This window comes from Musca autumnalis, unplaced genomic scaffold, assembly GCF_047663935.1.
Source record: "Musca autumnalis isolate F117 unplaced genomic scaffold, ASM4766393v1 scaffold_4, whole genome shotgun sequence".
NCBI lineage: Eukaryota > Metazoa > Arthropoda > Insecta > Diptera > Muscidae > Musca > Musca autumnalis.
This window is the reverse complement of record NW_027411977.1, coordinates 213,808,170-213,880,258: the sequence shown is the minus strand read 5'-3', so window position 1 is coordinate 213,880,258 and position 72,089 is coordinate 213,808,170. Positions and strand designations below refer to the sequence as shown.

Genomic DNA, 72,089 nt, shown 5'->3' with positions numbered 1-72,089 from the left:
AAGTCAAAACTAACGTTGACGGTCGATGCGTCTTGTACTGCAATCGGAGGGGTCCTACAGCAGGTACGTGGTAGTGTAACGGAGCCGTTGGCGTTCTTTTCACGGAAACTGTCCCCTACAGAATCGAAATATAGTGCTTTTGATCGCGAGTTACTGGCGATTCATGACAACATAAAGCATTTTAGGTATATGCTTGAAGGAAGATGTTTTACAGTGTTTACAGACCATAAACCACTGATACGTGCTATGGAGCCAAAGACAGAACGAAGTCCACGACAGATCCGACAATTAGAATACATTTCACAATTTACGAATGATATTCAATACGTTCGAGGAACTTCCAACGTCGTAGCTGATACGCTTTCAAGGTCGTTTGAGGTTGAGGTCCTGAATAGCTCGGAGTTGAATTTAAAATTATTGAGTGCAGAACAACAAAAAGATGACAAGCTGACAGAGATCTTGCAAAATAAGGATACATTCCATAATTTAAAGCTAATCGAAATTCCGTTGTTTAATATTAATCTTTGGTGCGAAGGGTCACAAGAGACACCGCGACCGTATATTCCACTAACAATGCGTAGAGTGGTGTTCGAAAAGTTGCATTCTGTTTCCCATCCAGGTGTTAGAACTAGTCGTCGGATGATTTGTAAGAGATATTACTGGCCAGGTATGAGCAAGGAAATTAATGTTTGGGCTAGAGATTGTATTGGTTGTCAGAAATCGAAGATAACTAGGCACACAAAATCTCCTGTAATGAAAATAGATATTCCGAAGGGCAGGTTTGAGCATATACATGTTGATATTGTAGGACCATTGCCACCTTCATGCGGTCATCGATATCTACTGACTGTCATTGATAGGTACACACGTTGGCCAGAAGCATACCCACTTAGGGATATTACGGCTGAAACAGTCGCTCGGACTTTATTTTCTAGATACGTGTCTCGTTTTGGGGTGCCACTCACTATAACAACTGACAGAGGAACGCAGTTCACATCAAAGATGTTTACGGAATTAACCCGGTTACTCGGCAGCCACAGAATTACAACTTCTGCATATCATCCCCAAGCAAATGGCATGGTTGAGCGGTTTCATAGGCAGCTTAAAGCTGCAATTATGGCAAGCAATCAGCAAGCAAATTGGTTCGAGGTGCTTCCGATGGTATTGTTAGGGCTAAGGTGTACATTAAAGGAGGATTTAGGCCATACTCCTGCTCAGATGGTGTATGGACAGGACGTACGTTTACCTGGTGAGTTAGTAGTTCCAAGTACAATCGATTACAACTCTGAATTGGTGGATAAATTGAAGGATTATTTCAAAGACATTCGATCCAATTTATCGCATCACAAGAACACTACTAAAGGGGTATATATATCTAAAGATCTTTCTAGTTGTAAATATGCATTTGTACGCGTAGAAAATGGGCGATCTTTGCAGCAACCATATGAGGGCCCATACAAAGTTATAGAAAGAGATAAGAAATTTTTCAAGCTAGAAATCGATGGAAATATTAGAACTATTTCGATAGATAGAATTAAACCTGCATTTGTCGAGACCACCGAGTCCCAAAATGAGGACAAAAGAGTAAAGCGAGTAACTTTTAATTTGTTGGACATTGATGCTTCAGGAGGGGGAGTGATGTAAGTACACTATATGTTACTTTACAATTAATTATTTATATCGTAGTTCACATTGTTTTGAATTTTATAAGTTTTCAGTTTGAATATGAAAAATGTGTATTCAGTCATTCATTCCAATTTTGTACATTAATAAAATACATTGTCTTTTTATAAAGAAATCGTGTGCCACAATTAATTGATATCATTGTGCATCAGACTGGGGCCACAATGGTATTGAAAGTATGTCGCCCAGCCAAGATTAGGTGAAGACAGCAATAAACCGGCTGAAGAATAATAAGGCAGCAGGAGCTGATGGCCTACCAGCCGAGCTGTATAAAACCGGAAGCGACACGCTGATAAGTTGTGTGCATCTGCTAGTTAGCTCCATCTGGCAGGAAGAACGCGTACCCGACGATTGGAATCTGAGCATCCTGTGTCCCGTCCATAAGAAAGGAGATGCTCTAACCAAAGGGGGCATAAGTCTACTCCCTATTGCCTACAAGATCGTGTCAGGGATATTGTGCGAACGACTAAAGCCTATGGTCAACGAGATAATTGGACCTTACCAATGCGGCTTTAGACGTTGCAAGTCCACCATCGACCAGATATTTACCCTGCGGCAAATCCTGGAGAAGACCCAATAGATGCTGAACGACACCTTCCATTTTTTGTCGACTAGAAAGCAGCCTTCGACAGCCCGCTACGTTCAAAGGTATTCCAAGCCATGTCTGAATTTGGTATCCCCGTAAAGCTCACCCGGCTTTGTAAAATGACTTTAACTGACACGAGGATCCTTAGTTAAAATAGGAAAGAACCTCGTCGAAGAGTTTTGTACCAAAAGAGGTTTCTGGCAAGGAGACAGCCTTTCGTGTGACCTATTCAACATTTTGCTGGAAAAGGTAATACGAGATGTAAATGTCAAAAGAAATGGCACAATTTACACCAATAGCCACATGTTACTTGCTTATGCTGATGACATAGACATCATGGAACGATCAGTAAAAAAAGTAACTGATACCATTATGAAGGTCGAAGGAGAATCTGCTAAAGTGGGTCTGGCGGTAACGGTGAGAAGACCAAGTTGATGGTGTCGCCGCGCAATGCGTCCATTGAGCTCGGACCAACTGTGGAAGTTGGTTCCTAGAATTTTGAGGTAGTAATAGACTTCGTCTACCTCGGCACCTCCGTAAACACAACAAACGACATCAGTTGTGAAATAAAAAAAAGAATTGTATTGGCCAACACATGCTACTTTGGTTTAAGTAAGCAGTTTAAAAACAAAGCCACATCTCGTCAAACAAAAATAACGCTCTACAAAACGCTGATACTACCCGTGCTAATGTATGGCTCCGAAGCATAGGTACTTGCGCAAGCAGATAAGGCAGAGCTTGGTGTTTTTGAGAGGAAATTTCTTCGAAAGATCTACGGGCCGATTTGCGTTGAAGGTGAATATCGACGTCGTATGAACCACGAGCTATATCAGCTATACAAAGACACGAATATAGTTAAACGTATCGAGATGCGACGCACAGTGGTTCAGAATCGTTTTTTCCTGGTCAAAATTCTGTAACTTTTGAACGGATAGAGAAATTTTCATAATTCTTGTTAGATAGATAACACAATCAGCTATCAGACGAATTATAAGCGGTAAAATTCGGTCTGGTAGATGCAGAGAAATTCAAGGTCAAAGTTAAACTTTTGAGTTTTCCAACTATTTTTCATCAAAATATGAGTGTTTTTGTGGTTGTTATATCTTCCTATGTATTGAAGATGTTGAAACACCAACAAATAAACAATAAAATTACCAAAAATTAAAAAAAAATCGAAAAAAAAAATGTTGAAAAAATTTTTTTTCAAAAATTTGTATAAAATTTTTTTTACAAAAAATTTAATTTTTTTCAAATATTACAAAAAATATTCCTTGGGTTTTCATAAAACTTATATAACTCGAATAAAAACTCATATACTCAAAAAAATTTTAATTTGTGTCAAAAAGCTGTAATTCATATGGAAACCGTATAGAAAAACATACATTTTTACCCATGTAATTTCAATAAATTGAAAAAAAATGTTAAACAGACTGAACGGGACGGGTACAAAGTATATATGTGCTGAAAGAGGAGACTCTTGGGCATCTTTCTGTGAAAACAGAACTTTGTTCCATGTTGTTCCAAAAAAGTTCTAGTCCACTAAATTTGGAATTTCATAAAATTTAGTACCTGAGGAAAAATAAAATAGCTCATGTGTGTAAAGGCTACGGTAATTTACTAAAACGATTTTTAACGGCCACAATCTACCTCTCTTACAAAAAACAATGAACGCAATAACTGTTATAGTTTCCGAGAAATAGCTACGTCTTTCTCGAGAAATTTGCAAAACTTACGTATTTCCCAAAAATGGGGAAAATGTTCGTCTTTAGGGGCACACCACGCCCACCTTCCAATATTTTGACCTAATTTTTTGGTTTCCTTAGTTTCAATATGTTTACTATCGAATCCCATATAGAAATTAAATATCTTTGATAAAACAAAATTTTGATTTTTGGCCAGGAAAATCGATTCTTGAACCATTGTGCGACGATTGCGTTGGCTAGACCATATCATAAGAATGAGCGATGATGAACCCGCTAAAAAGGCGTATGAATACATGCCACATGGCGGTGCATGCAGAATCGGCAGGCCTAAGCTTCGATGGAGCATACAAGTGGATGAAGAAATGAAAAGACGCGGTATTCCAGAAAGCCAGCTAAGTAAGTAGATTTTTTGTGACTAACCACACCACCCCCAAACTTAAGAAACATCTTTATTTATTTAACATGATAAAAACAATATTTTAAACAACTTTCACCCATTTTATTTTTATATATATTTCTAACTTGTCTACTTCAATTTACAATTAATAGTTAAATTGTCCACAGACTCCCTCAATTTGCCATTACGAAAATATGTATCAATTTTAATTTTATATTCGGCAGATGGCAGGACATCAGGTATGTTCATTTTTTCCGGTCGCAAATTATACCAAGAATAATTGCCCTTAAAAGAAATGGTTATGGTGTTAATTTATATTCTTTTACAAAAGGAAAAAAAATAATTTACCTTCTTAATGGGACAACTTTTGGGTAAATTTCCAAATTTCAAAAAATTCTGTACCCACTGTGTTATTAAATTCGAATCAGCTTTTCCCAAAATATTGCAAATATTTACATCGTAATTGATGAGTTGGCGAAAATCGCTCGACTTGCGATCCTTAACAAAGAGAGCAGCTATTATCCATGGATCCCGTGAAAAATCTTGAGCAATATTTAGAATAACATCAACAGAGGTATTTTTTAAATTCATGCGATGTTCTTCAATATATGACCTTTCGAATTCCACCGTATACGATAGGAAATATAACGTTTTACCAATTTTCTAAGATAAAAATTAAAACAATTTAAAATAAAATTTTTTAATTAAATTATTATTTTCTGTTTTAATGTCTTCTAACCTTGGTATCGAGACCTTTAAATATAAAACATAATGATATTACATAGACTAATAAACTTATTTTCAATACCATTCTGCAAAAGCTTTTTAGTTAAAACTATTGTTGTTATTTTGACATATGGTAAACATGAGGTTGGGAAATATAATTATTTTTTCTCTGATATTTTTTAATAATTTTAATTTTACTTCAATGAAAAACAAAATCATTATTTATAATCAGATCCAAATGATCCAATGACTTCATTGTTTATAAATACTTAAAAAAAAGAAATTAGAAACGGTTCACCGGTCAACTAAAACTCAAATGGCATGAAAAGAAATTAGTTTTTAATAAAATTTTGGAACTAATATCCACAAAACACAATATATAGTTTAAACAAATATATTTACTAAAAATGAAACGGAAAATAAAATTATTAACGTATATCGTAACTATCTCCTTTTTATTAGAGGTCTTGGATACTAAGGTAGGGGAAAATTGTCAAATAAAACTAAATTAAAATAATTTTGATTTTTTTATTATTAAAATTATTTATCAAAAATTAAACTTATCCTCCCTAGAAAACTGGAAAAGTTCTATACTTCCTCTCCTACAAGGTGGAATTCGATAGTGATTTTATACAGGAACATCGTGTGAATTTGAGAAATACTTCCATCGATGTTATTTTGAATGTTGCTCGTGAGTATCCCCATGACCCATGGGTACTAACGTCTGTATTTGTCAAGGATCGTAAGACGTCCGACTTTCATAAACTCATCAATTACGATGTGAATATTTGTAATCTTTTGGGGAAAGATGAAACGAATTTAATAACAGTTTGGGTACAGAATTTTTTGAAATATGGATCTTTACCAAAAAGTTGTCCCATTAAGAAGGTAATTAATTAAAAAATAAGTTTATTGTAATTTAAATGTGTATTATTCTAATTTTTAATAATTTTTTTCAAGGGTAATTATTCTTGGTATAAATTGAGACCCGAAAAAATACACATACCCGATGTCCTGCCATCAGCTGAATATAAACTTCAAGTTGATACATACTTAAGAAACGGTAAACTGAGACAATCTTTAGATAATTTAACAATATATTTTCTATTGAAATAGTGTGAATATTTTTAAAGAATAAAAATAAAAAAGCTCTGAAGGTATTTGAAAAAATATTCTTTAAAAATTCACGCCCATACTCTTTAAAAATTCACGCCCATAGCTCTGAAGGTATTTGAAGAAATATTCTTTAAAAATCCACGCCCATAGCTCTGAAGGTATTTGAAGAAATATTCTTTAAAAATCCACGCCCATAGCTCTGAAGGTATTTGAAAAAATATTCGTTAAAAATCCACGCCCATAGCTCTGAAGATATTTGAAGAAATATTCGTTAAAAATCCACGCCCATAGCTCTGAAGGTATTTGAAGAAATATTCGTTAAAAATCCACGCCCATAGCTCTGAAGATATTTGAAGAAATATTCTTTAAAAATCCACGCCCATAGCTCTGAAGGTATTTGAAGAAATATTCTTTAAAAATCCACGCCCATAGCTCTGAAGGTATTTGAAGAAATATTCTTTAAAAATCCACGCCCATAGCTCTGAAGGTATTTGAAGAAATATTCTTTAAAAATCCACGCCCATAGCTCTGAAGGTATTTGAAGAAATATTCTTTAAAAATCCACGCCCATAGCTCTGAAGGTATTTGAAGAAATATTCTTTAAAAATCCACGCCCATAGCTCTGAAGGTATTTGAAGAAATATTCTTTAAAAATCCACGCCCATAGCTCTGAAGGTATTTGAAGAAATATTCTTTAAAAATCCACGCCCATAGCTCTGAAGGTATTTGAAGAAATATTCTTTAAAAATCCACGCCCATAGCTCTGAAGGTATTTGAAGAAATATTCTTTAAAAATCCACGCCCATAGCTCTGAAGGTATTTGAAGAAATATTCTTTAAAAATCCACGCCCATAGCTCTGAAGGTATTTGAAGAAATATTCTTTAAAAATCCACGGCCATAGCTCTGAAGGTATTTGAAGAAATATTCTTTAAAAATCCACGGCCATAGCTCTGAAGGTATTTGAAGAAATATTCTTTAAAAATCCACGGCCATAGCTCTGAAGGTATTTGAAGAAATATTGTTTAAAAATCCGCGCCCATTGCTCTGAAGGTATTTGAAGAAATATTCTTTAAGAATCCACGCCCATAGCTCTGAAGGTATTTGAAGATATATTCTTTAAAAATCCACGCCCATAGCTTTGAAGGTATTTGAAGAAATATTCTTTAAAAATCCACGGCCATAGCTCTGAAGGTATTTGAAGAAATATTCTTTAAAAATCCACGGCCATAGCTCTGAAGGTATTTGAAGAAATATTCTTTAAAAATCCACGCCCATAGCTCTGAAGGTATTTGAAGAAATATTCTTTAAAAATCCACGGCCATAGCTCTGAAGGTATTTGAAGAAATATTCGTTAAAAATCCACGCCCATAGCTCTGAAGGTATTTGAAGAAATATTCGTTAAAAATCCACGCCCATAGCTCTGAAGGTATTTGAAGAAATATTCTTTAAAAATCCACGGCCATAGCTTTGAAGGTATTTGAAAAAATATTCTTTAAAAATCCACGCCCATAGCTTTGAAGGTATTTGAAGAAATATTCTTTAAAAATCCACGCCCATAGCTTTGAAGGTATTTGAAAAAATATTCTTTAAAAATCCACGCCCATAGCTTTGAAGGTATTTGAAAAAATATTCTTTAAAAATCCACGCCCATAGCTTTGAAGGTATTTGAAAAAATATTCTTTAAAAATCCACGCCCATAGCTTTGAAGGTATTTGAAAAAATATTCTTTAAAAATCCACGCCCATAGATTTGAAGGTATTTGAAAAAATATTCTTTAAAAATCCACGCCCATAGATTTGAAGGTATTTGAAAAAATATTCTTTAAAAATCCACGCCCATAGATTTGAAGGTATTTGAAAAAATATTCTTTAAAAATCCACGCCCATAGATTTGAAGGTATTTGAAAAAATATTCTTTAAAAATCCACGCCCATAGCTTTGAAGGTATTTGAAAAAATATTCTTTAAAAATCCACGCCCATAGCTTTGAAGGTATTTGAAAAAATATTCTTTAAAAATCCACGCCCATAGCTTTGAAGGTATTTGAAAAAATATTCTTTAAAAATCCACGCCCATAGCTTTGAAGTTATTTGAAAAAATATTCTTTAAAAATCCACGCCCATAGCTTTGAAGGTATTTGAAAAAATATTCTTTAAAAATCCACGCCCATAGCTTTGAAGTTATTTGAAAAAATATTCTTTAAAAATCCACGCCCATAGCTTTGAAGGTATTTGAAAAAATATTCTTTAAAAATCCACGCCCATAGCTTTGAAGGTATTTGAAAAAATATTCTTTAAAAATCCACGCCCATAGCTTTGAAGGTATTTGAAAAAATATTCTTTAAAAATCCACGCCCATAGCTTTGAAGTTATTTGAAAAAATATTCTTTAAAAATCCACGCCCATAGCTTTGAAGTTATTTGAAAAAATATTCTTTAAAAATCCACGCCCATAGCTTTGAAGGTATTTGAAAAAATATTCTTTAAAAATCCACGCCCATAGCTTTGAAGGTATTTGAAACAAGTAAAAAAGTATCAGTCGGCCTTGCCGACAGAGATATACCCTCAGCCTGTGTATATTGAAACAATTTTTTTTCCCAAAATACGTATGTATTTAGGGATTTTTGGGCGCTTGAACTGACAAAAATGTTGATTAGGATTAAAGATCATAGTTTTGCGGAGGAGATACTAAAAGGAATGGATCGACATTGGCCGTTATGGAAGTGGATCTCCAGCCACAACATATGGTGCCATAGGGGGTTTTTACACCCTTCGGGCTGTTTGCTCAAGAAGTATGGACTTGCCCCTAAAAAAAACTTTTACCATCGTAATTGAGGCAGCGAATGCAAGTTGCTTCAACAAAAATCAAAGTGATTCGATATCAGGTCTTAAAGTGAACGTATCCGAAATTTTGTGTGGGAGGTACCGGATGGAGTGGACAAATATAGTCCATATTTGAACCTGATCTATATCTAGTAGATATATTAGGATGTGTAAAGTATAGTCCAATTCGACCACTCCCTTCAAAAGTTACCGTACGAACAATTTTTCCAAACATTTTTAAACTTTTGTGGAGGAGGTACCTGAAGGAAAGGACCGATATGGCTTATCTTCAAACTTAAACTATGTTCGGACAAAATATTACTAAGGCCAAATTTTGGACCGAATCGACACATCCGTTCGAGAGTTAGTTTGTGCTCCAACCACCTCACACGATGTCCTTAGGGGTTTTTGTAACTTTCAGGCTATTTTCTCAGGAAGTATTGACTTGCCCCTGATGAAACTTGTACCGTCGTATGGAGGGAAGTGAGTACAAGTTGCTTAAACAAAAATCAAAGCGATTCGAGAGATGGCCCTAAACTGAACTTTTCCAAAATTTTGTGTGGGAGGTACTCGAAGGAGTTTACCGATTGAGTCCATATTGGAACCTCATCTAAGTCTGGTAGAAATTTCATAATGTGCAAAGTTTGGACCAAATCGGTTATTCCCTTCAAGAGTTATCGTAAGCACAAAATTTCCGAACATTTTCGAACTTTTGTGGGGGAGGTACCGGAAGGAGTGGACCGATATAATCCATCTTTGAACTGGAGATAAGTTTGGACAAAATATTACGAAAGCCAAATTTTGGACCGAATCGGCAGATCCGTTCGAGAGTTATCTTGCGTTCCAACCACTACACACGGTGTCATAGGGTTTTTTGTAACTTTAAGGCTATTTTCTCAGGAAGTATGGACTTGCCCCTAATGAAGTTTACAGCGTCGTATAGAGGACAGCAAATGCAACTTGCGTAAACAAAAATCAAAGCGATTCGAGACCAGGTCCTAATCTGAACTTTTCCGAAATTTTGTGTGGGAGGTACCCGAAGGAGTGGACTGATTGAGTCCATATTGGAACCTCATCTAAGTTTGGTAGAAATTACACGCTGTGCAAAGTATGGACCAAATCGGTTATTCCCTACAAAAGTTATCGTGCGCACAAGTTTTGCGACAATTTTTGAACATTTGTGGGGGAGGTACCTGAAGGAGTGGACCTATATGGCCCATCTTCGAACTTAAATCGAATCTGGACAAAATATTTCGATACCCAAAATTTGAACCGAATCGATTGATCCGTTCGAGAGTTATCGTGCGCACCAGCCTGCCAGACAGACAGACAGACAGACAGACGGACGGACATTGCTAGATCTACTCAAAATTGTCTGAAACGGATATCGTACAAACATACTTGGGGTCTAAAACCATTATTTCGATGAGGCACATTTTTGGTCGTATCAAAGTGTAAATACCCTCTTTAGCCTAAAGGCTGAGGGTATAAAAATATTCTTTAAAAATCCACGCCCATAGCTTTGAAGGTATTTGAAAAAATATTCTTTAAAAATCCACGCCCATAGCTTTGAAGGTATTTGAAGATATATTCTTTAAAAATCCACGCCCATAGCTTTGAAGGTATTTGAAGAAATATTCTTTAAAAATCCACGGCCATAGCTCTGAAGGTATTTGAAGAAATATTCTTTAAAAATCCACGGCCATAGCTCTGAAGGTATTTGAAGAAATATTCTTTAAAAATCCACGCCCATAGCTCTGAAGGTATTTGAAGAAATATTCTTTAAAAATCCACGCCCATAGCTTTGAAGGTATTTGAAAAAATATTCTTTAAAAATCCACGCCCATAGCTTTGAAGGTATTTGAAAAAATATTCTTTAAAAATCCACGCCCATAGCTTTGAAGGTATTTGAAAAAATATTCTTTAAAAATCCACGCCCATAGCTTTGAAGGTATTTGAAAAAATATTCTTTAAAAATCCACGCCCATAGCTTTGAAGGTATTTGAAAAAATATTCTTTAAAAATCCACGCCCATAGCTTTGAAGGTATTTGAAGAAATATTCTTTAAAAATCCACGCCCATAGCTCTGAAGGTATTTGAAGAAATATTCTTTTTTGGTACATGAAAAAATTCTTTCGAAATCCACGCCCTTAGGTCTTTTTTATTTATTCTCTTCATTTTATTTCAATTATTGTTGTAAGATTGACAATTGAATCTTTGACATTCCTTTTACGAAAATATATATTCGCTCGTGCTATATATTGACCCTTTGAGAAGAACATTGGCATTTGTAACATATCCGTTCTGAGGTTGCACCAAGAATAATTTCCCTATATAGACGAAGCAGAGAAGTAATAATTATTTTTTTATTTAGCAAATATATTAAAAATCCCTTTCCTTACCTTCTTAATGGGACACTCGGAGGGCATATTTCCCAACCGAAAATAATTCTGCAACCAGATGGACATAAAATTTGTTTCTTGCTTAACCAAAATTTTGCAGATATTTATATCATAGGTTAGTAAAGTACGATTTTTGGCATTCTTCGAAGATCGCATCAGCACCCAGAGATTAACCCAAAGATCTGACTTGAAATTCTTTGCGGTATTTATAATAATGTCCATTGAACCTTTATTAATTGTCATTCGCAGTTCAGAAAAGAAGTTACGATTATATTCTGTATCAGCCGAGACATAGCTATAGGACTTTCCGTTGTTGGACACTTGGTGAATTAGGGATAACAGTATCAAACAATTTGGAAAGAATTTAACAATGCGTGCTGACATTTCGATAGCTCTTGGTGTCTAAATTGTAAAAGCGAAGTAATTTACAAAAATAATTCGTGCAAGTTGTTTAAAATCTCATTTAAGGGTCTGGTGACAGATTGCACTTACCATTCATTGATCTCAAAAGCAATTAAAAAAATTGGCATATTTTGTTTTCAAAATTGTTGAAAATTTTAATCCAAAATTAATTATACTATTCTAAAAGTGATCGAAAATATATAAGCAAAAATAATTTTTTAGTCATAATTTTTCAGTCACTTACCCAATAATTAGCGTAGATTTTTATAGAATGTTTTTTCATGCACCTTCCCAGCAATGAGCGTGGATTTTTAAAGAATATTATTCCTAGCACCTTCCCAGCTAAAAGCGTGGATCTGTAAGCAATGTTATTTTCAAGCTCCTGTAAAACTATTAGCCTGGATTTCTAAAGAATATTTTTTCAAGCACCTTCCCAACTATTAGCGCAGATTTTTAAAGGACATTTTTCAAGCCCCTTTTCACCTATTAGCGTGGATTTTTTAAAAAATATTTTTTTAGCATGGATTTTTAAATAATTTTTTCAAGCACCTACTGAGGTACAAACTTGATTTTTAAATAATTTTTTTTCAGGCACCCGCTAAGGTGCAATCGTTGATTTTTGAATAAATTTTTTTCAAGCCCCTACTGAGATAAAATTTGAATTTTTAAATAAAATTATTGTCAGGCACCCACTCAGCTATAAGCGTGGATTTATAAATAAAATTTTTTCAAGCACCCACTGAGGTACGAGCTTGGATTTTTAAATATTTTTTTTCAAGCACCTAGTGAGGTACCAGCGTGGATTTTTAAATAATTTTTTTTCAATCACCTACTGAGGTACAAGCGTGGATTTTTAAATAATTTTTTCAAGCTCCTACTTAGGCACAAGCTTGGATTTTTAAATAAAATTTTTTCAAGCACCTACTTAGGTACAAGCGTGGCTTTTTACATAAAAGTTTTTCAAGCACCTAGTCAGCCACGAGCGTGGTTTTTAAAGAACATGTTTTTTTTTAAATATCATCACAGTTCATAGAAACATAGACCTTAAATTAGTCATACCTGTGGCAGTCTTTTTTTTACCGCCATACATAAAAGTATGCTGATGTATGTTGTTGTTGCTTTTGCATGGCACATAGCCAGTTGTACCTACAGTTAGAAAAGAAACTCATTGAACTACTTTCAACAGCCCTTATTTTTCTACAGCTGTTTCGCTGTTCTATTTCACTTTAGTTGTGTAAGGATTCAACTTTGTTTCCCGCGTTTTCCGATAATAATTCTCATTCACTTAAAGTTGTTACTCACGTATAATGTTTTCCTTGCTCGTCGTTTAGTTATCGCTTCTCGGCCTTATGGCTAAGATCAAAGTGTAGTATCTGTTCTTATCAGCTTAACATCTGATAGATCCTCCATCGGAGGACAACAAATGTTAAACTGATTTTTGGAAATTGACGGAAGTTTTAGGGGCTTGCTCCACTTCTGTCGCGGGTTGGCCCGGTATTGCAGTACCGCCGGGATTTCGGCCCACATTCAATAATAAATTTCAAATATCTTTATGGAACGAATGTTCTATAGATGACTGACAAATTGTCACTGTAGACAATTTATAGCATAAGCGTGTATTTTTAAATTAAAATTGTTCAACCACCTACTCAGCTATATGCGTGGATTTTTAAATAATTTTTTCCGAACACCTACTCATTTATGAGGGTGGATTTTTAAATTAAATGTTTTTCAACCACCTACTCAGCTATAAGTGTGGATTTTTTTTTTCAATTAAATTTTTTCAACCACCTAATCACCTATAAGCACCTACTCAGCTATAATCGTAGATTTTTAAATAAAATATTTTCAAGCACATACTCTACCATAAGCGTGGATTTTTAAAAAAATTTTTAAATAAATTTAAATAAATTTAATTTTTAAATAAATTTTCTTCAACAACCTAATCAGCTGTAAGTATGGTCCATAATTGCGGCCTTAAGCTTGTTTACATTTTTTAATGGACGAACACACATCGCTAAATCGCTTTATCTCGTCGAGATATGAATTTTGGCATACCAAATAATGGGTCTAGGACGAATATTTCGTGGTGTTACATACACTTTTGGAGAGACAATATGTAGCATGGGATAAAAATGTGGTTCTCTACACAGAACCTATTATATATTAGGCAGTAGGCCCGTTATCTACCAAACACTTTATTGCAATTTAATCAGAGGAAAGGTCAGAAGTTTTTTTTCCATATGTAGGCTACTTTGCGAAATATATATGTCCTCAAGGAATTAAAATATCGACCAAAAATAAAATTTTTATATTTTTCATACAAATGTAATGGTCCATTTCACCCGCTAAAGAATATCAGAACATCAGATCACCAATTGTAGGCATCTTTTTCGACCTATACTCTTACCCGGTGCAAAATTTCGTGACTATTGATGAATAATTGCGACTTCTAGCGAGTTTAGTATTACACTACAAACGAATAACGCAATATATTAGGCTGTAACTCTGTTATCTGATCATGCACACCAACATAATTGGCATCAATTAAAAGGTCAAGCGTTCCACTTTCAAGTATATCTCACTTGTCCGGAATGTCACTTCCAGGAATTAAGATATAAGCTGTATATTAAAAATTTTCACAATTTTCACACAAAAGTTTTGGTCCATTTAACCCTCTAAATATTATCCGATCGCCATCTCAAATTGCAAGCTTCTCCTTTGTGATATACCCTTACCTTATTTAAAATTACGCGTTGATCGGACTATTACTGAGACCTACAGAGCCGCTAGAAAATTGGATAAATATTATGTTTTGGTCCATTTCACCCGCTAAATATTTCACGATCATCACCAATAAGAATGGGGATCTATTCTGATCTGAACCCTACCTAGCTATAAGTGTGGATTTTTAAATAATTTTTTTGAAGCACCTACCTAGCTATATGCTTGGATTTTTAAATAATTTTTTTGAAGCACCTACCTAGCTATAAGCGTGGATTTTTTAATAATTTTTTTCAAGCACATACTCAGCTATAAACGTGGATTTTTAAATAAAATTTTTTCAAGCACGTATTCTGCTACAAGTCTGGATTTTTAAATAAATTTTTTTCAAGCACCTACTGCGGTACAAACTTGGATTTTTAAATAATTTTTTCAAGCTCCCACTGAGGTATAAACTTGGATTTTTAAGCTCCCACTTAGATACACACGTGAGGTACAATCGTGGGTTTATAAATTAAATTTTTTTCAAGCATCTACTGAGGTACAAGCGTGGAATTTTAAATAAATTGTTTCACGCACCTACAGGATTTTTATATAACATTTTTCAGGCACATACTGAGGTCCAGTCGTGATTTTTTATATATGTTTTTTTTTTTCAAACACATAAAGGAGTCCAATCTTGGATTTTTAAATAAAAATTTTTCAAACACATATTGAGGTACAGAGTGGATTTTTAAATAAAATTTTTTCAAGCTCCTATTGAGGTACAAGCGTAGATAAAATTGTTTCAAGCATCTACGGAGGTACAAACGTGGATTTTTAAATATATTTTTTCAAGCACCTACTTAGGTACAAAGGTTGATTTTTACATAAAATTTTTCAAGCACCTACTGAGGCGCAATCGCGGATTTTAAATAAAACTTTTTCGAGCGCCTACTGAGGTACAAGCGTGGGTTTTTTAAATATTTTTTTTAAGCTCCTACTGAGGTACAAGCGTAGATAATTTTTTTCAAGCATCTACTGAGGTACAAGCGTGGATTTTTAAATAACATGTTTTCAAGCACAAAAAATTTCAAGCACCTTCTAAGCTTTAAGCGTAGATTTTGACTAAATTCGTTGATGCAAATACTCCTACTGAGATACAAGCGTAGATAAAATTTTTTCAAGCATCTACTGAGGTACAAGCGTGGATTTTTAAATAACATGTTTTCAAGCACAAAAAATTTCAAGCACCTTCTAAGCTTTAAGCGAAGATTTTGACTAAATTTGTTGAAGCAAATACTCAGGTATAAGCGTGGATTTTTATTAATTTTTTTCAAGCACCTACTCAGAAATATGCGTGGATTTTTAAATATAAATTGTTAAAATTTGTATAATTTGTAAATAAAATTTGTTCAATCACCTACACAGCTATATGCGTTGATTTTTATTAATTTTTTCAAGCAACTACTTAGCTATAAGCCTCAATTTTAAAGAATATCTTTTTTCAAACATCATCACAGTTCATAGATGTATAGACCTTAAATTAGTCATAACTGTGGCAACCTTTTTTACCGCAATACATAAAAGGATGCTGATGTATGTAGTTGTTGTTGCTTTTGCAAGGAACATAGCCAATTGTTCCTACAGGTAGAAAAGAAACTTATTGAGCTGTTTTCAACAACCCTTATTTTTTACAGCAGCTCGATATTTATTTTTACTTTAGTTGTGTAAGGATTCCAATTCGTTAACGTTTTCACGTAATGATTCTCATTCACTTAAAGTTGTTAATCACGTATAATATTGTCCTTGCTCGTTGTTTAGTTATCGCTTCTCGGCCTTATGGCTAAGATCAAAGTGTAGTATCTGTTCTTATCAGCTTAACATCTGATAGATCCTCCATCGGAGGACAACAAATGTTAAACTGATTTTTGGAAATTGACGGAAGTTTTAGGGGCTTGGTCCACTTCTGTCGCGGGTTGGCCCGGTATTGCAGTACCGCCGGGATTTCGGCCCACTTTCAATAATAAATTTTAAATATTTTTATGGAACGACTGCTCTATAGATGACTGACAAATTGTCACTGTAGACAAATTATAGCATAAGCGTGTATTTTTAAATTAAAATTGTTCAACCACCTACTCAGCTATATGCGTGGATTTTTAAATAATTTTATTTTTAATTCAGCTATAAGCACGGGTTTATAAATTAAATTTATTCAACCACCTACTCAGCTATAAGCGTGGATTTTTAAATAAATTTTTTTCAAGAACCTACTCAGCTATAGTCGTAGATTTTTAAATAAGATTTTTTCAAGCACCTACTGAGACAAGCGTGGATTTTTAAATAATTTTTTTTCAAGAACTTACTCAGCTATAGTCTTAGATTTTTAAATAAGATTTTTTCAAGCACCTACTGAGACAAGCGTGGATTTTTAAATAAAATTTTTTTCAAGCACCTACTCCCCTATAAGCATGAATTTTTAAATATTATTTTTTTCAAACACATACACAGCTATAAGCGTGGATTTTTAAATAATTTTTCCGAACACCTACTCATTTATGAGGGTGGATTTTTAAATAAAATTTTTTCAAACACCTACTCATTTATGAGGTTGGATTTTTAAATAATTTTTAAAGCCGATAGCCGTAGTCGCTAGTGCTTTTAGCTATATGTTTATTATAATTTTTAATTGTAATAAATATTTAAATAAATAATAAATAAATATTTTTTTCCGAACACCTACTCATTTATTAGGGTGGATTTTTAAATTAAATTTTTTCAACCACCTAATCAGCTATAAGCGTGGCTTTAAAAAAAATTTTTTTCAAGCACCTACTCCCCCAAAAGCTTGGATTTTTAATAATTTTTTTTTCAAACACCTACTCAGCTATATGCGTAGGGTTTAAATAATTTTTTTTTCAAGCGCCTACTCAGCTGTAATCCTGGACATTTAAATAACATTTTTCAGGCACCTACTCAGCTACAAGCGTGGAATTTTAAATAAAAATTTTTCAAGCACCTACTCAGCTATAATCGTAGATTTTTAAATAAAATATTTTCAAGCACAAACTCTACCATAAGCGTGGATTTTTAAATAAATTTTCTTCAACAACCTACTCAGTTGTAAGTATGGACTTTTAAATAATTTGTTTTCAAGCAACTACTCTGCTATATGCTTGGATTTTTAAACAAAAGCACCTACCCAGCTATAAGCGTAGATTTTTAAATATTTTTTTTATTTTCAAGCACATTCTCTACTATAAACGTTAGTTTTTAAATATTTTTTTTTAAATAAATAAATTTTTTTCAAGCACCAGGCCAGGATTTTTGAATAAAATTTTTATAAGCACCTACTCCCCTATAAGCGTTGATTTTTCAAACACCTACTCAGCTATAAGCGTGGATTTTTAAATATTTTTTTTTTTTCAATCACCTACCTAGCTATAAGCGTGGATTTTTAAATAATTTTTTTCAAGCACCTACCTTGCTATAAGCGTGAATTTTTAAATAATTTTTTTCAAGCACATACTCAGCTATAAACGTGGATTTATAAATAACATTTTTTCAAGCACGTATTCTGCTACAAGCCTGGATTTTTAAATAAAATTTTTTCAAGCACCTACTGCGGTACAACTTGGATTTTTAAATAATTTTTTTCAAGTACCCACTGAGGTATAAACTTGGATTTTTAAGCTCCCACTAAGATACACACGTGAGGTATAAACCTGGATTTTTAAGCTCCCACTAAGATACACACGTGAGGTACAATCGTGGGTTTATAAATTAAATTTTTTTTCAAGCATCTACTGAGGTACAAGCGTGGAATTTTAAATAAATTTTTTCAAGCACCTACAGGATTTGTATATAACATTTTTCAGGCACATACTGAGGTCCAGTCGTGATTTTTTATATATGTTTTTTTTTTTTCAAACACATAAAGGAGTCCAATCTTGGATTTTTAAATAAAAATTTTTCAAACACATATTGAGGTACAGAGTGGATTTTTAAATAAAATTTTTTCAAGCTCCTATTGAGGTACAAGCGTAGATAAAATTGTTTCAAGCATCTACTGAGGTACAAACGTGGATTTTTACATAAAATTTTTCAAGCACCTACTGAGGCGTAATCGCGGATTTTTAAATAAAATTTTTTCAAGCACCTACTGAGGTACAAGCGTGGGTTTTTTTAAATATCTTTTTAAGCTCCTACTGAGGTACAATCGTAGATAAAATTTTTTCAAGCATCTACTGAGGTACAAGCGTGGATTTTTAAATAACATGTTTTCAAGCACAAAAAATTTCAAGCACCTTCTAAGCTTTAAGCGTAGATTTTGACTAAATTTGTTGAAGCAAATACTCAGGTATAAGCGTGGATTTTTATTAATTTTTCTTCAAGCACCTACTCAGAAATATGCGTGGATTTTTAAATATAAATTGTTAAAATTTGTATAATTTGTAAATAAAATTTGTTCAATCACCTACACAGCTATATACGTTGATTTTTATTATTTTTTTTCAAGAAACTACTTAGCTATAAGCCTTAATTTTAAAGAATAACTTTTTTTCAAACATCATCACAGTTCATAGAATCATAGACCTTAAATTAGTTATAACTGTGGTAGTCTTTTTTACCGCAATACATAAAGGATGCTGATGTATATGTGTTGTTGTTGCTTTTGCGAGGCACATAGCCAATTGTTCCTTCAGGTAAAAAAAAAACTCATTGAGCTACTTTCAACAACCCTTATTTTTCTACAGCAGCTCGATATTTAATTTTAGTTTAGTTGTGTAAGGATTATTCCAATTCGTTAACATTTTTACGTAATAATTCTCATTCGCCTAAAGTTGTTACACACATATAATGTTGTCCTTGGTCGGTGTTTAGTTATCGCTTCTCGGCCTTATGGCTAAGATCAAAGTGTAGTATCTGTTCTTATCAGCTTAACATCTGATAGATCCTCCATCGGAGGACAACAAATGTTAAACTGATTTTTGGAAATTGACGGAAGTTTTAGGGGCTTGCTCCACTTCTGTCACGGGTTGGCCCGGTATTGCAGTACCGCCGGGATTTCGGCCCACATTTAATAATAAAATTAAAATATTCTTGTGGTACAAGAAAAATAGGGGGAGTTGTTCCCGTTGGGGGGGAACATTGTCTCTATACGACGTTGTCTCTATAAACGACTGAGATGGGTTTTTTTTATAGAATACCAGTAAAAAGATTCTGTTGAATATAAAGTCGTTTAATCAGAATTCGACTTACGTATCCCTGTACCGCCGGGATTTCGGCCCACATTTAATAATAAAATTAAAATATTCTTGTGGTACAAGAAAAATAGGGGGAGTTGTTCCCGTTGGGGGGGAACATTGTCTCTATACGACGTTGTCTCTATAAACGACTGAGATGGGTTTTTTTATAGAATACCAGTAAAAAGATTCTGTTGAATATAAAGTCGTTTAATCAGAATTCGACTTACGTATCCCTGTTATGATATTATTTCCTTGAGCTAATATGATTCTGTGTGCACTCATTGATATGAGAGAAGTCTCTCTTGTTTGTCCCTTCTGGAATGTTTGTGGAACAATTATTATTCCCTACTGTGACATGGAGATTTATGGATCACTAGTAGCAAGAAATTTCTGTTGAAGATAAAACCACTAATTTGTTTTTGTTGAACGGTAAACAGATTATAAAATTTAATTGTCAGATAATTGGAAACCAAAACAACAAATAGAAATACATATTTGAATTAAATTTGAAAACAATATTTGGTTACAATAAGTGTTAGGATTTCAATGAAACTTGATCAAAAGCTTAAACATGAATTATAAATTGATTTACATAGTTCTAGTTATTCTGCCACTATATGAGACCAAAAGGGTAAGTAAGGACTCCGTCGGTGAGGTAACCCAACTATCATCTCTAAATCTTATTTTCCCAGAAATTACGCTCAGTATATTTTATTGATACTAAAAGTGATATCAATGAGAAATACATAAAAAATCTAGAAATAGACATTAGTCCCAAACGTGATTCGATGAAAATTCTAATCGAAATTGTCCAAGATATTTCCGATGTCTGGGCCACAGTGGGTGTTGGTCGGTGGCAAACATCAACGAAGAATTTCCGCTCAATGTTTTCCTATCACATTGATTTGTGTGATACCCTACTACGGTTGAAAACTGCACAGCTTCCATTGCTCAACAAATGGATTACGAATTTTTTGAAATATGGTAATATATCCAGTCAATGTCCTTTCTATAAGGTAAGTGGGAAATATTTATGGTAAGGGGTTTAAAGATTTTTAATTGTGATTTTAATCACATTGATTTGTGTGATACCCTACTACGGTTGAAAACTGCACAGCTTCCATTGCTCAACAAATGGATTACGAATTTTTTGAAATATGGTAATATATCCAGTCAATGTCCTTTCTATAAGGTAAGTGGGAAATATTTATGGTAAGGGGTTTAAAGATTTTTAATTGTGATTTTAATTTTTTATTTTTTCTAGAGCGTTTATTATTTGAATAATTTAAAAGTGGATAAAGACAGTATACCGGAATTTGTACCAGCGGGAAAATACCAGACTTATCTCTCCTTATATCGAAAGAATAAGGATGGATCAAAAGATGTTATTAATTCATCATATATGACATTTGAATTGAAATGAAAATCTGTCGTGTTGTTAATATTGAATAAAGTGGTTCATTCCTATAAAAAATAATTTTAAATCGCTTGTTTCCAGTTGTCTTCGTAGACTCCTGTTAGCCATCTATGGAGACTCCTTGATATGTGTTCAAAGATCAAAGTAGGGCAACTTGATTTTCGTGAGCGTAAATTTACTCCCGCTCACAACTTGTGTAGAATCTAACTGGTGGTGAGCGAGAGTAAATTAACGCTCACGAAAGTCACAATGTCTCACTCTGTCATAGATATTCTGTTTAAGCCATGTATAGAGACTCTTTTTCTTCGTCAGTCGTCTATAGAGACTCCTTTTCAGTCATCTAAAGAGACTCCTTTTCAGTCGTCTATAGAGACTCCTTTTCAGTTGTCTATAGAGACTCCTTTTCAGTCGTCATAGATACGCCTTTTCAGTCGCCTATAGATACGCCTTTTCAGTCGTCTATAGAGACTCCTTTTCAGTCGTCTTTAGATACTCCTTTTCAGTCGTCTATAGAGACTCCTTTCAGTCGTCTATAGAGATTCCTTTTCAGTCGTCTATAGAGACTCCTTTTCAGTCGTCTATAGAGACTCCTTTTCAGTCGTCATAGGTACGCCTTTTCAGTCGTCTATAGATACGCCTTTTCAGTCGTCTATAGAGACTCCTTTTCAGTCGTCTATAGAGACTCCTTTTCAGTCGTCTATAGAGACTCCTTTTCAGTCGTCTATAGAGACTCCTTTTCAGTCGTCTTTAGATACTCCTTTTCAGTCGTCTATAGAGGACTCCTTTTCAGTCGTCTATAGATACGCCTTTTCAGTCGTCTATAGAGACTCCTTTTCGTCGTCTATAGAGACTCCTTTTCAGTCGTCTATAGAGACTCCTTTTCAGTCGTCTATAGAGACTACTTTTCAGTCGTCATAGGTACGCCTTTTCAGTCGTTTATAGATACGCCTTTTCAGTCGTCTATAGAGACTCCTTTTCAGTCGTCTATAGAGACTCCTTTTCAGTCGTCTTTAGATACTCCTTTTCAGTCGTCTATAGAGACTCCTTTTCTGTCGTCTATAGAGACTCCTTTTCAGTCGTCTTTAGATATTCCTTTTCAGTCGTCTATAGAGACTCCTTCTCAGCCGTCTATAGAGACTCCTTTTCAGCCGTCTATAGAGACTCCTTTTCAGTCGTCTTTAGATATTCCTTTTCAGTCGTCTTTAGATATTCCTTTTCAGTCGTCTATAGAGACTCCTTTTCAGTCGTCTATAGAGACTCCTTTTCAGTCGTCTTTAGATACTCCTTTTCAGTCGTCTATAGAGACTCCTTTTCAGTCGTCTATAGAGACTCCTTTTCAGTCGTCTTTAGATACTCCTTTTCAGTCGTCTATAGAGACTCCTTTTCAGTCGTCTTTAGATACTCCTTTTCAGTCGTCTATAGAGACTCCTTTTCAGTCGTCTATAGAGACTCCTTTTCAGACGTCTATAGAGACTCCTTTTCAGTCGTCTATAGAGACTCCCTTTCAGTCGTCTATAGAGACTCCTTTTCAGTCGTCTATAGAGACTCCTTTTCAGTCGTCTATAGAGACTCGTTTTCAGTTGTCTATAGAGACTCCTTTTCAGTCGTCTTTAGATACTCCTTTTCAGTCGTCTATAGAGACTCCTTTCAGTCGTCTATAGAGACTCCTTTTCAGTCGTCTATAGAGACTCCTTTTCAGTCGTCTATAGAGACTGCTTTTCAGTCGTCTATAGAGACTCCTTTTCAGTCGTCTATAGAGACTCCTTTTCAGTCGTCTATAGAGACTCCTTTTCAGTCGTCTATAGAGACTCCTTTTCAGTCGTCTATAGAGACTCCTTTTCAGTCGTCTATAGAGACTCCTTTTCAGCCGTCTATAGAGGCTCCTTTTCAGTCGTCTATAGAGACTCCTTTCAGTCGTCTATAGAGACTCCTTTTCAGTCATCCAAAGAGACTCCTTTTCAGTCGTCTATAGAGACTCCTTTTCAGTCGTCTATAGAGACTCCTTTTCAGTCGTCTATAGAGACTCCTTTTCAGTCGTCTATAGAGACTCCTTTTCAGTCGTCTATAGAGACTCCTTTTCAGTCGTCTATAGAGACTCCTTTTCAGTCGTCTATAGAGACTCCTTTTCAGTCGTCTATAGAGACTCCTTTTCAGTCGTCTATAGAGACTGCTTTTCAGTCGTCTATAGAGACTCCTTTTCAGTCGTCTATAGAGACTCCTTTTCAGTCGTCTATAGAGACTCCTTTTCAGTCGTCTATAGAGACTACTTTTCAGTCGTCTATAGAGACTCCTTTTCAGTCGTCTTTAGATACTCCTTTTCAGTCGTCTATAGAGACTCCTTTTCAGTCGTCTATAGAGACTCCTTTTCAGTCGTCTACAGAGACTCCTTTTCAGTCGTCTATAGAGACTCCTTTTCAGTTGTCTACAGAGACTCCTTTTCAGTCGTCTATAGAGACTCCTTTTCAGTCGTCTATAGAGACCCCTTTTCAGTCGTCTATAGAGACTCCTTTTCAGTCGTCTATAGAGACTCCTTTTTAGTCGTCTATAGAGACTCCTTTTCAGTCGTCTATAGAGACTCCTTTTCAGTCGTCTATAGAGACTCCTTTTCAGTCGTCTATAGAGACTCCTTTTCAGTCGTCTATAGAGACTCTTTTTCAGTCGTCTATAGAGATTCCTTTTCAGTCGTCTATAGAGACTCCTTTTCAGTCGTCTATAGAGACTCCTTTTCAGTCGTCTACAGAGACTCCTTTTCAGTCGTCTATAGAGACTCCTTTTCAGTCGTCTACAGAGACTCCTTTTCTGTCGTCTATAGAGACTCCTTTTCAGTCGTCTTTAGATATTCCTTTTCAGTCGTCTATAGAGACTCCTTCTCAGCCGTCTATAGAGACTCCTTTTCAGCCGTCTATAGAGACTCCTTTTCAGTCGTCTTTAGATATTCCTTTTCAGTCGTCTTTAGATATTCCTTTTCAGTCGTCTATAGAGACTCCTTTTCAGTAGTCTATAGAGACTCCTTTTCAGTCGTCTTTAGATACTCCTTTTCAGTCGTCGATAGAGACTCCTTTTCAGTCGTCTATAGAGACTCCTTTTCAGTCGTCTTTAGATACTCCTTTTCAGTCGTCTATAGAGACTCCTTTTCAGTTGTCTATAGAGACTCCTTTTCAGTCGTCATAGATACGCCTTTTCAGTCGTCATAGGTACGCCTTTTCAGTCGTCTATAGATACGCCTTTTCAGTCGTCTATAGAGACTCCTTTTCAGTCGTCTATAGAGACTCCTTTTCAGTCGTCTTTAGATACTCCTTTTCAGTCGTCTATAGAGACTCCTTTTCTGTCGTCTATAGAGACTCCTTTTCAGTCGTCTATAGAGACTCCTTTTCAGTCGTCTATAGAGACTACTTTTCAGTCGTCATAGGTACGCCTTTTCAGTCGTCTATAGATACGCCTTTTCAGTCGTCTATAGAGACTCCTTTTCAGTCGTCTATAGAGACTCCTTTTCAGTCGTCTTTAGATACTCCTTTTCAGTCGTCTATAGAGACTCCTTTTCAGTCGTCTATAGAGACTCCTTTTCAGTCGTCTTTAGATACTCCTTTTCAGTCGTCTATAGAGATTCCTTTTCAGTCGTCTTTAGATACTCCTTTTCAGTCGTCTATAGAGACTCCTTTTCAGTCGTCTATAGAGACTCCTTTTCAGACGTCTATAGAGACTCCTTTTCAGTCGTCTATAGAGACTCCTTTTCAGTCGTCTATAGAGACTCCTTTTCAGTCGTCTATAGAGACTCCTTTTCAGTCGTCTATAGAGACTCGTTTTCAGTTGTCTATAGAGACTCCTTTTCAGTCGTCTTTAGATACTCCTTTTCAGTCGTCTATAGAGACTCCTTTCAGTCGTCTATAGAGATTCCTTTTCAGTCGTCTATAGAGACTCCTTTTCAGTCGTCTATAGAGACTACTTTTCAGTCGTCATAGGTACGCCTTTTCAGTCGTCTATAGATACGCCTTTTCAGTCGTCTATAGAGACTCCTTTTCAGTCGTCTTTAGATACTCCTTTTCAGTCGTCTTTAGATACTCCTTTTCAGTCGTCTTTAGATACTCCTTTTCAGTTGTCTATAGAGACTCCTTTTCAGTCGTCTACAGAGACTCCTTTTCAGTCGTCTATAGAGACTCCTTTTCAGCCGTCTACAGAGACTCCTTTTCAGTCGTCTATAGAGACTCCTTTTCAGTCGTCTATAGAGACTCCTTTTCAGTCTTCTTTAGATACTCCTTTTCAGTCGTCTATAGAGACTCCTTTTCAGTCGTCTTTAGATACTCCTTTTCAGTCGTCTATAGAGGCTCCTTTTCAGTCGTCTATAGATACTCCTTTTCAGTCGTCTATAGAGACTCCTTTTCAGTCGTCTATAGAGACTCCTTTTCAGTCGTCTATAGAGACTCCTTTTCAGTCGTCTATAGAGACTCCTTTTCAGTCGTCTATAGAGACTCCTTTTCAGTCGTCTATAGAGACTCCTTTTCAGTCGTCTATAGAGACTCCTTTTCAGTCGTCTATAGAGACTCCTTTTCAGTCGTCTATAGAGACTCCTTTTCAGTCGTCTTTAGATACTTCTTTTCAGTCGTCTATAGAGACTCCTTTCAGTCGTCTATAGAGATTCCTTTTCAGTCGTCTATAGAGACTCCTTTTCAGTCGTCTATAGAGACTCCTTTTCAGTCGTCATAGGTACGCCTTTTCAGTCGTCTATAGATACGCCTTTTAAGTCGTCTATAGAGACTCCTTTTCAGTCGTCTATAGAGACTCCTTTTCAGTCGTCTTTAGATACTCCTTTTCAGTCGTCTTTAGATACTCCTTTTCAGTCGTCTTTAGATACTCCTTTTCAGTCGTCTATAGAGACTCCTTTTCAGTCGTCTATAGAGACTCCTTTTCAGTCGTCTATAGAGACTCCTTTTCAGTCGTCTATAGAGACTCCTTTTCAGTCGTCTACAGAGACTCCTTTTCAGTCGTCTATAGAGACTCCTTTTCAGTCGTCTACAGAGACTCCTTTTTAGTCGTTTATAGAGACTCCTTTTCAGTCGTCTATAGAGACTCCTTTTCAGTCGTCTATAGAGACTCCTTTTCAGTCGTCTATAGAGACTCCTTTTCAGTCGTCATAGGTACGCCTTTTCAGTCGTCTATAGATACGCCTTTTAAGTCGTCTATAGAGACTCCTTTTCAGTCGTCTATAGAGACTCCTTTTCAGTCGTCTTTAGATACTCCTTTTCAGTCGTCTTTAGATACTCCTTTTCAGTCGTCTTTAGATACTCCTTTTCAGTTGTCTATAGAGACTCCTTTTCAGTCGTCTATAGAGACTCCTTTTCAGTCGTCTATAGAGACTCCTTTTCAGTCGTCTACAGAGACTCCTTTTCAGTCGTCTATAGAGACTCCTTTTCAGTCGTCTACAGAGACTCCTTTTTAGTCGTTTATAGAGACTCCTTTTCAGTCGTCTATAGAGACTCCTTTTCAGTCGTCTATAGAGACTCCTATTCAGTCGTCTATAGAGACTCCTTTTCAGTCGTCTATAGAGACTCCTTTTCAGTCGTCTATAGAGACTCCTTTTCAGTCGTCTATAGAGACTCCTTTTCAGTCGTCTATAGAGACTCCTTTTCAGTCGTCTATAGAGACTCCTTTTCAGTCGTCTATAGAGACTCCTTTTCAGTCGTCTATAGAGACTTCTTTTCAGTCGTCTATAGAGACTCCTTTTCAGTCGTCTATAGAGACTCCTTTTCAGTCGTCTAAAGAGACTACTTTTCAGTCGTCTATAGAGACTCCTTTTCAGTCGTCTATAGAGACTCATTTTCAGTCGTCTATAGAGACTCCTTTTCAGTCGTCTATAGAGACTCCTTTTCAGTCGTCTATAGAGACTCCTTTTCAGTCGTCTATAGATACTCCTATAAAAACCCTTTTTCTGGTAGTCTCTGACCTTTCAAGGGAAACTGAGGGCCATTATTACATGTGTTCCTTTACTATCTGATGGATTTGAAAATGCAAAATAAACTAACTTGGAGGCATTAAAAATATAATTTTCACAATGAAAGTTAATGACAAGAAGCTCCTCCCTGAAATTCCATCATCACTTTTAACTTTATGTTAACCGGAACGCTGTAAATCTGTTCGGTAAATCCAAACTATAACAAAAGAAGACTTATGTATAATAATGAAGGTTAGGTTTTAGTTAAAGACCCCTTTTCAGCATTTTACAAAGAATTATTATAAATTCTCTATGAATCTGCAGATACTTCTTGCTTGATGAAACCCATTCTTTATTCTTAAGGGACTACGTCGTTTTTCCTCCTCTGTACAGCAATCCCTTGATTATTCTTTATATTCTAGTTGGAAACTTCCAAAATACTCCTACCCCCAAAAACTTAAAATTTATTATTGAAAGTGGGCCGAAATCCCGGCGGTACTGCAATACCGGGCCAACCCGCGGCAGAAGTGGAGCAAGCCCCTAAACTTCCGCCAATTTCCAAAAATCAGTTTAACATTTGTTGTCCTCCGATGGAGGATCTATCAGATGTTAAGCTGATAAGAACAGATACTACACTTTGATCTTAGCCATAAGGCCGAGAAGCGATAAATAAACACCGACCAAGGACAACTTTATACGTGAGTAACAACTTTAAGTGAATGAGAATTATTACGTGAAAACGTTAACGAATTGGAATCCTTACACAACTAAAGTAAAATTAAATATCGAGCTGCTGTAGAAAAATAAGGGTTGTTGAAAGAACATCAATGAGTTTATTTTTTACCTGAAGGAACAATTGGTTATGTTCCTTGCAAAAGCAACGACAACATACATAAAAAAGACTGCCACAGTTATGACTAATTTAAGGTCTATGCTTCTATGAACTGTGATGGTGTTTGACAAAAAATATTCGTTAAACTCCACGCTTATAGCTGAGTAGTTTCTTAAAAATAATTTATTTAAAAACCTACGCTTATAGCTGAGTATGTATTTGAAAAAAAAAAAAAAATATTTAAAACTCCACGCTTATAGCTGAGTATGTATTTGAAAAAATTTGATTTAAAACTCCACGCTTATAGCTGAGTATGTATTTGAAAAAATTTGATTTAAAACTCCACGCTTATAGCTGAGTATGTATTTGAAAAAAATTGATTTAAAACTCCACCCTTATAGGTGAGTATGTATTTGAAAAAAATTGATTTAAAATTCCACGCTTATAGCTGAGTATGTATTTGATTTAAAAATCCACGCTTATAGCTGAGTAGGTGCTTGAAAAGAAATTAATTAAAAATCCACGCTTATAGCTGAGTAGGTGCTTGAAAAGAAATTATTTAAAAATCCACGCTTATAGCTGAGTAGATGCTTGAAAAAATTTTATCTAAAAATCCACGCTTATAGCTGAGTAGGTGCTTGAAAAAAATTATTTAAAAATCCACGCTTATAGCTGAGTAGGTGCTTGAAAAGAAATTATTAAAAAATCCACGCTTATAGCTGAGTAGGTGCTTGAAAAGAAATTATTAAAAAATCCACGCTTATAGCTGAGTAGGTGCTTGAAAAGAAATTATTTAAAAATCTACGCTTATAGCTGAGTAGGTGCTTGAAAAAAATTTATAATCCATGCTTATAGCTGAGTAGGTGCTTGAAAAGTATTTATTTAAAAATCCAAGCTTATTGCTTGGAAAAAATTTAATTAAAAATCCACGCTTACAGCTTGAAAAAAATTTATATAAAAATCCACGCTTATAGCTTGAAAAAAATTTATTTAAAAATCCACGCTTATAGCTGGGTAGGTGCTGGAAAAATTTTTATTTGAAAAGTCACGCTTATAGCTGAGTAGGTGCTTGAAAAATTTTTATTTAAAAATCCACACTTACAGTTGGGAGGGTGCTTGAAGAAATATTGTTTAAAAATCAAGACTATGACTATGATTGGGAAGGGGCTTGAAAAAATTTTATTTAAAAATCCACGCTTGTAGCTAAATAGGTGCTTGAAAAATTTTTATTTAAATCTACGCTTATAGATCAGTAGGTGATTGAAAAAATTTATTTAAAAAATGTTGAAAAAATCAAGCCTTTGGCCGCTTAGCTGCTTCAAAATATATTCTTTATTTAATTTTGTAAAACATTTTTTTTCACTTTAATTCAAACGACAAATACGATGAAGCGATAACATCTTTAGAGCCATCTTTATTCTTTTTGTATCCGGACATATGGGTTTGAAATTTTCCTGGTAGTGCATAGGGGGGTATGCTTTCCTTCTCGAATTTCAAATTGTTGAAGAAATAAAGATTCTAAAAAATAAATTAAACGTGATTTTTTTAAACGTTTGACTAACTTACCTTTGTAAAAGGGCATGCGGCAGATAAGTTTCCATATTTTAAGAAATTTGTAATCCAAACATTTAAAATTTGAATTTTTGAAGACTTTATACGTTGCAATGTGTCACACAAATTAATGTCGTAGGACACTATGGTTCGAAAATCTTTACTAGATTTCTGCCATAGAGCAACACCCACAGTGGTCCAGATATCTGTAATATCTTGCTCAAACTCCACCAGAATATTTAGAGAATCACGACTACTGCTTATATTCACTTGAAATTGTTTAATATAATTTGGATTTATTTCATTTTTGCTTTCAATAAAATATGCTTTGGGAGTTTTCTGTAAATTAATGGAATGTTGGAAGATTAGGTAATATTATTATTGACAATAACTAACCTTTCTTGCTCCAAATATTGAGGGGATAAAAATGATAAATATTATTAAACGATGGAAATACATCTCTTCTTGAAGAAATATTAAATTTGATTGAAAACGAAAACTACTTTGTAAGGCGAAATATATATTTTTCGAACTATTTGCAGATCGATAATTGTTTATTTTTATTGAACTAAAAAAAACAAACAATTATTTTTATTGAAAAACAAAGCAGTTATTCACCATCATTAGGAATTTAAATATCTAATTATACATTATCGGCAATCTTCCCAAATATGCCAAAATAAACAACAAACAAACATGAAGAGGATCAACAGGTATATCTGTAAGGATTTTTAAAGAATATGTTTTTTCAAGCACCTTCCCAACTATAAGCGTGGATTTTTAAAGAATATTTTTTTAAGCACCTTTCCAACTATTAGCACGGATTTTTAAAGAATATTTTTTAAACGCCTTCCCAACTATAAGCGTGGATTTTAAAGAATATTTTTTCAAGCAACTTCCCAACTACATGTGTGGATTTTTAAAGCATATTTTTTTATGCACCTACCCAACTATAAACGTGGATTTTTAAAGAATACTTTTCAAGCACCTTCCCAACTACTAATGTGGATTTTTAAAGAATATTTGTTCAAATACCTTCCCAACTATAAGCGTGGATTTTTAAAGAATATTTTTTCAAATACCTTCCCAACTATAAGCGTGGATTTTTAAAGAATATTTTTTCAAATACCTTCCCAACTATAAGCGTGGATTTTTAAAGAATATTTTTTCAAATACCTTCCCAACTATAAGCGTGGATTTTTAAATAATATTTTTTCAAGCACCTTCCCAACTATAAGCGTGGATTTTTAAATAATATTTTTTCAAGCACCTTCCCAACTATAAGCGTGGATTTTTAAATAATATTTTTTCAAGCACCTTCCCAACTATGAGCGTGGATTTTTAAATAATATTTTTTCAAGCACCTTCCCAACTATAAGCGTGGATTTTTAAATAATATTTTTTCAAGCACCTTCCCAACTATAAGCGTGGATTTTTAAATAATATTTTTTCAAGCACCTTCCCAACTATAAGCGTGGATTTTTAAATAATATTTTTTCAAGCACCTTCCCAACTATAAGCGTGGATTTTTAAATAATATTTTTTCAAGCACCTTCCCAACTATAAGCGTGGATTTTTAAATAATATTTTTTCAAGCACCTTCCCAACTATAAGCGTGGATTTTTAAATAATATTTTTTCAAGCACCTTCCCAACTATAAGCGTGGATTTTTAAATAATATTTTTTCAAGCACCTTCCCAACTATAAGCGTGGATTTTTAAATAATATTTTTTCAAGCACCTTCCCAACTATAAGCGTGGATTTTTAAATAATATTTTTTCAAGCACCATCCCAACTATAAGCGTGGATTTTTAAATAATATTTTTTCAAGCACCTTCCCAACTATAAGCGTGGATTTTTAAATAATATTTTTTCAAGCACCTTCCCAACTATAAGCGTGGATTTTTAAATAATATTTTTTCAAGCACCTTCCCAACTATAAGCGTGGATTTTTAAATAATATTTTTTCAAGCACCTTCCCAACTATAAGCGTGGATTTTTAAATAATATTTTTTCAAGCACCTTCCCAACTATAAGCGTGGATTTTTAAATAATATTTTTTCAAGCACCTTCCCAACTATAAGCGTGGATTTTTAAATAATATTTTTTCAAGCACCTTCCCAACTATAAGCGTGGATTTTTAAATAATATTTTTTCAAGCACCTTCCCAACTATAAGCGTGGATTTTTAAATAATATTTTTTCAAGCACCTTCCCAACTATAAGCGTGGATTTTTAAATAATATTTTTTCAAGCACCTTCCCAACTATAAGCGTGGATTTTTAAATAATATTTTTTCAAGCACCTTCCCAACTATAAGCGTGGATTTTTAAATAATATTTTTTCAAGCACCTTCCCAACTATAAGCGTGGATTTTTAAATAATATTTTTTCAAGCACCTTCCCAACTATAAGCGTGGATTTTTAAATAATATTTTTTCAAGCACCTTCCCAACTATAAGCGTGGATTTTTAAATAATATTTTTTCAAGCACCTTCCCAACTATAAGCGTGGATTTTTAAATAATATTTTTTCAAGCACCTTCCCAACTATAAGCGTGGATTTTTAAATAATATTTTTTCAAGCACCTTCCCAACTATAAGCGTGGATTTTTAAATAATATTTTTTCAAGCACCTTCCCAACTATAAGCGTGGATTTTTAAATAATATTTTTTCAAGCACCTTCCCAACTATAAGCGTGGATTTTTAAATAATATTTTTTCAAGCACCTTCCCAACTATAAGCGTGGATTTTTAAATAATATTTTTTCAAGCACCTTCCCAACTATAAGCGTGGATTTTTAAATAATATTTTTTCAAGCACCTTCCCAACTATAAGCGTGGATTTTTAAATAATATTTTTTCAAGCACCTTCCCAACTATAAGCGTGGATTTTTAAATAATATTTTTTCAAGCACCTTCCCAACTATAAGCGTGGATTTTTAAATAATATTTTTTCAAGCACCTTCCCAACTATAAGCGTGGATTTTTAAATAATATTTTTTCAAGCACCTTCCCAACTATAAGCGTGGATTTTTAAATAATATTTTTTCAAGCACCTTCCCAACTATAAGCGTGGATTTTTAAATAATATTTTTTCAAGCACCTTCCCAACTATAAGCGTGGATTTTTAAATAATATTTTTTCAAGCACCTTCCCAACTATAAGCGTGGATTTTTAAATAATATTTTTTCAAGCACCTTCCCAACTATAAGCGTGGATTTTTAAATAATATTTTTTCAAGCACCTTCCCAACTATAAGCGTGGATTTTTTAATAATATTTTTTCAAGCCCCTTCCCAACTACTAATGTGGATTTTTAAAGAATATTTCTTCAAGCACCTTCCCAACTTTAAGCCTGGATTTTTAAAGAATATTTTTTCAAATACCTTCCCAACTATAAGCGTGGATTTTTTAAGAATATTTTTTCAAGCACCTTCCCAACTTTAAGCCTGGATTTTTAAAGAATATTTTTTCAAATACCTTCCCAACTATAAGCGTGGATTTTTTAAGAATATTTTTTCAAGCACCTTCCCAACTATAAGCGTGGATTTTTAAAGAATATTTTTTCAAGCACCTTCCCAACTATAAGCGTGGATTTTTAAAGAATATTTTTTCAAGCACCTTCCCAACTATAAGCGTGAATTTTTAAAGAATATTTTTTCAAGCACCTTCCCAACTATAAGCGTGGATTTTTAAAGAATATTTTTTCAAGAACCTTCCCAACTATAAGCGTGGATTTTTAAAGAATATTTTTTCAAGCACCTTCCCAACTATAAGCGTGGATTTTTAAAGAATATTTTTCAAATACCTTCCCAACTATAAGCGTGGATTTTTAAAGAATATTTTTTCAAATACCTTCATAACTATAAGCGTGGATTTTTAAAGAATATTTTTCAAATACCTTCCCAACTATAAGCGTGGATTTTTAAAGAATATTTTTTCAAATACCTTCATAACTATAAGCGTGGATTTTTAAAGAATATTTTTTCAAATACCTTCCCAACTAAAAGCGTGGATTTTTAAAGAATATTTTTTCAAATACCTTCCCAACTATAAGCGTGGATTTTTAAAGAATATTTTTTCAAATACCTTCCCAACTATAAGCGTGGATTTTTAAAGAATATTTTTTCAAATACCTTCCCAACTATAAGCGTGGATTTTTAAAGAATATTTTTTCAAATACCTTCCCAACTATAAGCGTGGATTTTTAAAGAATATTTTTTCAAATACCTTCCCAACTATAAGCGTGGATTTTTAAAGAATATTTTTTCAAATACCTTCCCAACTATAAGCGTGGATTTTTAAAGAATATTTTTTCAAATACCTTCCCAACTATAAGCGTAGATTTTTAAAGAATATTTTTTCAAATACCTTCCCAACTATAAGCGTGGATTTTTAAAGAATATTTTTTCAAATACCTTCCCAACTATAAGCGTGGATTTTTAAAGAATATTTTTTCAAATACCTTCCCAACTATAAGCGTGGATTTTTAAAGAATATTTTTTCAAATACCTTCCCAACTATAAGCGTGGATTTTTAAAGAATATTTTTTCAAATACCTTCCCAACTATAAGCGTGGATTTTTAAAGAATATTTTTTCAAGCACCTTCCCAACTATAAGCGTGGATTTTTAAAGAATATTTTTTCAAGCACCTTCCCAACTATAAGCGTGGATTTTTAAAGAATATTTTTTCAAGCACCTTCCCAACTATAAGCGTGGATTTTTAAATAATATTTTTTCAAGCACCTTCCCAACTATAAGCGTGGATTTTTAAATAATATTTTTTCAAGCACCTTCCCAACTATAAGCGTGGATTTTTAAATAATATTTTTTCAAGCACCTTCCCAACTATAAGCGTGGATTTTTAAATAATATTTTTTCAAGCACCTTCCCAACTATAAGCGTGGATTTTTAAATAATATTTTTTCAAGCACCTTCCCAACTATAAGCGTGGATTTTTAAATAATATTTTTTCAAGCACCTTCCCAACTATAAGCGTGGATTTTTAAATAATATTTTTTCAAGCACCTTCCCAACTATAAGCGTGGATTTTTAAATAATATTTTTTCAAGCACCTTCCCAACTATAAGCGTGGATTTTTAAATAATATTTTTTCAAGCACCTTCCCAACTATAAGCGTGGATTTTTAAATAATATTTTTTCAAGCACCTTCCCAACTACTAATGTGGATTTTTAAAGAATATTTCTTCAAGCACCTTCCCAACTTTAAGCCTGGATTTTTAAAGAATATTTTTTCAAATACCTTCCCAACTATAAGCGTGGATTTTTTAAGAATATTTTTTCAAGCACCTTCCCAACTTTAAGCCTGGATTTTTAAAGAATATTTTTTCAAATACCTTCCCAACTATAAGCGTGGATTTTTTAAGAATATTTTTTCAAGCACCTTCCCAACTATAAGCGTGGATTTTTAAAGAATATTTTTTCAAGCACCTTCCCAACTATAAGCGTGGATTTTTAAAGAATATTTTTTCAAGCACCTTCCCAACTATAAGCGTGAATTTTTAAAGAATATTTTTTCAAGCACCTTCCCAACTATAAGCGTGGATTTTTAAAGAATATTTTTTCAAGAACCTTCCCAACTATAAGCGTGGATTTTTAAAGAATATTTTTTCAAGCACCTTCCCAACTATAAGCGTGGATTTTTAAAGAATATTTTTCAAATACCTTCCCAACTATAAGCGTGGATTTTTAAAGAATATTTTTTCAAATACCTTCATAACTATAAGCGTGGATTTTTAAAGAATATTTTTCAAATACCTTCCCAACTATAAGCGTGGATTTTTAAAGAATATTTTTTCAAATACCTTCATAACTATAAGCGTGGATTTTTAAAGAATATTTTTTCAAATACCTTCCCAACTAAAAGCGTGGATTTTTAAAGAATATTTTTTCAAATACCTTCCCAACTATAAGCGTGGATTTTTAAAGAATATTTTTTCAAATACCTTCCCAACTATAAGCGTGGATTTTTAAAGAATATTTTTTCAAATACCTTCCCAACTATAAGCGTGGATTTTTAAAGAATATTTTTTCAAATACCTTCCCAACTATAAGCGTGGATTTTTAAAGAATATTTTTTCAAATACCTTCCCAACTATAAGCGTGGATTTTTAAAGAATATTTTTTCAAATACCTTCCCAACTATAAGCGTGGATTTTTAAAGAATATTTTTTCAAATACCTTCCCAACTATAAGCGTAGATTTTTAAAGAATATTTTTTCAAATACCTTCCCAACTATAAGCGTGGATTTTTAAAGAATATTTTTTCAAATACCTTCCCAACTATAAGCGTGGATTTTTAAAGAATATTTTTTCAAATACCTTCCCAACTATAAGCGTGGATTTTTAAAGAATATTTTTTCAAGCACCTTCCCAACTATAAGCGTGGATTTTTAAAGAATATTTTTTCAAGCACCTTCCCAACTATAAGCGTGGATTTTTAAAGAATATTTTTTCAAGCACCTTCCCAACTATAAGCGTGGATTTTTAAAGAATATTTTTTCAAATACCTTCCCAACTATAAGCGTGGATTTTTAAAGAATATTTTTTCAAATACCTTCCCAACTATAAGCGTGGATTTTTAAAGAATATTTTTTCAAGCACCTTCCCAACTATAAGCGTGGATTTTTAAAGAATATTTTTTCAAGCACCTTCCCAACTATAAGCGTGGATTTTTAAAGAATATTTTTTCAAGCACCTTCCCAACTATAAGCGTGGATTTTTAAAGAATATTTTTTCAAGCACCTTCCCAACTATAAGCGTGGATTTTTAAAGAATATTTTTTCAAGCACCTTCCCAACTATAAGCGTGGATTTTTAAAGAATATTTTTTCAAGCACCTTCCCAACTATAAGCGTGGATTTTTAAAGAATATTTTTTCAAGCACCTTCCCAACTATAAGCGTGGATTTTTAAAGAATATTTTTTCAAGCACCTTCCCAACTATAAGCGTGGATTTTTAAAGAATATTTTTTCAAGCACCTTCCCAACTATAAGCGTGGATTTTTAAAGAATATTTTTTCAAGCACCTTCCCAACTATAAGCGTGGATTTTTAAAGAATATTTTTTCAAATACCTTCCCAACTATAAGCGTGGATTTTTAAAGAATATTTTTTCAAATACCTTCCCAACTATAAGCGTGGATTTTTAAAGAATATTTTTTCAAATACCTTCCCAACTATAAGCGTGGATTTTTAAAGAATATTTTTTCAAATACCTTCCCAACTATAAGCGTGGATTTTTAAAGAATATTTTTTCAAATACCTTCCCAACTATAAGCGTGGATTTTTAAAGAATATTTTTTCAAATACCTTCCCAACTATAAGCGTGGATTTTTAAAGAATATTTTTTCAAATACCTTCCCAACTATAAGCGTGGATTTTTAAAGAATATTTTTTCAAATACCTTCCCAACTATAAGCGTGGATTTTTAAAGAATATTTTTTCAAATACCTTCCCAACTATAAGCGTGGATTTTTAAAGAATATTTTTTCAAATACCTTCCCAACTATAAGCGTGGATTTTTAAAGAATATTTTTTCAAATACCTTCCCAACTATAAGCGTGGATTTTTAAAGAATATTTTTTCAAATACCTTCCCAACTATAAGCGTGGATTTTTAAAGAATATTTTTTCAAATACCTTCCCAACTATAAGCGTGGATTTTTAAAGAATATTTTTTCAAATACCTTCCCAACTATAAGCGTGGATTTTTAAAGAATATTTTTTCAAATACCTTCCCAACTATAAGCGTGGATTTTTAAAGAATATTTTTTCAAATACCTTCCCAACTATAAGCGTGGATTTTTAAAGAATATTTTTTCAAATACCTTCCCAACTATAAGCGTGGATTTTTAAAGAATATTTTTTCAAATACCTTCCCAACTATAAGCGTGGATTTTTAAAGAATATTTTTTCAAATACCTTCCCAACTATAAGCGTGGATTTTTAAAGAATATTTTTTCAAATACCTTCCCAACTATAAGCGTGGATTTTTAAAGAATATTTTTTCAAATACCTTCCCAACTATAAGCGTGGATTTTTAAAGAATATTTTTTCAAATACCTTCCCAACTATAAGCGTGGATTTTTAAAGAATATTTTTTCAAATACCTTCCCAACTATAAGCGTGGATTTTTAAAGAATATTTTTTCAAATACCTTCCCAACTATAAGCGTGGATTTTTAAAGAATATTTTTTCAAATACCTTCCCAACTATAAGCGTGGATTTTTAAAGAATATTTTTTCAAATACCTTCCCAACTATAAGCGTGGATTTTTAAAGAATATTTTTTCAAATACCTTCCCAACTATAAGCGTGGATTTTTAAAGAATATTTTTTCAAATACCTTCCCAACTATAAGCGTGGATTTTTAAAGAATATTTTTTCAAATACCTTCCCAACTATAAGCGTGGATTTTTAAAGAATATTTTTTCAAATACCTTCCCAACTATAAGCGTGGATTTTTAAAGAATATTTTTTCAAATACCTTCCCAACTATAAGCGTGGATTTTTAAAGAATATTTTTTCAAATACCTTCCCAACTATAAGCGTGGATTTTTAAAGAATATTTTTTCAAATACCTTCCCAACTATAAGCGTGGATTTTTAAAGAATATTTTTTCAAATACCTTCCCAACTATAAGCGTGGATTTTTAAAGAATATTTTTTCAAATACCTTCCCAACTATAAGCGTGGATTTTTAAAGAATATTTTTTCAAATACCTTCCCAACTATAAGCGTGGATTTTTAAAGAATATTTTTTCAAATACCTTCCCAACTATAAGCGTGGATTTTTAAAGAATATTTTTTCAAGCATTAACGCGGCCATGTCTTGGATTTTTAGGGAATATTTTTTCACGTATTAGCACAGCCAAAGGCGTGACTTGATAAGATGTTTAGTACACTTAAGCGTACTACATAAAACTATGCTGATGTTGGTTGTTGTTGCTTATGGTACGTTGCTCCTTGTACTACTGCCAACAACCCTTATATCTTGACACGAGCTCGCTTTTTTTTTTTTGATACATGTATGTTTTTTTACATCATTATCTCTTTAACTAATACGTTGTTATTCTATGTCCGTGTACACTTTGTTATAAAATAAATGTTTTGTTTTAATGAAAATTCTCATTAACTTGAGTTCCCCGTTGACTAATAGAGTTCAGTGTGTGTCGTAAATCTTTTCTCTGGCTTCTCTTCAGTTGTCGAATAAATCTTTCGCCTTTTACTAAAGATTTCCGTGGAGAGGAGCACTCTAATGAGTCTAAAATAATTTTTTGTCAGGCCTAGACTCTTTATGGGTTTGGGCCATAATTGAATAAATTTTGAAATATTTTATTAACACAAAAGGGGGTCTTATGCCGATTGAAATTTGGGGCTATGTGCTTAGCTTGATTCACTAAAAAGAGCTTTGGTCGGCGATTGATTTTGAGAGTAGCAAAATGCTAAGAATATGTACTTTAACAGTTGTGTGGCTTATATTAAATCAATAATATTTGTACTCGTATACCTTTCACCATAATATGGTGGGTATAATTAATTAAATTTGTCATTTCGTTTACAACAAACACATCGAAATATTCGTCGGAGACCCTTCTTGAAAAAATATTTTTTAAAAAATCTACGATTTTTGAAAAAATAGGATTTAAAAAATTTACGATTATTACAAATTATTTATTAAAAATTCACGATTATTGAAAAAATATTTTATGACAAATACACGATTATTGAGAAATTATTTTATAAAAAACCCACGATTATTGAGAAAATATTTTATAAAAAATCCACGATTACAGAAAAAATATTTTATAAAAAAAAATACACGATTATTGGAAAAATAATTTTTTAAAAAATCCACGATTATTGAAAAATATTTATTAAAAAATCCAAAATATTTTTTTAAAAAAAAAATCCACGATTATTGGAAAAACATTTTTAAAAATCGACTATTATTGAAAAGATACATATTTTTGAAAAAATCGAAAGCTATTGAAAAAATATTTTTTTAAAAAATCCACGATTATTGGAAAAATGTCATTTAAAAAAAAATTCAGGACTATTGAGAAATATTTGTAAAAAAAAACACGATAATTGAACAAATATTTTTTTTAAATCCACGATTATTTACAAGAAAAAATATTTTTTTCTAAAAATCCACGATAATTGACAAAAGGATATTTAAAAGAAATCCACTATTATTGCAAAAAATATTTTTTGTTATTAAATTCCGCGTTTAATGAATTTAATGAATTATTGAAAATATATTTTTTAAAAAATCCAAGATTATTGAAAAAAATATTTTTTTAAAAAATCCACGATTATTGGAAAAATGTCATTGAAAACCATTTTTTTTTTAATCCACGATTATTGATAAATATTTGTAAAAAAAAACTATTATTGAAAAAATATTTTTTTTAAAAAAACCACGATTTAAAAAAAAATATTATTTTTCAAAAAATTCCAGGATTAACCCTTCGTTGGACACCAACATTGTTTGTCATATTCGTAACACATGAGTCTGGCCAGACCCATAAAATTATTTTTAATTTTTTAGTAAACTTGATTAACATTTTCATATCGACGCCTCCAAACAATAGTATGCTAAGTCGACTTAGCATGTTTTCAAGTTCTTTACAATTTTATATTTAACATCCTTTAACTTTAATTCTGTCAAATTTTGGTAATGATCGGACAATCCGAACAGAAGTTATAAACAAATATTTACTTAGCATAGTACGGAAGGTCAAAGAAATTTCCAAACTTTTAGAGGTTGTCCTGCAAAACTCGCTTTTCAGAATTAGCAAACTATTATTTGGAGGTGTCGAACGTCCTTTAACTTAAATTCTGTCTAATTTTGGTAATGATCGGTCAATCCGAACAGAAGTTATAAACAAATGTTAACTTAGCATAGTACTGAAGTTCAAAAAAATTTCCAAACTTTGAGAGCTTCTCCTGCAAAACTCACTTTTTAGACTTAGCATACTATTATTTGGAGGTGTCGATATAAAAAGTTGTAGAATATGATTTTTCAAAATAGTCTGGCTTAATCCCTTTTGTTGTTTTAATATTTAAAACAACAAGTTTATTAGTGTGAAGGTTTGGCATTGTTCGCCAAGGGGTAAGGCAAGGAAGACTAGTTTCGATCCACGCCACTGGATCTCATCAGTTCCCTTTGTTTCTTGTTTGTGGATATTCTCCACCGAAGTTTTTTTTCAATAACTTCTTCAACAAGGAACTTTTTATACCCAAACATCAATCGTCAGCTCGAAGTATAAACGTAAACAAAGAAAACCCTTCAATGAGAAGTTTTTCTTTGGGTACCTAACACAACTCCGACGAAAGTGTTTACGAAACAAAGCAAACCTTCTTCCACTCGTATGTGTCGTTGATTTTTCAAAAAAAACACATACCCAAATGCTGTTTGGTAGCTTATATACCAACAACACACAAAACCGTGCCAGTGTTTCTCAAATAGAACATTGGTGGCGTTTATTTAATTGGGATAGCTGTTACAATTTTGATTTTTCAAAATAGTCTGGCTTAATCCCTTTTGTTGTTTTAATATTTAAAACAACAAGTTTATTAGTGGAGAAGGTTTGGCATTGTTCGCCAAGGGGTTTATTAGTGGAGAAGGTTTGGCATTGTTCGCCAAGGGGTTTGTTTACGTTTATACTTCGAGCTGACGATTGATGTTTGGGTATAAAAAGTTCCTTGTTGAAGAAGTTATTGAAAAATAACTTCGGTGGAGAATATCCACAAACAAGAAACAAAGGGAACTGATGAGATCCAGTGGCGTGGATCGAAACTAGTCTTCCTTGCCTTACCCCTTGGCGAACAATGCCAAACCTTCTCCACTAATAAACTTGTTGTTTTAAATATTAAAACAACAAAAGGGATTAAGCCAGACTATTTTGAAAAATCAAAATTGTAACAGCTATCCCAATTAAATAAACGCCACCAATGTTCTGTTGTAGAATATGTTTAAAGGACCCTAATCTTTAATAAATAATCCTTATTTGTCAAAAAACATGCCGAAAAACTATAAATTTGAATGATATTATCAAGTTAGTAAAACAGGACATATGCCTACGAAGTTAAAAATTCGTAGTTTTCTTGTCTCTATGCTCGAAAATCCTATTTATATTTCATTTTGAAGCACTATATTTTAGTTTTGGCCTATTATTCAGAATGAAGAGTGGCTATTTTATAACTTACCAGCTTATTGTAGTGCAATAACGATGATATCAAGAGGTAAATAAAGGCAAATATCCTAAGGATTTTCTTATAATTCATGTGGAGAATTCCATATTTGGACCAATCCACCCCATAAAAAGAGCAGAAAAGCTAAGTAATGGGTTTTATTAGTCCAGTTATGTGTATAACTGTCTAGAATACAAGTGTAACCCTATTTGCAAGGGATTTTGTTAGGTTGTGGTACATTCACTGATTTCAAACCCATATCCTGCTTTTGCGATCTTTTTATGTGCAATTTTGAAGACATGGTAGGGTGAAATGCGACAAGTTTCATAAAAGGGTATTCGTTTTGTCAAATAATGTAGGAATAATCAAATTTTAAGAAAATTTTCGGAAATTTTTGAATAAAAAATGGGTGGGGTCTGACCAGACTCATGTGTTACGAATGTGATATGTATGTCAAAAAATCCTTGTAGCTCCTTTTCTGGTGATCCTTTTGACTTCATGTTTCCTTCATTTGAAAGGTAAAAAAATTTCATGAAGCTACCTGGAATCTCAGGTTCATAGCTTTATCGTAACCCAGTTTAAAATGCAAAATAAAATGAAAAAGGCCTGGCCAGTCTCTGGTGTCCAACGGAGGGTTAATGAAAAATATTTTGTAAAACTGTATAGCAACATTTTAGTGAGAACGTTTTGTGACTGCTGTGTATGTCAAATTAATATTAGCTCCGTCAAACATTAACGAAATTTCTCATTCACTTTAGTTTCCCGTTGACTAATAGAGTTCAGTGTGTACCGTAAATCTTTACTCTGGCTTCTCTTCAGTTGTCGAATAAATCTTTCGCCTTTTACTAAAGATTTCCGTGGAGAGGAGCACTCTAATGAGTCTAAAATAATTTTTTGTCAGGCCTAAACTCTTTATGGGTTTGGGGCCATAATTGAATAAATTTGAAATTGACGGAAGTTTTATGGGCTTGCTCCACTTCTGTCGCGGGTTGGCCCGGTATTGCAGTGCCCCGGGATTTCGGCCCACATTCAATAATAAATTTGAAGAATTTGAAAGGTTTATTCCTACTATTTGCAGCCTTCTATTCTGGAAAATGGTTTATTAACAAAATGGTCTTATGGCGATTGAAATTTGGGGCTATGTGCTTAGCTTGATTCACTAAAAAGAGCTTTGGTCGGGGATTGATTTTGAGAGTAGCAAAATGCTAAGAATATGTACTTTAACAGTTGTGTGGCTTATATTAAATCAATAATATTTGTATACCTTTCACCATAATATGGTGGGTATAATTACTTAAATTTGTCATTTCGTTTACAACAAACACATCGAAATATTCGTCGGAGACCCTTCTTGAAAAAATATTTTTTAAAAAATCCACGATTTTTGAAAAAATAGGATTTAAAAAATTTACGATTATTAAAAAATGTTTAATAAAAAGCCCCGATTATTGAAAAAATATTTTATGACAAAGACACGATTATTGAAAAAATATTTTATGACAAAGACACGATTATTGAGAAAATATTTTATAAAAAACCCACGATTATTGAGAAAATATTTTATAAAAAATCCACGATTACAGAAAAAATCTATACTTATAAAAGAGTTCAGTAATGATGACTCACTGACTCACTGACTCACTGACTCACTGACTGACTGATTCATAATCAACGCCCAGGCTAAACGACTGGAGTTAGAATCTTGAAATTTTGAGGGAGTGTCACTCTTGGTCCCAAGGTGTCAGATAAGGCTGGATTTTTGGAAATTCGAACTAGAACGGTACGAAAAGTACTAAAAGGTACTAAATATGGTACCCTTAGTATTAGGCAAACGCGCAGAGCTAGAATTCTGAAATTTGGAATGAGGTTCACTTATGGAGAGTTAGAAAGGTGTACCAAAGGGTTTTTGGAAATTCGAACTATAAGTGTACGAAAAGTACTAAAAGTTACTAAATTTAGTACCATTTGGTATTACGTGAACGGATAGAGCTAAAATCTTGAAATTTGGAATGAAAATCAAGGTTTAGAAGATGAGTTGATATAAGGAGGTGGTTTTGAAAATGTGTACTCATGTGTACGAATAGTACTAAATGGTACTAAATTTAGTACCATTTGGTATTACGTGAACGGATAGAGCTAAAATCTTGAAATTTGGAATGAAAATCAAGGTTTTGAAGATGAGTTGATATATGGAGGAGGTTTTGAAAATATGTACTCATGTGTACGAATAGTACTAAATGGTACTAATTTGGTACAATTTGATTTTGGGCGAACCGATAAAGTCGGAATTCTGAAATTTGGAATTACTATTACTGTTGGAGTGTAGGTTTGAGATATCGAGGTAGTTTTCGAAATTCGTACATATGGATACGAAAGGTACTAAATAGTACCAAATAAGGTACAATTTGGATTTGGGGGAACGGATGGAGCTGCAATTCTGAAATTTAGAATTAGGATTACAGTCGGAGTGTAGGATAGAGGTATTTTGGAAATTCGTACTTTTGGGTACGAAAAGTACTAAATGGTACCAAATTTGGTACAATATGAATTTAAGTGATCGGATAGAGCTGGAATAGTGAAATTTGGAATAAGATTACTATTGGAGTGTGGGATTGGGATACTATTGGAAATTCGTACTTATGGCAACGAAAAGTACTAAAGTCGTACTTATGGGTACAAAAGGTACTGAGTGGTACTAAATTTGGTACAATAGGGATTTGGGTGAACGAATCGAGCTGGAAACCTGAAATTTGGAATTGAGATTACAGTTGGAGTGTAGGATTGGGGAAGTTTCGGAAATTCGTATTTATGTGTATGAAAAGTACTAAATGGTACTAAATTTGGTAAAATGGGGATTTGGATGAACGAAAAGAGCTGGAATCTTCAATTTTAGAATTAAGATTACTGTTGGAGTGTAAGATTGAGATAAGTTTGGAAATTCGTACTTATGGGTGGTAAAAGTACTAAATAGTACTAAATTTGGATTTGGACGAACAGGAAGAGTTGGAATTCTGAAATTTGGAATTAAGATTACTGTTGGAGAGTAGAATTGAGGTGATTTTGGAAACTCGTGTTTATGTGTACGAAATATACTAAATGGTACGAAATTTGGTACAGTTGAGATTTGGGTTAACATATAGAGCTGAAATCCCGAAATATGATATTACAATTACTGTTGGAGAATAGGTATAAATGAATGGTAGTTTTGGAAATTCGTGCTTATGGGATCAAAGAGTACAAAATGGTACAATTTGCATTTGGAAGAACGGATTAAGCTGGAATCCTGAAATTTGGAATTAAGATTACTTTTGAAGTGTAGGATTGAGGTAGTGTGGGAAATTCGTAATTATTGATACGGAAAGCACTAAATGGTACAGAATTTAGTACAATTTGGGTTTGGGTGAACGGATAAAGCTTGATTCCTCAAATTTGGACTGAGGGTGAGAAAAGGGTTTTTATAAACTATGAGTGTACGAAAAGTACTAAATAATACTAAATTTAGTACAATTTGGATTAGGGTAAACGGATAGAGCTGGAATCCTTAAATTTGGAATTGATATTACTAGGAATAAAGTAGTTTTGGCAATTCGTACTTAGGGTACAAAAGGTACGAAATGGTACAATAGAGATTTAGGTAAACGGATAGAGCTGGAATCCTGAGATTTCTGTTGGAGTGTAGGATTGAGGTAGTTTTGGAAATTCGTACTTATGGGAACGAAAAGTTCTAAATGTTTCTAAATTTGGTACAATGGGGATTTGGGTGAACGAGCTGGAATACCGAAATTTGGAACTGAGATTACTGTTGGAGTGTAAGATTGAAGTAGTTTCGGAAATTCGTACTTATGTGAACGAAAAGTACTAAATTTGGTACAACGGGGAATTGGAATCCTGAAGTTTGGAATTGATGTTATTGTTGAAGTGTACGATTGAGGTAGTTTTGGAAATTTGTATTTATGGGTACTAAATGGTACTAAATTTGTAACAATTTGGATTTGGGCTAACGTATAGAGTTGGAATCCTGATATTTGGAATTAGGATCACTGTACGAACAGTAATAATGGTACGAAATGTAGTACAATTTGGATATGGGTGAACGGATAGAGCTTATTTCCTCAAATTTTTACTGAGGGTCACTGATAAAGAGTAAAACAGATGTACCAAAGGGTTTTTGAAACTATGAGTGTGCGAAAAGTCTAAATGGTACTAGATTTGGTAAAATTTGAGTGAACAAATAGACCTGGAATCTTTAAATTTGGAATTGAGATTGCAGTTGGAGTGTTGGATAAAGGTAGTTTTGGAAATTAGTACTTATGGTGAGCGGATAGCGCTTGAGGCCTGAAATATGAAATTAGGATTACTGTTGGATTTTAGGACTGAGGTAGTTTTGGAAATTCATAAATATGGGTATGAAAAGTATTAAGTGGTACTAAATTTGGTACAATTTGCATTTGTGGGACGGATAGAGCTAGAATCCTTGGATTTGGTAAAACTACTGTTGGAGTGTGGGATTGAGACATGGAGGTAGTTTGTGAAATTCGAATTGTACCAACTGGTACTAAATAGTACAATTTTGATTTGAGTGCACGAATAAAGCTGGAATCCTGTTATTTGGAGTTAAGGTTACTGTTGAAGTGAAGGATTGAGGTAGTTTTGATACAATTTGTTATTGGGCGAACGGATAGATGTGAAATCCTAAATATTTCGAAATAATATTACTGTTATTATTTGGTATTCATGTCAGTGTAGGATTGGTATATGTGGTTGCCAGGATGAGTGTTGGTGTGTAGCGTATATGGAGGTGGTTTAAAAAGTACGTGCATACCATATATACACGAAAAGTACTAAATCGTTCTAAATTTGGTATCGGGTGTAGCGTCATACCATGAAAAGTACTAATTGTTACAAAATTTAGTACAATTTGCTTTTGTGTAAAGGGGTTTTTGGAAAGCCGTCCTAGAAAAGTACGAAAAATACTAAAGGGTACTAAATATGGAAGTTGGTACTTATGTGTACGATAAGTACTAAATGATACTAAATTTGGTACAATTTGGATTTGAGTAAATGAATAGAGCTGGATACTTGAAATTTGGTATTAAGATTACTGTTCGACTGCAGGATTGAGGAAGTTTTGGAAATTCGTACTTATGGGTAAGAGAAGTACTAAATGGTACTAATTATGGCACAATATGGATTTGGGGTGAAAGGATAGAGGTGGAATCCTGAAATTTGGAATTAATGTTGTTGTTATTTATTGTTGAACTGTAATATGGTCATTTATATTTGATGTATATTTCGGCTAAAGGTCAGTGAAAAGACGTTGTTTATGTTTAGTTTTAAATTTTTATTTTTATTCCAATATTTTGGTTGACTTCGTTAATTAATATAACTGTAGAAGTGTATGATTCAGGTAGTTTTGGAAAGTCATACAATTTGGATTTGGGTGAATTAATAGAGCTGGAATCCTGAAATTTGGAATTACGATTACAGTTTACGATTACGAAGGGTAGAATTCAGGTAGTTTTGAAAAATCGTACTTATGGTTACAAAAAGTACTAAATTTGGTACAATATGGATTTAGGTGAACGGATAGCGGTAGAATCCTGCAATTTGAAATTATGATTATTGTAGGCCTGTTGAATTGAGGAAAGACAATTCGTACATATGGGTACGAAATTTCTAAATTTGGTACAATTTGGATTTGGTTTAACGGATAGGGCTTGAGTCTTGAAATTCGGAATTAAGATTACTGTTAAAGTGAAGGATTGAAAATCCGAAAATCTTACATATGGGTACGAAGAATACGAAATGGTACTAAGTTTGGTACAATTTGGAATTGCACGAACGGATACAGCTGGAATCTTGAGATTTGGAATTACGATTACTGTTATTATTTTGTATTAATGCCAATGTAGGGTTGGGATATGTCGTCGAAATATGTACCATAAGTATACGAAAAGTACTTAATGGTACTCAATTTGTTGTTGGGTGTAGGGACAGTGCTGGAATCTGTATTTTTCGTATTTAGGGTGAGTATTGGCGTGCAACGCTGGTCTCGCTGTTAATGTGTAAGGGTGATATACGGCTAATATTTTTGAAAATCAAATAAAGGGGTACGAAAAGTACTAAAATAAAAAAAAAAATATTGATTAAAACTGGTATTAGTACAACAAAATTTTCAGTGTTCGTCATTTCCATATTATATATTGTTTATTTTTGTTTTATATCCTTTCCGCATACGAAGTAGCGGGCACTTTGCTAGTATTTTATAAAAAAATACACGATTATTGGAATAATAATTTTTTAAAAAATCCACGATTATTGCAAAATATTTATTAAAAAATCCAAAATATTTAAAAAAAAAAAATCCACGATTATTAAAAAAACATTTTTAAAAATCGACTATTATTGAAAAGATACATATTTTTGAAAAAATCGAAAGTTATTGAAAAAATATTTTTTTTTAAAAAATCCACGATTATTGGAAAAATGTCATTTAAAAAAAATTCAGGACTATTGAGAAATATTTGTAAAAAAAAACACGATAATTGAACAAATATTTTTTTTAAATCCACGATTATTTACAAGAAAAAATATTTTTTTCTAAAAATCCACGATAATTGACAAAAGGATATTTAAAAGAAATCCACGATTATTGCAAAAAATATTTTTTGTTATTAAATTCCGCGTTTAATGAATTTATTGAATTATTGAAAATATATTTTTTAAAAAATCCAAGATTATTGAAAAAAATATTTTTTTAAAAAATCCACGATTATTGGAAAAATGTCATTGAAAACATTTTTTTTAAATCCACGATTATTGATAAATATTTGTAAAAAAACGATTGAAAAAATATTTTTTTAAAAAAAACACGATTTAAAAAAAAATATTTTTTTTCAAAAAATTCCAGGATTAATGAAAAATATTTTGTAAAACTATATAGCAACATTTTAGTGAGAACGTTTTGTGACTGCTGTGTATGTCAAATTAATATTAGCTCCGTCAAACATTGTAGCTAAAATCCTCAACATACCGAAAATCGGAAGGCATTGTTATATAAGAGATATACCTAAACATGACGTTGACAGTTTTTGGTGGAGTAGTGTTGTGACCTCTAAGAACCTTAAATGTCAATTTACAGCTAGTTCGGTTAAAACGTTGAGCTAAAAAGGTACCGTTGTATTGAAGCAATGCCAAAACATGACCTGCCTATAGAAAAAAATATACTCGGGTGCAAAAATCTAGCTCAACTTTTGCGGACGCTAGATTGATTACAAAAGACGGACATGGGTAGATCGACTCAGAATTTTATCCTGAGAATATACATACAGTTACTGTCATTGAAAATGATGTAACCTGAAATAAAAAATGCAAACGTTGATAACTTGGAAACGAGTTAAGATTTTTTAACAATTCAAAATGGCATACAATTTAAGATGGCATACAAAAATATTCCGTTTAAAGGTTGACTGCCTTGCAACAATGCACACGCAGGGTTGATGTGGTAGTTGTTGTTTTCGCTTAGGAAATTGCTAGTTTTCAAAACCAGGTAGAAAATGCAGTTGCTGTTCTCATGAACGATCACCACTTGCTTTACTCCACGTATTTCGTTTGAAGTTTTTATCTTCGTTGTTCGAAGAGTATCTTTTTAATGTTTTTCGTTATTTTATAATTCTCAATCACTTCAGTTTACTCCTCACTCATAAGATTGTCGATGATCAGTGTTTAGTTATCGCTTCTCGGCCTTATGGCTAAGATCAAAGTGTAGTATCTGTTCTTATCAGCTTAACATCTGATAGATCCTCCATCGGAGGACAACAAATGTTAAACTGATTTTTGGAAATTGGCGGAACTTTAGGGGCTTGCTCCACTTCTGCCGCGGGTTGGCCCGGTATTGCAGTACCGCCGGGATTTCGGCCCACATTTAATAATAAATTTGAAAGGTTCATTCGTTCTATCCTGGTAAATGGTCTTGGCCTTTCTAGGTAAATTAAGATTGGGTTTTCTAGGATGCGAAGCACTCTTTCTTTCAGGAAGGATCTATTGAAGCACCCTTTCTTTCAGAAAGGGTCTATAGAAGTACATTTTCTTTCATAAAGGGTCTATAGAAGTGCACTTTCTCTCAGAAACGGTCTATAAAAGCACGCTTTCTCTCAGAAAGGGTCAATAGAAGCACCCTTTCTCTCAGAAAGTGTCTATAGAAGCACCCTTTATTTCAGAAAGGGTCTATAGAAGCACCCTTTCTTTCAGAAAGGGTCTATAGAAGCACTCTTTCTTTCATAAAGGATCTATAGAAGCACCCTTTCTTTCAGAAAGCGTCTATAAAAGCACCCTTTCTTTCAGAAAGGGTCTATAGAAGCACTCTTTCTTTCATAAAGGATCTATCTTTCAGAAAGTGTCTATAGAAGCACACTTTCTCTCAGAAAGTGTCTATAGAAGCACCCTTTCTCTCAGAAAGTTTCTATAGAAGCACTCTTTCTTTCAGAAATTGTCTATACAAGCACCCTTTCTTTCAGAAAGTGTCTATAGAAGCATCCTTTCTTTAAGAAAAGGTCTATAAAAGCATCCTTTCTTTCAGAAAGTGTCTATAGAAGCACCATTTCTGTCAGAAAGTGTCTATAGAAGCACCATTTCTTTCAGAAAGTGTCTATAGAAGCACTCTTTCTATCAGAAATTTTCTACACAAGCACCCTTTCTTTCAGAAAGTGTCTATAGAAGCACCCTTTCTTTCAGAAAGTGTCTATAGAAGCACCCTTTCTTTAAGAAAAGGTCTATAGAAGCACCATTTCTTTCAGAAAGTGTCTATAGAAGCACCATTTCTTTCAGAAAGTGTCTATAGAAGCACCCTTTCTTTCAGAAAGTTTCTATAGAAGCACCCTTTCTTTCAGAAAGTGTCTATAGAAGCGCCCTTTCTTTCAGAAAGTGTATATAGAAGCACCCTTTCTTTCAGAAAGTGTATATAGAAGCACCCTTTCTTTCAGAATGTGTATATAGAAGCACCTTTTTTTCAGAAAGTGTCTATAGAAGCTCCCTTTCTTTCAGAAAGTGTCTATAGAAGCACCCTTTCTTTCAGAAAGTGTCTATAGAAGCACCCTTTCTTTCAGAAAGTGTCTATAGAAGCACCCTTTCTTTCAGAAAGTGTCTATAGAAGCACCTTTTCTTCCAGGAAGGGTCTATAGAAGCACCCTTTCTTTCAGAAAGTGTCTATAGAAGCACCCTTTCTTTCAGAAGTGTCTATAGAAGCACCCTTTCTTTCAGAAAGTGTCTATAGAAGCACCCTTTCTTTCAGAAAGTGTCTATAGAAGCACCCTTTCTTTCAGAAGTGTCTATAGAAGCACCCTTTCTTTCAGAAAGTGTCTATAGAAGCACCCTTTCTTTCAGAAAGTGTCTATAGAAGCACCCTTTCTTTCAGAAAGTGTCTATAGAAGCACCCTTTCTTTCAGAAAGTGTCTATAGAAGCACCCTTTCTTTCAGAAAGTGTCTATAGAAGCACCCTTTCTTTCAGAAAGTGGCACCCTTTCTTTCAGAAAGTGTCTATAGAAGCACCCTTTCTTTCAGAAAGTGTCTATAGAAGCACCCTTTCTTTCAGAAAGTGTCTATAGAAGCACCCTTTCTTTCAGAAAGTGTCTATAGAAGCACCCTTTCTTTCAGAGTGGGTCTATAGAAGCACCCTTTCTTTCAGAAAGTGTCTATAGAAGCACCCTTTCTTTCAGAAAGTGTCTATAGAAGCACCCTTTCTTTCAGAAAGTGTCTATAGAAGCACCCTTTCTTTCAGAAAGTGTCTATAGAAGCACCCTTTCTTTCAGAAAGTGTCTATAGAAGCACCCTTTCTTTCAGAAAGTGTCTATAGAAGCAGCCTTTCTTTCAGAAAGTGTCTATAGAAGCAGCCCTTCTTTCAGAAAGTGTCTATAGAAGCACCCTTTCTTTCAGAAAGTGTCTATAGAAGCACCCTTTCTTTCAGAAAGTGTCTATAGAAGCACCCTTTCTTTCAGAAAGTGTCTATAGAAGCACCCTTTCTTTCAGAAAGTGTCTATGGAAGCACCCTTTCTTTCAGAAAGTGTCTATAGAAGCAGCCTTTCTTTCAGAAAGTGTCTATAGAAGCAGCCTTTCTTTCAGAAAGTGTCTATAGAAGCAGCCTTTCTTTCAGAAAGTGTCTATAGAAGCAGCCTTTCTTTCAGAAAGTGTCTATAGAAGCACCCTTTCTTTCAGAAAGTGTCTATAGAAGCACCCTTTCTTTCAGAAAGTGTCTATAGAAGCACCCTTTCTTTCAGAAAGTGTCTATAGAAGCACCCTTTCTTTCAGAAAATATCTATAGAAGCACCCTTTCTTTCAGAAAGTGTCTATAGAAGCAGCCTTTCTTTCAGAAAGTGTCTATAGAAGCACCCTTTCTTTCAGAAAGTGTCTATAGGAGCACCCTTTCTTTCAGAAAGTGTCTATAGAAGCACCCTTTCTTTCAGAAGTGGTCTACAGAAGCACCCTGTTTTCAGACAACTGCAAAGGCAACTGAAAAAGAGTCTCTCCTTGAAGACAAATTTGTCCGAGGGAAAGTTTTTTAAACACATTATTCTCCATATTTCAACGAACTGTATTGAATCCTTTACCATAAAAAATTAGCACTTCAGTGAAACCACCTCTAACATTGTCTAGGTGCTATTCTGCTGTCATTGTCTTGTCGCATCATAATGCAATTGTCGTGTCTATGTTTGCGTTACATTGCTTTCAACACACATTCGCAGACTCATTCACATCCCTCCAAGTTGTCCTTTTTTGGTCTGCGCACTCAGAGACAATGGCACGTAATTTTTGCCTACGTGTCTATGTGACAGGTTCAGTGTTGCCGTTTTGGGCATTTCGGCACAAATTTGGGCCGAATAAAAAATAATTTTTAATTTTGGGCCGATGGGCGGCCCATATCCATTTTGGGCCGTTTTCATGCTAATAATATTAAATAATATTTTATAAAATATCAAATATTAATCTTTGGGCTATTATTACATGCTCACTTTTACTATTGGATTGATTTGAAAACGTAAAATAAAACAATTTGGTGGCATTAAACGTTTTTTTTTTTCTATTTTTGGCATATATGTTACCTATAATTAACAACCTTAAGAATGAATTTCAAGCAGATAGTTCAGGTTTATCCTATTTATATCCGAGTGTAAACTCAAATTGTCTTTTTTATAAAAAAATAAAAAAGAGCATATATTGACATTGACTACAAAAATAAATCGTACCAGCTCGAAACTTCATAAATATTTGTAGGCACAAAAGCAGACAATTACATTTATGCACTCTTACTTAACAGAAAATAAAAAAGTTTGAAATAAAATTTGCTGTTTTGGAGTTTTATATTAAATTACTAGATCAAAATAATAAGAGAATAGACTATAAAAGTGACCCAAATACATCCCTTTATTACAACTCTTCTTTTGTTATAGTTTGGATTTTGCGTACAGATTTATAGCGTTTCGGCTAACTTAAAGTTGAAAGTAATGATTAAAATCGATGGAGGACCTTCTTTGTATTAAGGTTTGGTGTGAAAATTACACTTTTAATGCATCCACATTTTTTTTGCGTTTTCAAATCCATCCAATAGTAAAAGAAAGATGTAATAATGGTCCTTAAACTACTAAATACAATAACTCCATATAAGGTAACCTCAAACGAAGTTTTGCCTATTACACGCAGAGAAAAAATATTTTTTTAACTGGTGGTGGGCAAAATTTTATTTTCGCTGGCACCAAATAATTTTTTGGAGCAAATATTATTTTTAAGGCGATAATGTATATTGCCAATTTTGATTCTGTTCACCATATAAAACAACAACAATTCACAAAATCTTCATATATGGTAATATTTTCATAATTATCTGATGGTCGATCCAACCACAATCTGCTTAACTTTCTCATTTTGACATATAAAGTGTCAAAAACTAGGAACAGCTGTTCACTGCCAAAAGCAAATACATATTCTCTCATTAATTGTTCTGTCGCTGAGTAAAAAGGTTGTAAATTTTGTTTAATTTTCATTAAAAAGAATGGTATAAAATTAGTAAAAACAGACTCCAAATGAAATAGTTCGAGTATTTTTTGACGGTATTAATGACAACAATTTATTTGTGAATGAAGATATGAAAATGCGTAGAAAGAAAAATCAAAAAGTGACAAAAATATATCAGTGCCTGAGTTGTGTTTCATTTTCTTTCACTTCTTAAATAAAAAGAATCTCCGAATGTTTCGTGCAAATTTTGTGCATTATTTCATTTTGTAATTAATAATTAATAAAAATCGTATGCAAGTGATCAAAATAACTAGAAGATGAATGTATGAATAACATAAACATCTGTTGTTGTTTCGTAATGTTCTCCAACATAAACATGTCTTCGGTATAGGTATGGAACAAACGGAGAGACCACAGAGAGAACTGCATAGTGTTTTTTAATAAGTGTATTCTATATTATACTTATTTATTCTATTATATCCAAAGTGTTCTTAAATACATAAAATTTTATTTAAAATATATAGAAAAGTCTTTTAATGTGCAATTAATCACAAAGGTACAGTATAATTCCAAGAAAAATACTACTTATTACAGGCAACCACAACATGTTTCGACGGCTACCACATCATTTTAAAATATTACAAAAATTTTATTATTAAAATATGATAGTGGTTACCATATATCTATAATATATATTTTTATTTCAAAATATGGTGGCATGAATCATATTTTTTCTCTGCGTGTATGAACCATGTATTACATTTTCCCAGACTTGTAGAATGTGACCCCGATTTAATAGTAACAGATTGAAACACATCTTATAATACCTTTGGAATTTTTGTTGTTGAAAAATAGTGCATATTCTTGAAGTAAATGGCTATCTGTGAAACCATCTTTTTGTAAAAGCGTTTTGCGGTGCCAACGATAGCTCGAAAACGGATGGGCCGATCATAGTATATTTTTGTAAGCGTTTTAGGAACCTAATAAAACAGAATTAAAAAAAAATATTTTTAAAACAAAATTTGAGCTGTCAAAGTCAAAATTTCGATTTTAACGAAAAAATTGACTGTTTTTGTCAAAAAATTGGGCAAAATATTTTTTTTAATCTGTCTCGCTTTAAGGCAAGCGTTTTATGTACGAGGGCAGTTCAGAAACTTCTTAGCCTAGCACAAAAAGCGCGGTATAAACAGAAAAAAGTTAAGTGTTTTGGAAACATCCATCTCTGTTATGAACACATGTTAAATTTTGTTTCGATCTGGCAACTCCTTCATATAGAAACAGGTGTTCAAAAAAGACGCATCCGCAGTTTTTTTACAATGGAAAAATTAGAAACGCTTGCTGTCATTAAATATTTACATAAAAAAGGTTTATCGGGACAAGAAATTCATAATGATATGGTGAATGTGTTAGGTGAAAGTGCTCTTTCATATGCAACAGTAAAAAATTGGGTTGCTGAATTTAAACGTGGTCGTACAAGCATTGAAGATGAACCACGTAGTGGACGTCCAAAAACAGCAACAACAACAGAAATTGTAGCCAAAGTGCATGATATGGTATTAAATAATCGACGAAATTGCTAATATCATGGGCATCTCAAATGATCGAGTCCATTTAATTTTGCATGAAGAACTACAGATGAAAAAGCTTTCTGCAAGATGTGTGCCGCATTTGTTAACAGTCGATCAAAAACGCATAAGAATGAACATTTCTCAAGCTTGTTTGGATCGTTTTAAGCGAAATAAAATGGATTTTAAGCGTCGTTTCATAACTGTTGATGAGACATGGATCCACCACTATACTCCAGAGACAAAATAACAATCCAAACAATGGACTGAACCTGGAGGAAGTGCCCCAAAGAAGGCAAAAACAATTCAATCGGCTAGTAAGGTTATGGCAACGGTTTTTTGGGACTTCAAAGGTATTTTATTGATTGACTATCGGCAAAAGGGTAAAACAATAAATTCAGAGTACTATTGCAACCTTTCGGATCAATTAAATGTACAAAATCGAGAAAAACGTCCTGGCTTACAACACAAAAAAAATTTTGTTTCATCAAGACAACGCACCAGCGCACAAGAGTGTTTTAACAATGGCTAAAATCAACGAATTAAAGTACGAGTTGATTGACCACCCACCTTATTCTCCTGATTTAGCTCCCAGTGACTTTTACTTGTTCCATAATCTAAAAAAATTCCTTGCTGGCAAGCGTTTTACCTCAAACGTAGATGCAATTACAGTTGTAAACCACTATTTTGAAGACCTTGAGGAAAACTATTTTAATCAAGGGATAGAATTGCTAGAAAAGCGTTGGACTAAGTGTATTGTAGAGTTGGGCAATATAGTTCCTGGAGCGGATCGATCATTCTAGTTCCTTTTGCTAAAAGGAACTAGTTCCTTAATATAGTTCCATAGTTCCAAATAGTTCCGGCAGCGATATAGTTCAATGAATCTTTCTCTTTCATCGTTCTTTCTAATTCCTTCGTTCCAAATAGTTCCGAGATCGATATAGTTCAATGCATCTTTCTCGTTCCTCGTTCTTTTTATTTCCTTCATTCCAAATAGTTCCGTGAATGAAGTAGTTTAACGAATCTTTCTCTTTCTTTTTGTTTTCATCTTTTGGTGGATTAATTGGCATACAAATAAATAAATTGCAGCAATGTAACGAGGATGTTATTTACGTTTATTTAACAATGTGGCCGCATCTGAATGATGAAGGAACCGAACGTGAAAGATCGAAAAAGAAAATTAATTATATAAATGAAAGGAATTATATGCACGACTGGAGCTGGAACTACATGAATTAAAGGAACTATATAAATGAAAGAGCCGGATATAGTTCCAGTAGTTCCTTGTTCCTTGGAACTAGTTCGCTCCGGAACTACACAACTCTAGTGTATTGAAGTTTCAGGAGAATATCATGGTAGAACAAGAAAAGGTAGCAGCAATACCCAGCTGACTGAACTGGGTTGTAGTGTTAGTGTCAAATTCCATTCGACATTTTATGTATTTATTTCTATGTTCGATGTATATTAGGGATATATATTTTTGAAGAACAAATTTATTCATCAGAAAAAAAAACTATTTCCCATAAAGACGGCTTCATATCATTGACATGTAACCTCCTCCAGGTCCGAACGACATGCCGCACACTAAAACACCGCTTATAGAGGCGGTACAATATTTGTTAATATGTGTGGTATTTTGTTAAACTTGAAAAGAATAAAGCCCTAATAAACATGTGCTTTTTTGTTTTCAAAAGCAAATGATTGAAACATCTTCTCTTTTTTCAATGAATTACCAGCGACCCGAAACATTTTTGCAAGTATTCTACTTTCTGCGAGAAATTATGCATTTAGTGGAATGATATGGAAACATTCAAATTGAAAATCTAACGAGTTTTCATTCATGTTTTCCAAAATATTCAATCAAATTTGAAAAATTATTAGTTTTTAAATTCCAATAATTTATAGACATTTCCTTGTTTTGTTTACATTTACGTTGACACTAAGGTTTACAAACAAAAACAAATTCCTTTGTGGTTGTTGTTCGAGTTGTATTTGTTGTAGTATTAACTTTACCTTGTATTTGTTCTACCATGGGAGAATATATTGAAAAAGAAAAGTATTTTTGAAAAGCTAACTATTCTCTTTCATTGATAGGCTAAGAAGTTTCCGAGCCGCCCTCGTATTTAATAAGCTCACATAAATAATAAAATAAGGTCGTATGAAGATCGGTCAATTCGTTTTAAAGCTATCGTTGGCACCGACTTCAAAAACGCCGTTTCGAGAAACACGCACTGAAAGTTTATATGCTACATTCAAATCACAGTAAATTGTTGCCTTCCAATCATTATATCTCAGACAATTTTTTGCGACATAATTCCTTTACGTAAAAATAGACAATATTTTTTCGATTTTTCTAAAGTAATAAAAGGTATCTATGAGAAATATATATTTTTGTTTCAATTTTTAATGTTGGGCCGTTTTAGGTCGTTTTGGGCCGTTTTTAGGAAAATTTTGGGCCGAAAAAAATTTTTCGAACGGCAACACTGGACAGGTTGGCAAATATTTGACCAATAGAAAAACAATGTTGCATGTATTTCCAATGCGTATACGAATATCCTTTAATGTAAGGCAGCCATAAAAATCCTTTTTTTTTCTAGCAATGAATGCCTCTTAAATTTTAAAATTAAAATTTAATTCGAAATACAAAATTCCTTTTCATTGCTCTCATTTTGTTGCTTCTAATCCTTTCTACATCCTTTATGATCTATAAATGAAAAATCCCAACCAAATGAAGATGGAACACAAAAATAAGGACAAACTTTATCCTGGAGCTCTATACAACAATTTCACTCACATGTGAAAATAAAAATATTTTTCAACAAATTAAAATAAAAACCAACAACACTGACTGGGGTGAGAGAGAAACAAAAGCCACACACACCACCATATCCCTATTTAACTACAAAAACACACAACAAGGATGTTCACATGCCTTATGTGCTCATTACCGTGTCTTTGGTGACAGTTCATGCTCCTGTTAAATACAGGAAAAAAATTTAAAGGAATTTAGGTTTTTGTCTTTAGATGTGTTCTTGGTGCTACTGATGATGATGATGCTGTTATGTTCTACATAGAAATTGATAGTAACATTTTATTTTTTCTTCTTATTTTTTTAATGATGTCACTCACCATCCATTTGAAATGAATGAAAAATGCGTAATGTGTCACCCTAGGGAGAAAAATAAATTCATAGGTGGTGATATTAAATTCTTTAAATAAATTACCATGTGTACAAATTTGAGAATTTTTTGAGACACATAAACAATCCAATCCTCCTTTTCGGCCTAATATTTTTTTCTTCCTCCTCCTCAATATTTGAAATTTATTATTGATTGTGGGCCGAAATCCCGGCGGCACTGCAATACCGGGCCAACCCGCGACAGAAGTGGAGCAAGCCCCTAAAACTTCCGTCAATTTCCAAAAATCAGTTTAACATTTGTTGTCCTCCGATGGAGGATCTATCAGATGTTAAGCTGATAAGAACAGATACTACACTTTGATCTTAGCCATAAGGCCGAGAAGCGATAACTACACTGCGATCATCGACAATGTTATGAGTGAGGATTAAATTGAGGCGATTGAGAATTACAAAATAAGAAACAAATTAAAAAGAGGCTTTTAGAACAACAAACATAAAAATTCCATACAAATACGTAGAGTAAACCAAGTGGTGATCGTTTATGAGAACAGCAACTGCATTTTCTACCTGGTTTCGAAAACTGGCAATGTTCTAAGCGAAAACAACAACTGCCACATCAACCCTACGTTTGTTTTGTTGCAAGCAAGTCAAGCCTGATGATTTAGCGCACCAACATTTCTTTTTCGGCTTTAGTTTAACTAAAAGTAAATAGACATCTGTTTATATCAGCCTATGTGACAAATTCCGATCGGAATGGTTTCAATTCCATAATTGCATTTCGATCGTTGTTGTTTTAGCTTCTTTAGATTTCGATCGATTTGATGAAGTCTGAAATTCGACAAATACAATTCCACTTACAACATCAAAAGTGATTTCTTTCCATTTTTTTCGTTTTTATTTTCTGAAGAAGCTAAATACGGAATTAATGCCACTTTCGATCGAAATTCGTTCTTGTGACATGGATGTATGTACATATGTATTTCTTTCTGGGTATAATTGTCAACTTTGTCATTCCGTCTGTAACACATCGAAATATTCCTCAGAGACCCTATAAAGTATATCAAGAAAAAAGTGTAAAATCTTCTATTCCATTTCAAGAAAAATCCAAATATTTTTATGGTTCTCTATCAGTGGAGAACAAAAAATGCAATCAAAACGAAAACATGTGGGAATATATGAGTCATGGTGCTACAAAGTATGTGATACAATAATACCGAGGTGCCGTGACATAACTCTCGACGGACATAACTCCCAAATTTTTTGGGAGCTATAATATAAATATTCAAATACTTTCTGAAAAACGAAATGCCCCGCACGTGAAAATATTTTTTGCAATAATCGTGGATTTGTTAAAAATATTTTTTTTTTTCAATAATCGTGGATTTCAACAATTGTGGATATTTTAAAAAATATTTTTTCAATAATCGTGAATTTATTAATTTATTAAAAAATACGTATCAATAATCAAGGATCTTTTAAAAAATATTTTTTCAATAATCTTAAATTTTATAAAAAATCTTCTTCTTATGTTACACGGTGCTCTTGAAGTAAATTTAAATGGAAGGTGCTTACACCTGGGAAGTTTTTGCAGATTTTGAAACTACAATGTTCGTAGATGAGAAAAATCAAAAAACGAAAAAAATCGCCGAAGCGCTTTTTAAATAAATCGCGATTCAACTTGACATTTTTAGGGGTTGTTTAGGTTTTTGCGATGTTGCTTGGAAATCGCAAGTCCTATAAAAATGGGACTAAAGAAAATGTTGTAGCTATCAAAATTCTCTACATGATTTGCCTTTATGGTATTCTCGTCGGTTTTACCGTTTTGGAGATATAGATTGGGACAATTAAAATTCAATTCAATTCTGTATCGTCCCCTTATAAAACAATGTAATGAAGGGTGCGCCTTAACTAACTTTTAATGAAAAACGCTTACACAGGGACATTTTTCTGAATTCTGAAACAGCAATGTTCATAGATGAGAAAAATCCAAAAACAAGAAAAAATCGCTATAGGGATTTTGAAATAAATCGCGGTCAAAATTCACATTTTTAGGTGTTATTTAGGTTTTCACGATTTTGCTTAAAAACCGCAAGTCCAATCGAAATGGAGCTAAAGAAAATATTGTAGCTGTGAATATTCTCTAGAATATTGACGTTTATGATTTGTTCCCAGACTGTACCATTTTTGAGGTAACGAAGCTTACTTTACTTACTCACTTAGCTGGCCTTTTACAGAACATTTGTTCCATAAGCCGAACTAAGAAAAAATCTCCAATCCTCTCTGTTTGCTGCTGTATTTTCCCAATCTGGGATATGTAGCTTTGTGATGTCTCGTTTCACTTGTTCGCTCCAACGAAGCTTTGGCCTTCCAGATCTGCGAGAACCTCCATGCCGCCCGTATTTATACGCCTTTTTAGCGGGTTCATCATCACTCATTCTTATAACATGGCCTAGCCATCGCAATCGTTTTATCTCGATTCGTTCAACTATATTGATGTCATTGTATAGTTGATACAGCTCGATGTTCATACGACGCCGATATTCGCCGTCAACACAGATTGGCCCGTAGATCTTTCGAAGAATTTTTCTCTCAAACACACAAAGCACTGCCTTATCTGCTTGAGCAAGTACCCATGCTTCGGAACCATACATTAGCACGGGTAGTATCAGTGTTTTTTACAGTGTTATTTTTGTTTGACGAGAGGTGGCTTTATTCCTAAACTGCTTACTCAGCCCAAAGTAGCATATGTTAGCCAACACTATTCTTCTTCGTATTTCACAACTGATGTTATTTGTTGTGTTTATGGCGGTGCCGAGGTAGACGAAGTCCTTTACTACCTCAAAATTATAGGTACCAACATTCACAGATGGTGCGGTGTTTATGGACATATTACGCGTCGATACCATCAACTTGGTTTTTACGCCGTTTACTGCCAGACCAACTTTAGCAGATTCTCTTTCGACTTTTGCAAAGGTGTCAGTTACTTCCTTTACCGATCGACCCATGATGTCAATGTCGTCGGCATAAGCCAGTAACATGTGGCTGTTCGTGTATATCGTTCCATTTCTTTTGACCTTCGCGTCTCGTATGACCTTTTCCAGCAGGATGTTGAATAGATCACACGACAGGCCGTCTCCTTGTCTGAAACCTCTTTTGGTAGTAAACTCTTCGGAGAGGTTCTTTCCAATTTTAACTGAGGATCTCGTCTCAGTTAATGTCATTCTACAAAGTCGAATGAGCTTTGCAGGAATACCAAAATCAGACATGGCTTGGAGTACCTTTGAACGTATAGGGCTGTCGAATGCTGCTTTATAATCGACGAAAAGATGGAAGGTGTCGATCTGCATTTCTTGGGTCTTTTCCAGGATTTGTCTCAAGGTAAATATCTGGTCAATGGTGGATTTGCCAGGTCTAAAGCCGCACTGATAGGGTCCAATAATTTCATTGACCATAGGCTTTAGTCTCTCACACAATATGCCAGATACTATCTTATATGCAATAGGGAGCAGACTTATGCCCATATAATTGGAGCACACAGTCTTATCACCCTTCTTGTGGACTGGACATAGGATGCTCACGTTCCAATCGTCGGGTACGCGTTCTTCCTGCCAGATGGTGCTAACTAGCTGATACATACACCTTATCAGCGTGTCGCCTCCGGTTTTGAACAGCTCGGCTGGTAGGCCATCTGCTCCTGCCGCCTTATTATTCTTCAGCCGGTTTATTGCTGTCCTTACCTCATCTTGGCTGGGCGGTATACATTCAATACCATCATCTGGGATTGGATCTGTGGTATCTTCGCCGTCTTCACTGCTATCGGATACCAACAGTTTGGAAAAATGTTCTTTCCATATCCTGAGCACACTATCTGTATCAGTTACCAAATTACCTTGTTGATCTCTACAGGAGGATATTCCTGTACCAAAGCCATCAGTTTGATGCTTCACTCTTTGGTAGAATTTTCGGACTTCGTTCTGTCTCCTGTACATCTCCATTTGTTCACACTCCCTCTTTTCCATTTCTCTCTTTTTCCTGCGGAAAAGACGTTTCTCCTCTCTCCTTTTCTCCCGATACCTCTCTCGTGCGCTACGCGTTGCTACTGATTGTAAAGTAGCCCTATATGCCGCATTTTTTTCTTCGGTAGCAGCACGGCACTCCTGGTCATACCACGGATTCTTTGGTGGAGGTCTCTTGTATCCAAGTACTGATTTTGCGGCTGTTTGCATGGAGTGGGCAATATTTTGCCATTGTGCTGATATGTTATCGGGACGAGAAGCGCTATCATTAAGCAATTGGGTCAGTTAAGTGGAATATGCTGTGGCTATCTGTTGTGTTTGCAGCTTGGCGATGTCCAACTTTCGTGTTGTGTCTGTCTGTGCTTTATTTGCAACGTTTAGACGGGTACGTACCTTTGCTGCAACGAGGTAATGGTCCGAATCTATGTTTGCTCCTCGGAACGATCGTACATCCAACACGCTCGATGAATGTCTTCCATCTATCACAACGTGATCAATTTGATTTATTGTTCTTTGGTCTGGAGACAGCCAAGTGCCCTTATGAATATCGAGATGCTTAAATCTGGTACTGCTAACTACCATGTTTTTTGCCGCTGCGAAGTCTATCAGCCTCATTCCATTGTCTGATGTTTCACTATGTAGACTGAATTTCCCAACTGTTTGTCCAAAGATATTCTCCTTTCCAATTTTGGCATTAAAATCGCCTAGAACAATTTTAATGTCATGGGCAGTACAACGGTCATATGTTTCTTCTAAGCTCTCGTAGAATATATCTTTGGTCTGTTCGTCCTTGTCTTCGGTTGGGGCATGAGCGCAGATAAAGCTGATGTTGAAGAATTTTGCTTTAAATCGAATTGTAGCAAGTCTTTCATTCACTGTGGTGAAGCTGGAGACCAGATGTTTTAACCTCCGACCAACTACAAAACCGCAACCAAACTCATGCTTTGTGTCATGGCAGCTATAATACAGTGCGTCACCTTTAGGTGTTGTTGTGACATCTTTCCCAGTCCATCGTATTTCCTGTATGGCAGTAATATCGGCTTTGTACTTTCCAAGTACGTCTGCCAATGCGAAGACTGCACCTTCTCTATAAAGAGTGCGAACATTCCAGGTGCAGATTCGCAGATCATGGTCCTTAAAACGTTTGCGGGGTTCGTCAACTTTAGAGGGGTTTGTTTTTCTTTTCTTTCGTTTTTTCATAGTAGGCTGTTTTTTTTTCTAGTGGAGGGTTACTAACCCGACGCCCAAACCCAAGTTTTTAACGTTCTTATGGGTGAACGCGCGGCACATGTTAGCTCACTACCTTTAACGGGTGTTAAAGGCAGTTCCCCAGGTGACACCACGGGGAGGTCAGTGTCCACTTGAGATGAAAGAGGGACCAAGATAAATCCTGGGCTTTGCCATGTTAAAACCGGTCAGGACCGTTCCTTGGTATCTTCCATCCCCTACGTCACCCATCGAACGAAGCTTAGTTTACATTTTTAGGTTTTTTTGTTAGGGTTTCGCGATTTTGCTTAAGTACGGCAAGTCTTATCGATATGGGACTTGAGCAAATCTTAAAGCTGTGAAAATTCTTAATTCTTAAGTAACTTATCCTAGGTTGTACCATTTTTTAGATATATAAGTTTAAGTTGGGAATTTGCAGTCATGACATTGTTTTATAAGGGGGCTATACAGAATTGAATTGAATTTTAATTTAATTTGCGACAATTTTAATGTGCGACAATTGTCGCAAGCAATTTTTCCAATTTTTTGTTTCGTTTTTATTTTCTGAAGAAGCTAAATACGGAATTAATGCCACTTTCGATCGAAATTCGTTCTTGTGACATGGATGTATGTACATATTTCTTTCTGGGTATAATTGTTTACTTTGTCATTCCGTCTGTAACACATCGAAATATTCCTCAGAGACCCTATAAAGTATATCAAGAAAAAAGTGTAAAATCTTCTATTCCATTTCAAGAAAAATCAAAATATTTTTATGATTCTAACGAAAGCGCCGCAGGCGATAATGTTTTTGTAATAAAATATTTTCACAACTTACGAAGATAAAAAATTGTTGTAAAAAATATATAAACAGTTTCTGAAAAACGAAAAGCGCCGCAGGCGAAAATATCTTTGAAAAAAAATCGCAGTTGAAAATATTTTTGAAAAAATATCGTGCGATTTTCAAATACTTCTTGCGCTGCAGGCGAAAATATTTTTTACAAAAAATCACGCGATTTTCTTAACAAATATTTTTACAATTTAAACCTTCTCCCAAAAGCTACTCACATAATTTCGGGCATAATTTCATTTTTAAATAATTTTATGAAATCAGGAGGATTTTGATTGCCACTTAGGCCTTCTCAAATGTATAACATTCTGCACATATGTATTTGCACTTTTCGTTTTTATACCCTCATAATTTATGCTAACGAGGGTATATACACTTTCATACGGGCAAAATGTGCTTCATCGAAATAATGGTTTTAGACCCCAAGTATGTTTGGACGAAATGTGTTTCAGACAATTTGGAGTTGATTTAGCCATGTCCATCCGTCTGTCTGTCTGGCTGGTGAGCACGATAACTCTCGAACAGATCAACCGATTCGCTCCAAAAGTTGGCTTTTGTAATATTTTGTCTAAACTTAGTTTAAGTTCGAAGGTGGGTTATATCGGTCGACTTCTTCCAATACCTCCCCCACAAAAGTTCCAAAATGTTCGGAAATTTTGTGGGCATGATAACTCTTGAAGGGAGTAACCGATTTGGTCCATACTTTGCACATCGTGAAATTTCTACCAGACTTAGATGATGTTCCAATATGAACTCAATCGGTCCTTAAGGTATGCCGATGACACCACTCTTATAGCAGATAATATGTCAGGACTTCAAGAACTCGTCAACAGGCTGACCACTTGCAGCGAAAAATACGGTCTTAAAATTAATATCAACAAAACGAAATACATGGTCATCAGTAAACGCCATACATATACTAATGCGGCCCCATTAAAAATTAATGAAATAAATGTGGAAAGAGTCCAAAGCTTTAAATATCTGGGAGTTATAATCAACAACGAATGGGACATTTCTAAAGAAATAGCCTGCAGGATTGAAATGGCTAGAGACACATTCTTTAAATATAAAAAAGTCTTTACAAGCCATAATGTAAACTTAAAAACTAAAATAAGCTATATTAAAACATATGTATGGTCTGTCCTATTATATGGCGTGGAAACATGGACCTTAAAATCCGTAGATATGAAAAAACTCGAAGCCTTTGAGATGTGGACATATCGACGCATCCTAAAAATATCGTGGACACACTTCATATCAAATAATGAAGTTCTCAGAAGATTACACAGAGAAAAAGAGCTGTTGAATAACATAAAGAGACGAAAAACATCATACTTGGGACACGTTATGAGAAATCAAAAATACAAACTGCTGCAAAGTATTATCCTTGTAAACTTTGAAGGAAGGCCGACAAGAGGGAGGAAACAACTTCTGTGGATCAACAACATCCAAGAATGGACCGGCATACGTGACGTCATAAACCTGCTAAGCGAAGCTAGAAACAGAGAGACTTTTGCCGATATTATAAACAATATTTAATAATTCAAACAATTGTAATAGTATACTTATATTTGCATTTTGGTCGCCAACATTCGAAAATCGAATAGGCAAATAAAGAAGAAGGTCCTTCCGTAACCTCCCAAACAAAATTTCGGAAAAGTTCAGTTTAGCACCTGCTCTCGAATCTCTTTGATTTTTGTTGTAGCAGCTTGCATTCACTGCCCCCCATACGATAGTATAAATTTCATCAGGAGCAAGTACATACTTCCTGAGAAAATAGCGTGAAAGGTACAAAAAACCCCTAAGACACCGTGTGTAGTGGTTGGAGCGCAAGATAACTTTCGAACGGATCTGTCGATTCGGTCCAAAATTTGACCTTCGTAATATTTTATCAATACATAGTTTAAATTCGAAGATGGGCTATATCGGTCCATTCCGTCAGATACCTCCCCCACAAAAGTTCAAAAATGTTCGGAAAAATTTTGCTCACGATAACTCTTGAAGGGAGTGACCGATGTAATCTATACTTTGCACATCCTAATATATGTATCTACCAGATATAGACCATGTTCGAATATGGACTATATTTGTCTACTCCTTCCTGCTCTCGAATCACTTTAATTTTTGTTGAAGCGATTTGCATTCGCTACCTTCATTACGACTGTAAAAGTTTTTTCAGGGGCAAGTCCATATTTCTAGGGAAAACAGCCCCTTGGGAAAACTCTCGAACTGTTCAACCGATTTGGTCCAACATTTGGTCTTCGTCATATTATATCCAAACTTAGTTTCATGGGGCAATACTGGTCCACAACTTCCGGTACTTCTCCCCAATATTTAAAAAATGTTACTAAACTGCTAGGACGATATCACTTGAATGGGGCCACCAATTTGGTCCAAACTTTGGATCTCCTAATATTTTATCAAAATTTAGTTTAACTTCTAAAATGGTCCATATCGGTCCTCCCTAAGGGTACCTGCCCTACAAAAGTTCAACATTTGTGTCTTAGTGCAGTTAATTCCTAATCCACATTTTTGTCGGCAAGTTCAAATGTCCAAAAAGGGCCACAAAATTCTGAAGAGTCCTTAAATACATTCGATCTGTTCGGAGGTGAAAGTTTCGATTCACATTGGCTGGGGGTATATATCTGTCGGCAAAGCTGACTGACACTTTTTTTACTTGTTTTCAACAACCGTTGATTGTTTTTTATTATTTTTCAATAATCGTGGATTTGTTAAAAAATACCTTTTCAATAATCGTAGATTTTTTACAGAACATTTTTCCAATATCGTGGATTTTTTAAAAAAATATTATAGAAAAATGGTGGATTTTTTTAAAAATATTTTTTCCATAATGGTGGATTTTTTAAAATTATTTTTTTTTATTTTTTCAATAATCGTGGATATTTTTAAAGATATTTTTTTAATAATCGTGGATTTTTAAAGTATCCCAGCAAAATAAATTGGAAGTAGTGCAATGTGGACTAGTTCTTTCACGACAGGCTTTGATGCAATTCAAACGAAATCGTGAAAAAGGCACTCCATTCCTCACATTTTAAGCGCATTTGGATACAATCCAAAGAATCACATCCATTTGTCACATTTTAACAATGTCCGCATGCAGGTCAACGGAGTCGTGAAAAAGGCACTCCAATTCCTCACAATGAAAAAGGCACTCCGTTCGCTACATTTTATTAGCAGGGGCCTAATTACGACATTCGATTCGATCGAGAATTTGCTCGTGAATGAAAAAATCGAGCTATGAACACCTTTGTGCTCTCCAAACAAAATTATTAACGAAAAAATTTAAATATTTGTTGAAATCGTTGAATAATACTTTCGGAATGAAGATGTGCTAGAAAACTGTACGAAATTATTTATTTTTGTAAAACTTTTTGACTTTGTTGTAACAAAATGCTAATTCATATACCATAGTAAATGTACTGTTGGTGGCGTGAATAGGTTTTCATTGTTTGATTTTTTCATTCTCGAGCAAATACTCGATCGAATCAAATGTCGTAATTTGTACATCTCCACAGGCAGCGGCATAAAATTTCCAAAAAAAAAAAAAAAACATTTCCAAAATTTTGTTATAAAATAAAATTATTGCGAACATTTTTGCGGTAACTCACGATAAGAAAATTTCCCAATGGAGTGCAGGCCGAAATCTTAGCTGGTGGTAGGTAGGAAGACAATATTAAACCCATTTGGCAGATGAAGCAGAAACAAAGGAAACACGCATGTTTGCGATACATCTTGTCTTTAAAGTCCATTTTAGTTATACCTTACTTAAAAAATTAAAGCATAAAGTTAGCATTACCAGGGTTTTGTTATTACATCTTCCATTTAATATAAATGTTAAATTTTGTAAAAATATGGCAATATCAAGCAAAAAAGTCTGTCTACATAAAATTTACTCAAATCTGATTGGTTGATTTGAATCTGCTGACAATTTTTTCTTGCTTTTGGTGCAGCATACTCTAGGGCGCAGTTTAAATTTTAAAAGGAACACAAAGTTCCTTTTAATTTATCTGACACTTATTATTAATGGAAACATGTAAGAACAAAAAACTGGTTTTCTGTCCGATACCGGCCAAAATTTAACTACCGAAAGGATGTAATAATGGGCCTTAATGTATGTCATAAAGTTCTTAATATTTTTGTTTTACACAAATAATAAATGCATTTTATTTGCTCTGAGATATATTGCAATGGCTTGTACACTTTCCGCAGAATGCCTTGGACTGCATCCTATTCTACCCCAAAGGGTTAGTTAATATGCAATTCTTTTGCATTGTATTTTAACTAAATGTTAAAATGCTGTGCCAAAGGGTCAGTTAAAATGCAGTGCCAAAGGGTTAGTTAAAATGGAGTGCCTCTTTCCGGGGTCACGCTCTTGTAAAAAGAATGAGTGAAAATGCATAATTTGATGCACTTCCAAATCACTTGTACATATGATTTAACTGCCTCTTTGAAGGCAAACTTCTTGCTGGGGATATTGTGTAAGATAACTATAAAACTTTTTCAAACATTTCTTCCAAACTTAGTTTAACGTAATTTAATATTTCGAGTCTTTTATGAAAAAGTTTGGCTACTAAAAATGTTTCGTATCTGTCAATGATTTGGTATAGCCCCACATTACGGTACGTGCAGATTTTAAAGCAAACACATGATTCAAAATCATGATACATATTTTATCTACGGCATAATTAAGGTGTTTGGTTTGGCTGTTTTTTTTTCAGTGGCTGAGGGTATTTCTCCGTCAGCACAGCTGACTGATACTTTTTTATTTGAGTTCAAATACAAAATATCCCGACTACTGGTACATGCCGGACTTAGGAGCAGTTGTCCTACCTAGTTGATTCCTTTTTATTTTCTATCAAACAAATATTTTTTACAACAGCAGGTAGCAATTCGAACGAATTTGAAACGTCTTAAAGAAACAGACCATAACTACTATACCCACGTTTCCTTTTGAAATAAAGTCTATTTCAAAAATTATGCCACGCGACTTCCTCTAAAAGAGTTAAAGTAGCCCCCGCCAAATAGAATAATAGTCCTACATTAATTTACCACAGCACGTGACAAATTTTTTTTCTTAAAATTACGTATTTTTAAATGTATTCAATTATGGCCCTAACCCATAAAGAGTTTAGGCCTGACAAAAAATTATTTTAGACTCATTAGAGTGCTCCTCTCCACGGAAATCTTTAGTAAAAGGCGAAAGATTTATTCGACAACTGAAGAGAAGCCAGAGTAAAGATTCACGACACACACTGAACTCTATTAGTCAATGGGAATCTAGAGTAAATGAGAATTCTTGTTAAAAATCGTCATGCATTTTATAACAAAATGTACACTGAAATAAAATAACACCATATTAGTTAGAGGGGTAGATGGGTCAGACAACACTTTTGTATCAAAGAATAACGCACAAAACGATAAACGATGAATAGGTAATGGAATGCCAACAAATGCGTTTGGTTGTTGGAACTCGCTCACTAAGTAGCAGGGTTGGAATGTTTAAATTGCTGTATTACTGTTATGTGGTTGTTTGGGCATACAAATAAAGCAGACGGTGAGTGAGTCAGATGCCTATTGTTTAGCACACATTCGTATAGTTATTAAGCTAGTTTGGTTGTGTGTTGCTGATAAGAGTTGAATCACATGGCTGGGATGTTTGAATTTATATTATATTTATTTTTTTTTATTTATTTAGTTATTTGTTTATTTATAAAGATGGTTTAAAAATTAAAAAAGAGATTGTACAACAGAAAGACGTGCGAACGATTGAAAATAACGATTGTGGCAAAATGTAAAGGTAGACTACTAGGGAGACTCAAAGAAATTTTTGAATCCCTACCACCAAAATTTTTTCCATTTGATCGAAAACCATTACACTGTGTGTCATTTTTTGAGTCATGGTTTATTAACAATATTCTGGCACCGCAGCGTGATGGAAGACCAAAAATAAGAAAATACGTGTCCCGGCGATTTTTTCTATCACTTCAACTTTCGCGGTTATGGGCCCTCAAAGACCTGAGGCATTGATGTCAAAAGGGATCACTGAGAATTTGGGCTTACTCGTGGAAGCAAAGTTGTTGTTCTCATCTTAAAGAATAATAATTGTGAACACTTAAAATCATCAAGGTCAAATTTCCCTTTATAATTTTTTTGGATTTTACGTTACAGATATCAAACCAATCAGAATTGAAGCAACCATCCATAAAAATGTACCTTAGATCGCAACAAACAACTTTCTAGAACATACGAACTCTGTAGAAACGGTTCTTAAATGTCAAAATAGCAATACAATTGCGACTTTTATCCTCTTTTTTCGGTTTCTGCTCCATAGATACTAAACCGTTGAAGATTGGAAGATATGAGCCCTACAAAATGATCCCTTTTGACATCAATGCCTCAGGACTTTGAGGGCCCATAACCGAGAAAGTTGAAGTCATAGGAAAAAACGCCGGGACATGCATCTTCTTATTTTTGGTCTTCTATCACGCCGCGGTGTCAGAATATGGTTCGAGCAAATAAGGATATTGTAGCTATCCGATCCGATTTTCACAATTTTTTTAGGATTCGATTTTTAGCCACAACAATGAACTGGTAAAGTTTTTTTATGGTTTAGCAATGGGAATACTGGCTTACCACTGCCAGTACACGAAATATTAGGTCTGTCTGGTTACCCTAAAATTTGTAACAATTTGTACCAATTGTTTCTGGAAGCAAAAGAGAGCAATTCGAGAGAGACATTTTGACAGTTCTTTCATTGAGAGTTTGCCAATTCTTGCTGGACAAATTTCTTCTAGCAAACATTTGCAAGTCTTCTTCTTCTTGAAAACAATCAATCATCTGTTGTTAATTTTTCGTTGATTTATGTTTGTGAAAATAAAAAACAATTTTAAACAATTTATTGACCGCCAATAGACATAATAACAAATTCTTTTAAAATAATATGCCTGTCCGTTTACTCTATAATTTGTAATAATTATTACAAATGTTTCGAAGTTTGACAGTTGTATAAAGGAAAAGTTGCTGAAAAAAGTGTTTCAGCAACATTTAGTAAGTACGAGGACAAACCTAATGTCTGAACTTTTGATTTTTAAAATTTGTTTAATTGTTGTTTAACCCAGATATGCCCAGCGTCCTATATATAGGACACTCAAAATTCTTGGTAATTTGATATGTTATGTTTATCAAAGTACCGTTTATTTTGGTGATATACTCAGTACACATCTGTAGCTCTTGGGATATTATGTGATTCAATTATTTTGAGCTACTATTTTTGAGTTTTGAGGTCTAGTTCATCGAAGTTGCCACCTATCGCTTAGTTTTTACAATGATTTGCGTTACGACCGATTAATTATTGGGTAGTTTTATAACGAAAGCATACACGATGTGGAGCCTACTACGAAAAAACGTTAACTAGATGCCGAAAAGGTGTCTTTGGACTATATGTCAAATGTTTTGTGTCCCATAACTCCCAGTTATAAGATAAAACCCTGTGTCCAAAAGTGGCCTCAAAAACCACTTTTTTCAAAAAATTTTTAAAAAACTTACAAACATACTGTT

At 33.8% G+C, this 72,089-nt stretch overlaps 1 protein-coding gene and 9 non-coding genes across 10 annotated transcripts; 7 read left to right on the top strand and 3 right to left on the bottom strand.

The window, feature by feature from the left end:
• Positions 1-13,168: 13,168 nt before the first annotated feature.
• LOC141404418 (U2 spliceosomal RNA) lies at positions 13,169-13,365 on the top strand. The gene has a single exon (XR_012413017.1). It is a non-coding gene; the product is annotated as a U2 spliceosomal RNA (small nuclear RNA).
• A 2,999-nt stretch (positions 13,366-16,364) lies between these two features.
• Positions 16,365-16,561, top strand: LOC141404420 (U2 spliceosomal RNA). The gene has a single exon (XR_012413019.1). It is a non-coding gene; the product is annotated as a U2 spliceosomal RNA (small nuclear RNA).
• Positions 16,562-19,427: 2,866 nt separating this feature from the next.
• Positions 19,428-19,624, top strand: LOC141404411 (U2 spliceosomal RNA). The gene has a single exon (XR_012413010.1). It is a non-coding gene; the product is annotated as a U2 spliceosomal RNA (small nuclear RNA).
• A 737-nt stretch (positions 19,625-20,361) lies between these two features.
• Positions 20,362-21,213, top strand: LOC141403224 (uncharacterized). The gene is made up of 3 exons (XM_073985409.1): positions 20,362-20,421; positions 20,483-20,806; positions 21,055-21,213. The coding sequence occupies exons 1-3, from the start codon at positions 20,362-20,364 to the stop codon at positions 21,211-21,213; spliced, it is 543 nt and encodes a 180-aa protein (XP_073841510.1).
• Positions 21,214-27,604: 6,391 nt separating this feature from the next.
• On the bottom strand, positions 27,605-27,800 carry LOC141404410 (U2 spliceosomal RNA). Its single transcript, XR_012413009.1, has one exon. It is a non-coding gene; the product is annotated as a U2 spliceosomal RNA (small nuclear RNA).
• Positions 27,801-38,714: 10,914 nt separating this feature from the next.
• Positions 38,715-38,837, top strand: LOC141404429 (U5 spliceosomal RNA). The gene has a single exon (XR_012413028.1). It is a non-coding gene; the product is annotated as a U5 spliceosomal RNA (small nuclear RNA).
• A 3,694-nt stretch (positions 38,838-42,531) lies between these two features.
• Positions 42,532-42,656, top strand: LOC141404427 (U5 spliceosomal RNA). Its single transcript, XR_012413026.1, has one exon. It is a non-coding gene; the product is annotated as a U5 spliceosomal RNA (small nuclear RNA).
• A 6,807-nt stretch (positions 42,657-49,463) lies between these two features.
• On the top strand, positions 49,464-49,659 carry LOC141404415 (U2 spliceosomal RNA). Its single transcript, XR_012413014.1, has one exon. It is a non-coding gene; the product is annotated as a U2 spliceosomal RNA (small nuclear RNA).
• Positions 49,660-58,629: 8,970 nt separating this feature from the next.
• On the bottom strand, positions 58,630-58,826 carry LOC141404419 (U2 spliceosomal RNA). The gene has a single exon (XR_012413018.1). It is a non-coding gene; the product is annotated as a U2 spliceosomal RNA (small nuclear RNA).
• A 10,819-nt stretch (positions 58,827-69,645) lies between these two features.
• On the bottom strand, positions 69,646-69,768 carry LOC141404424 (U5 spliceosomal RNA). The gene has a single exon (XR_012413023.1). It is a non-coding gene; the product is annotated as a U5 spliceosomal RNA (small nuclear RNA).
• Positions 69,769-72,089: the final 2,321 nt, after the last annotated feature.

Bases quoted from the DNA above. Each gene is read 5' to 3' on its own strand.
- LOC141403224 (XM_073985409.1), top strand. From the start codon at position 20,362: ATGAATTATAAATTGATTTACATAGTTCTAGTTATTCTGCCACTATAT. The intron at 20,422-20,482 runs GTAAGTAAGGAC...TTATTTTCCCAG, and splicing joins CACTATATGAGACCAAAAGG to AAATTACGCTCAGTATATTT. The intron at 20,807-21,054 runs GTAAGTGGGAAA...TATTTTTTCTAG, and splicing joins GTCAATGTCCTTTCTATAAG to AGCGTTTATTATTTGAATAA.